The sequence below is a fragment of the Cupressus sempervirens genome, chromosome 11, assembly GCF_028749045.1.
Source record: "Cupressus sempervirens isolate cs-2001-9-10 chromosome 11, ASM2874904v1, whole genome shotgun sequence".
NCBI classification, from domain to species: Eukaryota; Viridiplantae; Streptophyta; class Pinopsida; order Cupressales; family Cupressaceae; genus Cupressus; species Cupressus sempervirens.
The window spans coordinates 858,637,793-858,709,881 of record NC_143128.1 but is presented as its reverse complement, the minus strand read 5'-3'; positions in this window follow the sequence as shown (position 1 = coordinate 858,709,881).

Here is a 72,089-nt window from a genome sequence, read left to right as displayed (position 1 = left end):
CCTACTTGCTCCTAACAAGGTAGATCATCAGAAGTGATCATTGTAAGCTTTAACTGGCCAACTTTATACTATAGTATTGAATTTTTGTGGGCATCATCCCCACCCCAGTTTTACTTTCTAATTGAAAGGTTTTTCAGTCACCAAATCTATGTGTTCATGTGTTTATCTTTTCATGCATACAGTAGATTAGATGGATGAATGGTGAAAATATTATTATGCAGAATTGAATTAAAGTTTTAGAGTTACTAATTCACCCCTCCCCTCTTAGTAACCTTGTTACTCTAGATTATTTCCAACAATTGGTATCAGAGCATTATGGTTCTCAGGATAAATTTTGACAACTTGAGCAAAGATCAAGGACAATGGAGATATTCAGACTTGACAAATCTATTGAGAATGAAAATCTAGATCTGGAAATGGCCATGACTCAACTCAATGAAGCAAAGGAGTATCTTTCTCAATCTCTAAAAAGAAGGAAGGAACTTGCAAGACAAATGAATGATCATCAGTATATTGAAGAAAGGATTGAAGACCTTTTACGATCAAGTAGTTCAAATGAAGCTAATGAAGCAATCAAGGAACTCCTAGCAAAGAATGGTTCTCTGTAGGAAGAAGTAAGAAAGCTCAAAGAGAACAAGAAATCCAATCCATCAGGTTATGTGAAGTTTTGGAACAGAGAAACAAGGTATATGAAGACTTAGAGGTAAGAAATAATCTATCCCTTCAGCATGAAGATCTTATAGGACAACTATCTGATGCAAATGAAGAAATTATGAATCTAAGATCTGAGAATGAAATTTTGAGAAATGATTTAATCACTGAAAGACAAATCAATGCAAGCTTACAAAGTGATCTAAGATTTGAAAGATGAATCAATGAAAGTTTGGAAAATGACTTAAATATTGAAAAACAATTCAATGAAAGGATGATAAAATCTCAAGCAAATATGGATCAATTGAATCTGCAAAATGAGTAGAATTTTCATAGACAAAAAGGTAAAGTAGGCCTTGTATACAATGAAGAAGGTGAATCTTCCAAACAGGGTACTCAAAATCAAAGACCTACTTGCAATCACTGTTGTAAGTTAGTTCATACACCTAACAGATGTTGGAGCAATGGTAAAAGAAAATTCAATGGTAAATGCTACAATTGCAATTAACATGGTCACAAAGCAAATGAATGCAAAGAGAAACCAAAGTTTGAGGGAAAATGTCACAAATGCAAGAAACAAGGTCACAAGGTATCTAAATGTAGATCTAAATCATTCAATCCAATAGAATAGGTTATCAAAGCAATATTTGGTTGGGACTACAATACTTGGTGCAAATGTCACTATTGTGGAGAATATGGACACATTGGAATAAACTGTGCAAGGCGTCACCTAAGGAAGAAAGATACTACTATAAGATGTTATACATGTATCGAAATTGGTCATATATCCAAGAATTGCATGAATATAGGAAGATTTGAAGATGAAAAGAAAGCCAAAATTGACAGCATTCAAAAATAGATGAGACAATAGTGGATTCCTAAATCTACTGAGCTAGAAAGTTCAAATAATGGCAATGTCACTCAAGAAGTGGGTGACTCCACCATTTCTAATTAGACTCATCAAGAAGGACCAGGGACTGCATCTTCAAGCAATATCCTAAAGTAGTTCCAAAATTTAGAAATGCAAATGACAAATCAGTATTTCAGATACAAGACATAGTTCACTATGGTGCATCTACCGAGCAAGGTTGGTTTCAGACTTAACCGAGCTAGGTCGGTAATGTGAAAAGTTTTTTTTGTTTATCGAGTTGCAAGGTTTACCGAGTAAGTTGGTGACTATTTGAAAAACTCTAGGTCATCTCAGCTACCTTCGTACCTAAGCATTAATGGAAAAATTTTCATCAAAAAGGCAGAATTTGATCTCATTTTTCACTGCGAATTTAGAATATACAGAGCAAAGAAGTTTCCAAGAGTGCGAAAGTGAGTTCAAGTGATTTGAAGTGATTTTCCAAAAAAAAAAAAAATTTAATGAAATCATTCACTCACCAAGTAGCAATGGCATCCGCAAGCACCAGTAGCAGCAAGGCAAAGAGAGGTTCTAAAATACTTGTGAAGGGAGTAGAATGGAAAGCACCCAGCTTCAAGCTCGTTCTCGCCATAGCTGAATCGCTCGATCCACATGGAGCCCAATCAAAGATTCCACCAAAGGTACTACTTATAAATGACATTCATACTCATTTCAAATTCACTGTTCAAGAAATAGGGACACTAGATATGGATAATGCCCTAGCTGAGTTGTGTGTGGATGGAACCCTCAAACTCGAGTTCAAACATCTGGAAGCCAAAGGTTTGACCCATATCTCGCACCTGCCAAGGAACTTTCAAATGAAATGGATAAGATACATTTTAAGCCATGTGCATAAAGGTCAAATGTGGTTAGGGAAACCCGTCCTGATAATGAAGAAAATGATTCATAAGATCACGGGTTTGCCAATGTTAAGAAAATCAAGAACAACTAAAACCCTAAGTCGGGATGAACTTCAGAAGTTAACCCTAGCTGAATGGGATGGTAGAGGATTAAAACTTAACAATGTATCTGATATAGACCTAAGATTCAGAATTTATTTAATTGCATATAAGATGTATAGTTCCAGCAGATTGAATAGCATGCCCTGTGAGGCCGTAGATTTAGCCTATAAGGTTGTGAAGAAAAACATGGAATTTGACCTAGCAGATGTGTTACTAAAACAACTTAATAAAAACATGGATAGTATAAGGACCTCAAAAACCAACTCTTGTAAATTTGGTTCTTTGTTAGTTTCTTTATTTTTCTATGTACAAAATTTTTTCCCTTCAAAAGGTACAGTTGTATGGAGAAAAGATATTCCAGTTTTGTATCAAATAAATGAGTTTGTAGCAGAGATGGGTGAAAATTTTGATAGTATTATGGATAATTATTTTGAAGACTTCAAAGAGAGAATGAATAATAGATTCAAAATTCCTCCTAAGATTGTTGAGGACTACAAAGATGATGTGTGCTTCATGGTTGACTGTGACAAGGTATACATTCAGGCAGTTAGACCCCGAGTTGCATGGGTGAAACTTCTTCCTTTTGAAGTAAATATTGATGAAGCCAGAGACATTATAGAAGCACTGGTAAATGAGCTAGTAGGCCCTAGGAAACAAATTTTTGGAACCTATGATGAAGCTAAGGCCAGAATTGAGCTTGAAATCAAGCTACCACAGGCCATAAGCAAGGGAAAGAGGAAAATAGCCAAATTGAAAACTTCTACTAGTCCTCTTATGCTCACCGATTGAAAAGGTGAAGATGAAGAAGGTGAAGAAGAAGAAGGAGGAGGAGAAGAAGAAGGTGAAGAAGAAGGAGAAGAATAAATTGCAGAAGAATAGCCAAAGAAGAAAGGTAAGGTAATCATTACCAAACCCAAGAAGAAGCCTACTGTAGTATTCACCAAAAGAACCAGGAAAGGAAAGCAGGAACCTATACTAGTTAGGCCTGCACCCACATTCGAGCAAAGGCTCAAACAATTAGAGGAAGGAGCTGGCATCACAAATTTCAAAGCATTGAAATTTGAAACTAGAACTGATGCTGAGAAAATGTAGATTGAGGAACTGGGACTCAGCAAGATGGGTAAATGGAAATACTCCCCAGACAAGATTGCTCCTCAAATCTCAAAAGAACTACTAGATATATTACAACCAAGATGGGAGTTAGCCACCCAAATGGTAAAAGATATTCATGAGCAATCTCTGAAGAATCTTTGACCACGTCTCACTGGAGCAGAAGTAAAAGCTGAAATGAAAAACCATGAAGGTAAAATGATGATCAAATTTCACACTTGTTTGATTTTGATTAAAGACATTGAACATGTTGTAAATGATGCTACAAACATGTGGAAAAACATCTATCATATACATAAGCCCAATGTAGACCCAGTAGAAATCAAAGATGATGACAGCAACAGTGATGATGAGCTTGATAACACTCCATCCATCACAGTCTCACCAGGAGAGCTGCATGCACTGATGGAAGAGAAGGAGAAACAAGACAAGGAGGAAGAAGTTGAAGGGGTTGATAAAGAAGAGGATGACCCTATGAAAATTGCAGCAGTAGTTATTGCATCCCTTCCTCACTCTCCACCTAAAACTGCAATATCATCAAGGTTGGAGTCAGCTTCAGTAGGTTTGGTCACAACTACATCAAATATATCATCTACACCTGCCACATCTCAGCTTCAAGTATCATCAATGGAAGTGTCTACCACTTCATCTACCGAGCTGCATACCTCCACTTCATCTACTGAGCTGCAGACAACTTCTTCAGTTACCAAGTCAACCATAGCAGCAGTCACCACATCAAAAGTATCTATTCCTCCTGCAGTATGTATAGTAAGTTTTCCAGTTTTCTCTCTAATTTTGTCAACTTCAGCTACATTAGCACCAATTTTTGCACCAGTAAGCTCTTCAATTGTAAAATATTCTGGCATGCACATCAATTCTGGGAAGCATATCAATTTTGGATACATTTATCCCCTCTCTTAGTCTTCCTTTACTTGGTCCTATTCCAGTTTTGATAGCCAGTCCAACCTCATCAACCATTGTCTCTGTTTTCCAAGGGAAAGATGTTAGTAATGTAGACACCTAAAAATCCTTTAAATAATAAAGTGTTTTTAGTTTTTGAAAAAATACCTGATGACATCATCATTTATTAATTAATTATTTAATTAATTAATTAATTAATTTTTAAGCCATTAAATCCCTTTATCTTAATTAAAAATATTTAATTAAGGAATCCCTCCCAAAAATGTTTAAATCTTATTTAAACATTATTTCCTTATTTATTAATTATTTAATTAATAAATTGACCAAAAATCCTAAAATAAATAAAAAATTTATTTTTTGCCCAAAACTTGGCCAATTTCCTTATGACCAATAACCTCTTCCAAAATCTTCTAATCCTTCTTTAATTTCGATTAAAGGCTAATCCCATCATTTCCTACCCCTAATCCCAACTCAAAATATTTAATTAAGATTAAATATTAATCCTCGTGTTTATTAAAAAAAATTTAATAAATATCTCCTCAACCCAAACCCTTGAAATAAATAAAACTTTATTTATTTCCTAAAAATCTAATTTATCCTCATCCTAAGAAGTTCTAGACTCTTCTAGAAAGTCTTCATCCTCATCCTAGGAAATTCTAGACTATTCTAGAAAGTCTTTATCCTCATCCAAAATCTAGACTCTTCTAGAAGATGTCTTTAAACCTAATCCTAATCCCCTCCTAACCTTGTCACATTCCCTAAACATGGGTTAAGAATTACTAACCCAAGCCAAAGTTAACAAATATCTCCTCCTTCACCCACCCTCATTAAATGCCATCCACTTGCCTATCCCTAAGCTAATCCTAAACCATCCTAATCCATCCTCTAATCATTTGCACAAGCCTAAACAAGCTTAAAACCTTCCTAATCAAGTCCAAGTCGAAATTTCTCTCATCACCCTCAAAATATCTCAACCATAAAACTTTATGAAGTCCACTAGGTCATAAATGACTCTTACAAGCCCTTTTATTGCTCTTACAAGTCATTATGAGGGTCTTTATGAAGATTTTATCCCTTGAGCCTCCTTTGTTGACTCATCCTTCCCCATTCCTCCATCCTCTCACCATGTGACATGTGTCACTCCTTGATTGGTTGTAAGGAAGCACAATCCATGTGCTCTCCTCTCATGCAATCTAAGCCCTCCATGAGCTTTTTCCCATCCTTGCATCTTAGCCCTCAATCCCTCAAGCCTCTTGCCTATAAATTGGATCCTTCCCCTTTGCAAAATAACACAATCCATGAAGTAAAGTTATAATGCTATTTTGAGAGCCAAATCCATACTAAAGCCATATATCCACACCAAAAATCCACAATCATCCATTGAAGCCTTTGGAAGCATATTGAGCATACATCTTATCCATTTAGATAAAGCCACTCAACAAGAGAGCTTCTCATTGAGAGAGCCCATTAATGGCTCATATTTTCAATTGAGAGCTCATCTTAGTCTATCTTGAAGTTTATGAATTTTGTTTAGTTTGTAGAAGCTTTATTTAAATTTGGTTTCTATTAGCATACTAACATTGCTCATATACAAGTACAGCAGAAAAACCAAAAACTCCATTAAAACTTCTACTTATAGGCAAGAAAATTGATGAGGATGTAGACTTGGATACTAAAATTGGCATTCCAAAGATAGATATGAATACTGCTTCAGTTGATGAACTAAGACTGCTCAGTCAGCGCATAGAATTGAAGGCAAAGCAGAAACAACTAAAGAATGAGAGAGATAGAGAGTTTAAAATAATTGAGAATGCCTAAAATATAATTACAGAGGCTATAGGTATTGATGTTGATACTTCTCAACACATTTTGCTACAATTAGAAGAGGCAGTCAATAAATTCAATGAGGATACCTCCGGTCAAGAAAAGTTGATAGAGAAGGCAGAAAAGAAATTTGATAATAAGGTGCTTGAGCACATTGCTCAGCATATAGCAATAAAATAGGTTGAATTAACTATAGTTTTGGCCAATATTGAAAATTCTTTTGATAATGTAACATCTCTTTTTTCTAAGCTCTGTGATGTTATCGAGTATACTAAGGAGATAAAAGAGCAATTGAATAAGATAGATGAGGATCTAAAGGCAAGCGCACAACACCTGAAGCTTGACCCCAGTTCAACCTCATCTCATCACCTCAGGATAAAAATTTTGTTAGAAAAAAAAGCAAAATTGCTGAGAGAAGAGTCAAGGATCTGATCTACATTGTTAGATATTCAAAATATGATCCTTCCCATCATGGACACAATGCAGAAGCACATTACCCATTCAAAAACATTGATTCATGACAACAATTTCTCTGTTGCAGACCATGTGATTGAACTCTCTGCAAAAGTTCAATTAGCTCTATCCACATGAAAAATCCTACAAGAGAATTGGGATAAGACTCTGCAACTCATTCTTTAGGTAAATTTAGAGTTTATCTCACATTTTGGTGTTTCTATGTAAATACTTTTTTTTTTTTATTCTTTGGCATTATTGTCAAAAAAGGGGAGAAAGAGATACTCAAAAAGAGTTATTGGTGAGATAAATGTACAAAAAAAAAAAAGAGATACTGTAAATAAAAGTCATATAAATCATATAAATACCTTGTGTATATTGTATGGGGGAGTCATATGTAAGGAAGCCATGTATATTCAGCAGAATCAGTTGTTAGTATGTCAGATATTGTATATAAGTTTTGGCTCATAAGTGTTTTTGTCACTAATGCCAAAGGGGGAGATTTTTGGAATTATGATATATTTTTCATTAGTCACAACACTTATTCAATTCTAAATGCTTATCAAGCTTATCACCTAGTCTACATTTCACACCGAGCATTCAGTGGTTACCTTATAAATTTCGCAGGTAAACAGTTGATATCGAGCATTCCTTTAGAAATCGAGCATATGGGCAGTTCAGCAGTATTTACCAAGTTCATAGTGGTTACCGTATAGAATAGTGATTACCAAGAAGAACAATTTTCTCCAAGCAGTTAGTGGTTATTGAGAAGAACAGTGTTCCCCAATCAATCAGTGCTCACCAAGTCATCAGAAGAACTTAGTGTTTACCAAGTGATCAAGGTAAACGAAGAACTTAGTGTTTACCGAGTGATCAAGGTAAACAAAGAACTTAGTGTTTACCAAGTGACCAAGGTAAACAAAGGAATCAGTGATTACCAAGGTAAATAAAGGAAGCAGTGATTACTGAGTAAACAAGGTAAGTCAATGTTTACCAAGTGAAGAAGGTTATCAATGGATTCAGCTTTTATCAAGTGACACAATATTCACTAAGTCACCAATGGTTATCGAGTTCCAAGATACTTAGAATGATTAGTATGGACTGTGCCTCTACTCTTATCGAGTGCATGATGATGTAGTGTATTGTAGTGGATGTTGAGTATCAGAAGGTCACCAAGTCAGTTTGTGGAACCTGAGTTTTCTACCACCTAGCCGACTCAGTAATGCTTGTTCACTTGTGATTGGCTGACCTTGCCAATGTAAATATTGGAATGGTATATATCATTTGAAATGATGAGATGTTGAATATCATTGGTTGTATTATGTTGCAATAATTTGAGAAGAGGGAAAGCAAATCACTAGTAGAATAGAGGAATACAGCAAGGTCAACATTGATACAGAAAAGATATATCCATCACATCAAGTGATCAGAGCACAAAGGATCTTATCAGCAATCAGTTGTAATCAGATCCACTACTTCATCCTAACAGGTGAATTAGTTTGATAAATCCTTTAACAAGGTAGACTTGACAGTCTTTTGTAAATCTCCTAACAGAGTGCATACTTCATTGTATGTTTGTAAATCCTTTAACAAGGTGGATCTAGCAATCCTACTTGCTCCTAATAGGGCAAATCATCAGAAGTAATCATTGTAAGCCTTAACCGGCCAACTTTATACTGTACTATTGAAGTTTTGTGAGCATCATCCCCACCCCAATTTTACTTTCTAATTGGAAGGTTTCTGGGTCACCAAATCTGTTTGTTCATGTGTTTATCTTTTCATGCATACAGTAGATTAGATGGATGAATGGTAAAAATATTATTATGCAGAATTGAATTAAAGTTTTAGAGTTGCTGATTCACCCCTCCCCTCTCAGTAACCTTGTTAGTCTGGATTATTTCCAACATAAACTAGAGACCACCTCTTGACTCCAAAAAATGGTCCTACCACATTTATTACCAAGGGTAACCTTGATGGAGGGGGAAATGCTCTAGACATTAACACACGGCTATACAAGGAGCCACCTCCTAAAAGTGAAGGACTTCTTGATCAGTTTAAACAAAAATATCCCTGGTCACATTGCCTGGCCAAGGAGCAATGGGATTATCAAGGAGGTGGTTTGGGCCATCTAGAATCAAGTATGAGAAATCCTATAGAGGCACACCAGGGACAAAAATCCAAAGGCTTAGGCTATGGACTCCCTCCAAATAAGGGTACTACGAAGGAAGTCGATGCCTTCACAAACATCCAAAACAGCCTTGTTGAGGTCAAAGACATTCCTAAGGAAGTAGAAAAGAAAGCCTACGATGATATATTCCTTGAAAAAATAATCCTAGGAGCCTTTGTGCTCTACCAACTATCCCTAAATCTCATAGACCTACCCCTTGCTCATCCCGAACTCATAGATTGGGACCAACCAAGTATCATTCATGTTGACAAATTCTCTATTGAGTACATGCTCCTTAAATTCATGGGGGAAAAAATGCCACATAAACAATCGCCACCACCATCAGTATATGTCTTCAAGTTGGATCTCGCAGGTTACTTTAGGGAGGACAAAATCTCTAGTTGCAAAACTAAAGTAATAAAGGAAACCAAAAAGAAAAAATCAAAGGAAAAATGTCATCTGGAGCACCATTGGATGACTCAAAAAATGAAATAAAAATAAAGGATGCATATGATGGTGAAAACCTCTCTGAGGTGCCTAAAGATGGAGATGTCATTCTTCCCCTGCAAGAGCATAGGCTTCCTATATCTTCAATTTTGATAGAGGAAACTTGGCCAGTAAATATCAGTTTGATAGAGACACCACATATCATATATATTACAGCTTCTCTACACCTGAGTAGGTAGATCTTCTCATTGAGGTCCTCTGTAAGAATGTGGGTCATTTTACATGGTCATATGAAGACATGCCAGGGTTGGACCCCAAGCTAGTGGTACATGATTTGGTCGTGGATCCAAAGGCCAAACCTACTAAGAAAAAGCTCTGAAAGATGCACCCCAAAGTTGTTTTATTGGTTAAAGAAAAGTTTAAAAAGTTACTGGAGGCCAAAATCATTCACCCAATAGATTATTTTGAATGTATTTCGAACATGGTACCTATTACCAAGCCTTCTAGTGATATCAGAATCTACACCGATTTCAAGGATCTTAATAAAGCTTGTCCAAAGGATGACTTTCCATTACCAAATATTGACATGATTGTGGATCTCACCATAGATCATGAACTCTTGTCACTAATGGATGGTTTCTTTGGATATAATTAGATTCATATAATAGAGGAAGATTGGCATAAGACAACATTCACTACACTTTGGGGCACATTCTGCTACAACATGATGTCGTTCAGGCTAAAGAACGTCAAGGCAACCTATCAGTGCACCATGAAAGTCATCTTCCATGATCTAATCCATAAGATTCTTGAGGATTATGTAGATGATATTTTAGTCAAGTCTCTCAATGTTCTTGATCACTTATTTCACCTTGAAGGAGTGTTTAATCGATTGGCAAAATATTGTCTCATGCTAAATCCAAAGAAATGTGTCTTCGGTGTCACCTTAGGAAAGCTTCTTGGATTAATTGTGTCATGGTATGGTATTGAGATTGACCCTAAAAAGGTCAAAGCCATCATGGATATGGCTCCTCCTAGGACACTCAGACACCTTCATTCTCTATAGAGAAAGCTCCAATCAGTCAGATGGCTCATTTTCGAGCTTGCTAATAAATGTCAACCATTCACACACCTACTCAAGAAGGATCAAAACTTTAGATAGGACCCTGCTTGCCAGCATAACTTCAAGCTCATCAAGGAATACTTGGCTAATCTACCTATTTTGGTTCCTCTAGTTGCAGGGTGTCCACTCATAATATACATCACAACTACCCCCACAGCATTAGGTGCTCTTCTAGCACAACTTGATGATGCAAGGTAGGAAATGACTATTTATTACATCAATTGAACATTAGTAGGATATGAGCTTAACTACACACCAATGGAGAAAGCTCTCTTAGTAGTGGTATTTTCCACCCAAAAGATATGTCATTACATGTTGAGTCATACTATGCAGCTAATCTCAAAAATGATCCATTGATATATATGCTTTCTCACACAGTACTCGCAGGAGGCCTGGTAAAATGGGTTATGCTTCTCAATGAATTTGACATCCAATATATTGATAGAAAGGCCATCAAAAGCTAGGCTATTGTAGATCACTTGACAAATGTACCCTTGGTTATAGACCCACCCCTCATTATGGAGTTCCTAGATGAACACCTCTATTTGATAGAAGAACAACCATCCTAGAAGCTATACATCTCATGGCTCCAATGTGGGCATACTCTTGGTCACACCTCAAGGTGATTATATTCCTAAATCTTTCAAGTTGAAGTTTTAGTGTGCCAATAACATTACAAAGTATGAAGCCCTTGTTGCAGGACTCAAAATCACCATTGAATGGAATATCCCATAGCTACAAGTCTACAGTGATTCTCAACTTATCATCAAACAAGCCTTAAATGAATATCAAACCAAGGATGAAAAGCTACTACCTTAAAAGGAATTGGTTAATCAATTAAAGGAGCATTTTACTCAACTCTAGTTCATATAGGTACCTAGACTCAAAAATAAAGTAGCAGATGCCATGGCTACTATTAGTTCTCTCTTGGAAATACTGCATGAAGCTATGCAATATGAATTCTTTGTTGTGCAATTACATGAACCCACATATGAGAATGATGAATCAACATGGGTCTACATCTTGGTTGGTCCCCAATCCCCACCACAAAATTCATGCTTACCTACTAAATGGTATCATATCTCCTCACCTCACATGAACCCAATGCCAAAACCTTACTCATAGAGCTTTCCATTACACTATCATCACCCAAACCCTATATTGTAATGGTTATCATGATATTCTCTCTCAATTTTTAGACCAAAATGAGGTTGTGATGGCTCTCAAAGAGGTACACATTGGACTTTGTGGTGCTCACATGAGTGGGATAGTGCTAGCTAAGCAGATCCTTTGGGCTGGATATTATTGGCCTACTCTAGAGCATGATGGATGTGAATTTGTGAAATGATGTTTACCTTGTCAACAACATGCTAATCTGATCCAAGCTCTAACTTAGGACTTGCAACCCATTGCACTACCATGGCCTTTTTCCTGTTAGGGGTTTGATCTTGTCAATCTTCTTGCACCACTTTCTTTAGAAGGGCACAAATAGATAATCACCACCACTGATTATTTCACTAAGTGGGTCAAAGCAGTTCCCCTTGTCGTTGATACAAGAGTTCAAGTGTCCAAGTTTATCCTATATCATATCATATGTTTCTTTGGCACTTCCCTTTACATCCATCACCACTTTTCTAGCCCATATTTCCCACAAGGTAACGATCAAGCAAAGGCAACTAATAAAACCCTACTTAGGATTCTCAAGAAAGTTGTCAATGACTCTGACCATGATTGGAATTTGCAAATCAATCCCACCCTATGGGCATATCATACCTCATTTCGTACATCCACTGGCACAACTTGATACTCCTTGGTCTATGGTGTTGAAGCAGTCTTACCTATTGAGGTTGAACTCCCATCACTCTACATTTCTCTATGGGGTCAAATATCTGATGAAGAGTATAGAGTGGCTCAACTTACTCAACTTGATCTACTTGATGAGTCTAGGATATAGGCCTATGACCACCTCATGGTCTACTAGAATTGCCTCAAGTGCAATTTCAATTGGAAAGTCCATCCATGTAGTTTTCAAGAAGGCGACATGGTCCTCAAAGAGAACATGAAGGTTCAACCTAATCGAGAAAAGAAAGGCAAGCTCGAGCCCACATGGCTTGGTCCTTATGTGGTCATGGCATCTTTTGGCTCAAGAGCCTATTAGTTATCTACACTTGAAGGTGAAGTCCTGAATGATCATACCAACATCACTCACCTCAAGAAATTCTACGCCTAAAAAAAAATTCTTAAATCAAAATAGGTAAAGAAAAACAAGCATCCAATGGTGAAAACTTGGTAATTCAAGTGCCTTGGATAGGTCCTTGGTGAAAACCTAGAAAATAGGTGCCAAGTGTACTTAGCATTTTTATTATCTATCATTGATGCTCATCTCCCACATTGCCACTACATATCACATCACCCATATCACCATTTTTCCAAGGTGTTCCTCATAGTTTTACTATTCACACTCCCTCTACACCTCGCTTCATCACCCTCCAACACTTCACACTTTGCAAACATCCCACTAACCCCTGTATTATAGCATCGTATGTATCATACCCACTAAACTATACCATTGCACTCTACCACATGTATCTTCTCCACTATTTTTTATCCTTGTAATTTACCATATCCATCCTCCTTGACGAGTAGTGTTTCGTGTATTGTACCAACCCTTGTATCATACTCTTGTAGTGTTTTGTGTATCATTTTGTTGTACCATCACTTGTATCATACTCTTGTAGTGTTCCATGTATCATACTATTGTACCAACACTTGTATCCTATGTATCATAATCTTGTAAATACAGTAGTGTCACAATCCTTGTAAAAAATTGTGCTTTATGTATCACACCCCTATACAATACTTGTAATTATAATAGTGCTATCTCCCCATCCTAAGCTTTTCCTCATCATATACATACATATTACCATGTTTTCTCATATGTTCCCGAGCTCCTAGTCATTGTATGGTCATTCTTGTATGTCTTATTCAGGTCTTATTATGACACCTTGTGTTCCTAGCCCATCATCTATAAAAACATGTCTTTGTCCCCTTTTGTTGTTATCCTACACATACTCATCTTAAAGTCTCTTCCAAGTATCTCTTCCTTGTTTTCCAGCTTGTTAGTAGCTCATCAGTGTGATCTCTTTCACAAAAGGTTACTTTTTTGCACTTTTGTTTTCAAATCTTTGGTTTTTTTTTATTTCGATTGATTGCTTCCATATGTTTTTAGTTGTTCCCTCCTCAAGGTCACCATGATCATTTCATATCATGGTGTGTTTTGAATGGGGCAACTTAAAGGCATGGTTTTGATCATGGTCTTTTTCTACTTGTGAGTCAGTCAGATATCACCCTTGCATATTTCAACCATGTTTTCATTTATGATGACGTGATGCATTTGGGTGATATCATTTGCTTGTGGATCATCTAGCATCATTTCCTCACTGATCTCTCCAAGACTCATGTGTAATGTTGGGAAATCCTTGCGTGCTTGTTTGAGTCAGTCCTATGTAATATTGGGGAAAAATCCTTGATGTTCTTGGTAACCTTGGTAGATACATAATATTCCTATATCAAATAAAGTGCTCACACTACATGGTGGTACTTCCTGAAAAAGTACCCCGTGCTCAAGCTTCCCATACACCACACATTTATTTTCTTGTTGCTCCATAAACCCATGGTATCCTCTTCCTTTATGGCACCTATCTCCCTCAAACTTCATCTTTTTCCACTATCATAATCTTTCAATTCAAATCATCAAACATTGATGCTTGTTTTCATTATCCTTCTCTCACAACTTCTCGTCCCTTTAGGCTACAATTTCACCACCATAATGATGTGATCCCTATCATAAGTTACTATCCTAGCTCTCAACTCTATTATACTCCTGACTAAAATTTTTTTGGTCACTCATGTTCCAACATCATTCTCATTAGAGTTAGTGTCTTCTAAGCTTTTTGATCACTTTTTTCTATCATAGATCACCATCCTAGTTTAGGTATCAATTATCCTAATTCCACCATCATAATTTGTCTTCTCACTCCTAGAATCTAGCATGTTGTCTTATCATAGCTTGTATCCTTTATCATACTTTAGATTTCTCTTATATCCTCACACACTTATCATAAGTTTCAGATCTATCTTTTAGTTTGTGTCCATTTTTAGCATATCATAAATTTCTCGTTTTCATCTTAGTAAGCTAGTTCATCATAAATTTCTCATTTTCATCTTAGTATGATAGTTCGTTCATTAGTTTGTAATTCCTATTAGTACAATAGTTCATCTTTAGTTTGTGTCCATTTTTAGCATATCATAGATTTCTCATTTTCATCTTAGTGTGATAGTTCATTCATTAGTTTGTGATTCATACTAGTAAGCTAGTTCCTCATTAGTTTGTGCTTCCTGTTAGTTTATTATTTAGTTTGTAATTCATTTTAGACCTGCAATTCATCATTCATTTGTGGTTCATTTCACAACATTGTAATTCATCTTTCATTTTTTTTTACTCTGTGTTCACATATTAGAAATCTCATGTTTATCCTTTACATTCTGTTCATTTTAAACATCATAAATTTCCTTTTGAGGCTTTAGTTGGTGATTCATTTTATATTTGTAACTTATCTTTTAGTTTGTGTTCATTTGAGTATTATTTGATGTTCTTATCATCATACAAATAGCATATCAAGACATATCATAACAGAAATCACATCATCAAGGATCGCATCAAAACATATCATAAAGCAAATCACATCATCATGGATCATATCAAAATGTCTCACATCACATCTGAGATATCATAGATCAAATCACATCACATCATATCCACATTATCATAGTAAATCACATCATAAACCTAGCAAAATCCTATCTCTCATCATAGAAAATCACATCCTGCATCATAAACTATCAGCAAAATCATATCTCCCATCATAGAAAATCACATCCTGCATCATAAACTATCAGCAACATCATATCGATCATCATCTATCACAAATCTTCAACAATATAATCAAAAATCACATCCTACATATCAAACATATTAGTCTAAACATACATCATCAGCAATGCTCATGTCATTAGAAGTTCATAACACATATACCACCCCAAAGAATGATCAACTTTATATATGTATAATCCCCTCCACAATGAATCAATGAAAGAATGAAAGAATATAGTCCATCAAATTCCTAATATACAATGTTCATATCATACAAATGGGTCTATGTCTGCACAAAATATACATATATCTCAAAAAACTGTCAATTTGTACAAAATGCTTATCATGGAAAAAAAATCCAGCCTATCACTGGTCACTAATCTAACTCCTCTGGCTCCTCTACATCCCCCCTATCCCTAGTGCTAGTGGTGGTGGAGGTGGTAGCCTCATCAATTCCCCTCCTATCACTAAGCTCTCTACCTCATTTCTCCTCCCCCTCACCCTTGTCCCCTACCTCTGACTCTATCCTATCTTATGACTATGTCCAGTGTGTTGAGACCCACCTATACTCTCCCCTCTAGTGCTCCATCCACTCTCCCCACCTCCCTACATACTGGTATGGGTCCCAATTATCCTCAACCATGTCAGCTATCTGTAGTGCTCTATCTGGTTCGCTGGGACTGCTACGTGGTATCTACCCTGATAAAATCTAACCCTCTCCCTTAGCTCCTCCACCTCAGGTCATAGTATCCTTAGCTCATCTATCCAACCTCCCACTGCTACCTGTACCCGTAGGGTCACCCCCTCCACCACCAGCCTATCTCACTCCTACTACAAGGCATCTAACCTTTCCTATACTACATGCCTCTCTAGGCTCACCACATCTAACCTACCCTCCATCCACCCCACCTCTGTTTGCAACCTCCCCACCTCAATACCTACCTTGTTAGCCTACCCCTATGCTACATCCTACTCCTATTGCAACTGATTTCACTCCTGTTATGTATTGCAAAGTAGTTGGCTAGTCATATCATGTGTCTATTGTAATGAAGCGTACTGGGTTGCCCATCCACCACCCCCTCCCCCTATCGTTAGCCCTCCTCCATCACCCCCTATTGGCCTCTGTGGCCTCTGTTCCCTCTCCCCCTATGGTCTCCTCTCCTCCACTCTTTCCTCTCCCCCTCTAGCTAGCACTGCCTCCCTCTCCTCTCCTCCACTCTCTCCTCTCCTTCACTCTCTCCTCTCCTCCTTTCTCTGGCTAAGCTCCTCTCTCTTGTCTCCCTACCCTCTTCGTATGCCAAGCTAGCCCATACTCCTCTACAATGGCCTTTGCTTGCTATCATAATCCTCTCACCACATATCTCCCCTATCATGTTGCTTGGGCTAGCTCTCTAGCCACCACTACTGCCCTAGTAGCCTATGCTCAACCCACTGGTCTCAGCCACACAAAGGTATCTCGATACTCCTAAGTGGAGCCCGCATCTACCACCATGTTGAACTAGTGCCACTACTATGGCTCTAGCTTCATCCATGCCCTCAGTAAACCATCTCTTTAAAGGGTTGGCCCGTAAATCAATACTAGCCCATGTGTAACCCACTGATACTAGTTTGGCTCCCTTGGAGCCATTTGTCACCACCCAAATTGTCATAATGCCCAATCTAGCCTATATTGCTCAACTATATATGCCCATTGTCCAAAAACAAAGCATGGGGATATGGTGTACAATAGCTACTCTCCATCCTCCACCCATGGCCCTAGGCCCATATATGGCCTCCATACTACTATCACCACATCATCAAGCATAACTCTCCAGTAATCCACCACATATGTATGATGGTAAGTCAGTGGCTCAGCCCAACTATAAGCCACTAGCTCCTCTGCCTGTCTCTCTCTACATCCAAGTCACCTGAGCACTACAATGTGCTCCCAGGCCCATACCTATAGAAGAGTGGGGAACACTATACCCCTCCCCTATTAGTTGGCACCCTGGCAAACTATCTGGTGCAAATCCTTGTATAACTCTACCAACATCAAGGACCCCCATGCTACTAGGATTTCTACATCTACTATTCACATCACCATTGGTATCAGTGCCAGGGTCACTCTTGTCCCACCTATGTCTGGAGTGATGTATCTAGAGACCAGTCCCAACACATAGAAATAGATCTACCTCTCTAGGGCCACTCAATCCAGGTGATCATCTAATGTAAACTACCCCCATTGAATCTTATACTCCACTTTGGACCCCACTAGTCCTTGTACTGCCACCTCTATTACAATCTCCCTAATCGCCATCACTTGCATCACTCTTACTGGTAGTTTGAATATCTAATACACATCCTCCAAGGTTGCTATCATCCCCCAAGTCAGTAAATGGAATGTTGCAGTCTCACTATGTCACCGCTTGCATAAGGCTGTCACTATCACCATATATGTATGGGTGTGGGGCAATCATGCTAGATAACCAAGTCCAATGACCTCGATCCTCACTCAATTTTTATGTGTTAGCATCTCTCTTGCATGTATTACCATCGCTCACCACTCCCATGATACCAATGCATCTAGTGACCACTACACATCACAAAACCCACTCCAATGTTAGTATTTTGTTCTTAGATTTTACTTACCCTAGCTTCCCACCCCTCATCTTTCCCAATCCAAATCTTCTCCTAAGTTTTTTTTGCCACACCCATGTTCCTATGACCCTTGATCCTCACATTCCCATAGATACATGTTCCTGTGGGATCACATCGATGACTATCCCTAACCTAGCCCATTTAACCCGTGAACTTGCACACATGTTCTCACGATAGTAGACTCTCACATTCCTGTGAATGTATCTTCTTGCAAGATTGTAGCCTTGACTAACCATCCCCTCCCAGTTTGACTCACGTTCTCACAAACATGCACCTGTACCCAATCTCTCATGTTCCCATGGATATATCTTCCCATAGGATTGTGACTTTGACTCTTGCCCACCCTTAACCTATTGACCACATTCCCGCATACGTGTTCCTGCGCTTGCTTGACCCAGTGATCCTATAGACCTTTGTTCCTACAAGATCATGTTTTTCCCTATTCCTCCCTTGGTCAAACCACCTTGTCCCCGCATTGACTCATTTGCTATGGGATTGCATTCCTATAGAAGTATTCGCATTCCTCTTTGTGGGACTATGATCCCACTGGCAATCAATAACTCCTACATCAAATCCCTTTGCTAGATCATGATCCCACAACAAACTGCATTTAACCATAACTTTGTCCTATCTCTAAGCCATTTTCATAGGATCACGATCCCACCAATCCCATGCATGTTCTCGCCAAACTCGTGCCTACAAAATTGCATTTTCACTTTCATGGGAATGTGCTAACTACTACCAAAAATTAAAATACCAGGTTGGTTTTTTACCTTATCGATCGATCAAGCATCTGTCATACTCATACTCGTCACACTACATCCGCACGATGCTTTGGTCATCCTATTGCCACCATCATAATCTCTAGCTTAGAGCTCCTCGCAGCTATATCTCTTCATCAATCTGAATGCAAATGACCCCTTCTAGCTCTCTTCTAGCCTCTTATAATCCCCCACGATGCCATAGTTGTCTTTATAGGTCCTCTGGCGATCCCCCTTTTTTACCATCATCCTTCTTTTTCCTCCCTTTTTTCTCTTTTTCCCCTATTTTTCCCTCATCTCTATCCTCTTGGCCCACACTTGCTTCATGTTTTTTTCAAGAAGCCATCGTGCCTTGTTTTCTTTCCCTGCCACCTTCTTGAGGGGGCATCACACAGTCCATTATCTCCTCTTCTACTCAAAACTGGGGCAACCATGTTGCTTCAAAAAGTCTTCTTCGCATCATTTATATCCAAACGTCTTTGAAATAGTGTTGTTTTAACACTATGTTAAAGAAGGGAAAAATGTAGACACCTAAATCTAATTACATCACAAGGTAGTCATATTTAGTCTTCTCCTAAGACATTATTGATGAAATATTTTCTATTTAATTAATTAATCATCATCCTCTAGTTAATTAATTAATTTAATTAATTATAGTCCAATTGATAAAATCAAATGATCATCCAAAATCAATTTATCAATTAAATCCCTATTCCTCTATTAAATTAAATGAATTCTCAAATCTATTTAATTTTATCTCATATCCCCATTTTATTAAAGACATTATTTAATAAAATATCTAAATCCTTAAAGCCTTCCTAAATCCTATCCTAACTCCTAATCCAACCCATTCACCCATACTAACCTCACTTACCCCCTAACCCCCTTTCTAATCTAATCCTAATCCTCCTCCTAAGCATGTACACAATTTTAAACTAGGGTTAAGACTTGCTAACCCAAGCAAAAGTTAACAAACTCAACCTCACCTCTCACATCCTCAAAATATCTCTTCTACCTCACTTAATGACTCTTACATCCCTCTTACAAGTGTCACCTCCCTTTTGATGCTAAACAAGCACAATCCATGTGCTTCCTTTTGAGTGCATCTTGACCCTCCCTCACTATCTTATCATCTTTGCATCCTGACCATCCATCTCTCTACCCATTGGCCTATAAATGGAACCCTCTCCCTTCAAAATATCATCCACTATTCATGAAATGTTATAATGCTATTTTGAGAGCTTGAAGACTACCAAAATACCATCATAATGCTGAAATCACTCCATACATTCATTTTTTGAAACCCACACCCATACACACATTTGCTTAAACCCCCCCATCCTTTGGAAGCTTGAGTAAAAATGTGAGCATACATCCCCTCTTATTAGGAACCAATCCTTTGTATCATATTTTATACCATTAGGGACCAATCCTTTGTATCATATGTTATACCATTAGGAGCCTTCCATTCTTGGTTTGCTTCCTTTTGTGGTGATAACCTTCGATCCTATCTTAAGTGTTGGCTTGTTTAGTATTGTTAATGCTTTTGTTTAATAGTTAGTATTCATGTTGCACTACTAAATTAGGTGATATAGTTATAAGTTAGTTTTAGGTGGGATTTCAACCTATAAGGTATTGAGGGATATAAATACTTTGGAATCAATCGTTTTTAGGGGGTGGTATTGGAGTTTGGTCAGATTTGTGAGTTTTGAAGCAATAAAGATTATTTTTCACGTGTATTTCCAGAATTGCAGCATTTTGACAGTCTAAAATCTATTGTTTTGAATTCTTCAATGGACTGATATTAATTTCTTATTCATTTATGATTATTATAATTTTAATTATCTTTATTTTGAATCAATTTAGAAGTGATTTGGTTTTGATTCGAAGAAGTTATCAAACTTTTGGTGAAAACACTCATAAATTTGCCCTAGGGTTCATAGTGAATTAGAAAATGCAATATATCATGCCTCCATATTGATAAAAGGTATAACTTGGTGGAATTATGTATATAATGTATTTTAACAATCCATGATGAGTGCAATTGTAGGGGAGAGAGTTTTGCACATGTGGATGGAAGAATGGTGACTGTTGTGATAGTCAAAATGCAGATTTAAGTGGGACAGTCGAGTAAAGTGGGCTTTTTTCACCATGAATATTGGTGAAGTGTTTAAGGGAATTTTAGACCTCATGTAGAAGGTGTGAGGAGGTCTCATTTTTTTGGTGTGGGAAGTTAGGACCCAATTATGTGGATAGAATAGTGGTTGAAACAAAGTTGTCAAGTATACTGATGTGACTTATCTATGACAATCAAAAATAGTCTTAGTGCAGAGGTAACTTTTTAATGCACTGTTGGATCTTTCTAATTTTTATATATGTCTTAGTAAACCTAGTTTTCTATAGTTTCAATTGTTTGATTGTCCAAATAATATGTGGGTTTGAAGTTATTAATGACTGAGTAAGGATCTAGAAAGTGGGAGAGTAAAACTAATTTTTCTCTTTTATTTTGAAACTTTGAAGTCTATGGGGGAGTTGATCAAGTATGATCACTTGGGTGTTTTTTTCTCATAATTTAGATCCCCTTGACAATCTTTTAACCTTGTGCACTTTTATTTTTGGTTAGGTTTTTAGGGTCTCTACATCACTATTTCTCTATGCTACCTTTAGGGAATAGTCAAATGGTACCACAACAACAACCAGCAATGGGGACAGTCCCCTACATCAACTATTTGGAACCCCTCAAAACCCAGTAATGTTGTCAAGTAGGATCACATCCAACTTACATTGGAAAAAATTATGGCATCCCAAAAAATTTTAATGGAATATCGACCGCCACTACTATAGCAACAACCATTATAGTAGCAGTATGTGCTAACACCCACATAAAACAATTCATCTGGATAACAATCCCACATGTACCCACCACAACAACAGTAGCACTATCAATAACAAGTTTCCCAAAAAGTACAGCACTATGTCCAACCATCACCACAACAAACCATAAATCTTGTCCAAGTAGTAGGGAAATCCATGTTCCACCCACATCAGTACTCCCATCAAATCCATTCATATTCACCTACTCCATCTGACACATACCTTGCACTAAGGGCATCAAGATTGGGGGCACTAGCACTAACACCTATCAAACTAGAGTGGGAAGAGATGATGAATTCTTTAAAGACACTCAAAGTTAGGATTGAATCCAAAACCTTTAGATTTGTAAATGTTTACCAATACCCATTCAATAGAGCTATCACAATGACACTCTTCCCCAAGCACTTTGAGATCTCCAAATTTTATAAATTTAGGGGGAAGGGAGATGCAATCATACATATCAAATATTTTTACATGCATTGCCAAGAAGTGGCCTATAGTAATGTGCTCCTCATGCAGCTCTTTCCCAAAATTTTAGGAGGCCCTGGTCTAGAATGGTTCTATCAGATACCCTATGGCATAGTGAACACATTTGTTAACTTTCAAAGGCCTTTGTCATACAATATGCCCATCTTGTTCAAACTGAGTTATTTTTGGTTGATTTGGTCCAAACTAAATACAAGGGTCAAAAAAGCCTCACTAATTAATTACAAAGTTGGAAACCTCTCACAACACAAATCTCATGTAATCTTCCATAGTGTCATCTTGTCAAAATATTCATTGATAATACACATCCCAAACTCTCTCACCACATGGTCATGAACTACCTACAAACATACAAAGACATGAAAGAGGAGAGCATGGGCCTTGAGAAAGGGTTCATTAACAATGAAATCATAAAGCTCTATAAAGAGAATAATCAAGAGCGAGGATAATTTAATGACAAACCATGGTACTGGAACAAGAACATTGTAACAAATAGTGCCACTAATATGCAACATGTCCAAGTGGCTAGCATTGTACCTAGCACATTGAATACCCCTTTATCAATAGATGTTCTAGAAACAATTGTCAAATCAACAAAATGTGTACTATCAACAAACATATCAACAACCTTCACAACACCAATATATAAGGAAACTTGCAACAAAAATATTATTTTTTCTACATAACCCATAATAGATCTGAAATAAATATGTAATTAAAATCCACATACAAGAGAATAGATGACATACCCACAAAAATGTGACACAAGATATACCCTGGGAAACCCTCCTTGAGGGAAAAAAATATTGCCTCCAAAAGCTTCCATCACCATATATTATTTAGCAAAAATACCTTTGCAATATAGCCATGGAAGCCTTCAAAGCCATAGCCACAACCAAGAAATCCATATGAACAAGCATGAATCCACACATCCCATGCCATACTTCCAACCTTCACAAATGCTCCCTAGGATAACCTATCAAGCCTTGTCTTGCTCGACTTTTTTTTTTTCCTTTTTTCCCCTTTTTGTTCTTCTGTCATGTCTCTACAACTACCCTTGTGTCTTATTATATAGTAGATAGTCTCACAAAACCACCAAGTGGTATTACATAAACCATGTCCTAAAACCATGTGCTACCTAACCCATTGACCTCACATTTAATATTGGACATTTAATTGTTTTCTCCAATATTAAGTAATTACATAAAATATTATCACAATGTTACAATACAATTCATCAATTATATCACATGGGAATATTTACATGTTTTAATTCCATCTAGATGCTTCTAGATATAATAGTACATAATAAAATTAAATAATAAAATATAACAATATTATGCAATGTTTGCAACACTCATTATCTCAACAATCTCCCACTTATTGTATACATTGCATAGGGTCAATCCATAGCCACATAAATGAACAAGGAAAAAATCCCTCATAGAACATCCACCAACATCCCAAACATGAATGAAGCCACCTCCTATTATGCCACTTCCACCAAACATACATAGAAGTCATCCAAAGAGAAATTCATTCAACCTATCACATAAGGATCATAAAATCCTATACCAACTAAAATGTCAAGAAAAAACACCTAATCCAAAGATAATCATATATATTTGTTGTTGTCAAAATATCCATAGCTGAAATAGCATGCACAACAAGTGTCAAACCCATCCAACTACTCATACCTCCAAAGGTATACCAAGTGAATCTCACATCATCAACATATACAATTTATAACCTAGAATCACAAGCATCAAGAGCAATACCTTCCACATGTATATCAAGAAGCTCCCACTACAAAAGATAATATCAAATATATCAACCAATCCACTCAAAACATCTCAAAGAAGTGAATCCATGTAGTATCAAGGATATTCACAACATATAAATTGATAACCTACAAGAACAACTCTCATAACAAGTCTTGCATATTCTTCCAAGTTCTCCACAACCAACAAACAAAATAGATAAATGAATAACCATGTCATCCCTCACATGATATACATGAGAAAAAACCAGTGATCACAATCTCCAACCAATCTCAAATCCAATGTAAGTGAAACCGAACATCAAGGAAGATAACCAAGACCAAAGAGAAACCATGCAAATCATGACTTGTATTGTGTCCTTCTACAAACACCTCTAGATGTAAAATGTGCCAAGTAATATCTCCATAAAACCCAACCACGAAGCCACAACAACACCATAACCATACCATATAACTAATCATGGATGTAAACCTCTCACAAGAAGATCAAACTCATAAACCATTCCTAATCCAAGGAATATGCCCAATATAAAACCATCTCTCAAACTCAACCAACATAACAACAACATATGCACAAGGAGATAACTAGTGCTAAACCATCTCTCAAATGAACCCTCCATAACTAACTCATGTACCATAGCTCAAGATCCATGTCCATGAAATACAAACATAATGCACCTAAGAGGAGCAATGAGATATACATCTTAAGTAGTAAATCGTTGAGTAGACCAAGAGTGAGGATTGAGAATTCTCATCAAGATTTCCAAGTCTCCAATCAAGACTCATCTAATAATAATCTCCTCTCAAGTACATATTATGTGAATTCCTGATGTAAGAATAAGTCTTGCTCCTTAACCCTAACTTCTCCTAGGGTCTTCCGTAGGACTTTTCTCTAGCCTTTCAGGGTTCTTGCACTAACCCCAACTTAGGAGGATCATACTTCCAATCCCTTCCTCTTTCAAATTTTCTACACCAATGTAAAATTTAACTTCTTCCAACCAACACCCCTAAGATGCCTTATTGGCTCATCTACACCAAACACCCACACATGGTCACAATCTACTTAGCATGGAGAGAAAGGATTGTTGCTAGGGTTTTGAGGCCATTCCAATGCTCATCCACCAAAAATCCACTAAAATCTCTAAGGTTTTGAGGCCATTCCAATTGCTCCAAATTAGGCCTAATAGGGCTATAAAGAATTAGGCCTCCAAACTAACCTTTTGGCACTTAACTTAGAAAAATTCTTAATGAGGTGGAAAACTAACTTCACATCATGATATCCTTTTGGAATACCTTTTAGATTCACTTGGTCTTACTTCCCCAACCTATCCGTATAGAGGAATGATGATTTTAAGCCTAAAATTAAGGGTTTTCAAATTTTTTGATAGGATTTATAGCAATTTAATCAAATCCTTGTCCAAGCATGTCACCAAGAGTTCTCCTTTGGAATGGGGCTTCTCTACTCTCATGTACTTCTTTCCATCCACTTGGATTGAATCATTCATCACACTCAATCCCATTAAATTTTGTTTCAAACTCTATGATACCTAACCATGCTTGATTGGATTGCCTACGACATCACTACAAAAAGGCCAAACATGCTTTATAGGGCCCAATAACTTCTATTCCTATAGTACAAGGAGTCTTCTCACACATTCCAAGAAACTTTATAATTGTCATACTTGAATGGTGAGTTAAGACTCCATTTTTCCAAACTGCCTAGTTCAAACCAATGACTATGTAAAAACCAAAATATTTACACAAAGCAAAGGAAATGAAAACAAATTACCTTTCTAACCATTCATGGTATTTTGGAATCACATCTATCAACTCACACACATGTCAAAATGCTTATTTTAGTCCATACAATGACCCCAAGAACAAAAAATGCTCTAGTTGTGGTCAAATTACACAATAAAACTATTTGTTCATGTTAGTGAACAGATTGTCCTCCAAGAAAATACATGCAAATTAACTCTAAATGCCCAAATAAGAAGACTAATCAGTACTAATAGTTAGGTCACTTCACTATTTGTTGGTAAATAGATTTCTCACAGTAGAATTTTCCCAACGGTGTGTGTGGCAAACCATTCACAATAGTTGGAGAGACCCTTGATATGCAGCCTTCCTCTGCATTTAGAGGGGCAGCTCCCTCGTATGATATAATTTTTAAAATATTTTCAAATAAAGAATCTAAAAACTTTGAAGATTAGGAGAAATTCATTCAGTTCGAATGCACCACATGCCTTCACAACCTTCTTTGGTAAACAAGATTGATAACAATGGTGATCAAGAACTATGCTTGAAGGCAACCAGTATTACCAAGTACATTCATTATCATTCATAAACATTCGCATAACACCATGAGAATGTCTACTACTGCATATAATAATTTGGATTTTAAAATAAGAAACCCAAAACACATCTCATTTCATTTCCTTGCACCAAGAAAGCAATAGAGATTTTTCAATTCAGAGATAAAAAGTGTACATACTTTCCAAAATTTATCCCTAGATCAAAATTTTAGCATAGTGTTCCCTTATTTTTCCAACCAAAAAGTCCCTTTTACAAAGCCAAAAGGTGTCCTTATATAGACATAGAGGTTAATAACTACCTCTTTGTGGTTAATAACCACCTCCAAAATACGTAATTTTGGAAGGTTAATTAATTTCAAGAAAATTAACCTATACAAGGAAACTTACAAAAACAAAAATTTAGCTAGAGTTCCTAAAGATGTTTACATATACAATCACTGATTCTTCTAGCTACTAACTCTATCTACCTGAACACAATTGATCTATCCTGAAAAGCCCTGTAAGCATCTAGGATGATCATCATTGATTTCTAGTTTGGAATGAACACATTTTCCATGCTAAGTTTGGTTGTGAAGTATCTATCTTGAATTTCTTCTAACTCTTGTCGATAGGCTGAAATATTACAATCTCCCAGAGTGGTTGTAACCAGGCTAAGCTTCATCATAGTTTTAGCATCCAGTACATGGTTCTCTATTTTTGAATGAATCTGAACACTGAAGGAATCAAGGAGAAATTGACAATCAACATGTTGAAGATCACTTACTGGCACCCCACCTGTGATAGTAGAGATTAATTCATCTGTACTTTTTGTTTTCAATTGATCCAAAGAAGCTATAATGTACGATCCATCTTAAGAAGAATGTCTATGATATCACATCCATCTTGATATGTGCTAAAAATGCCATCAGCATGAATAAGATTGTAGGTTCTAGGATATGTTGAGAAAGCCTCACAACAGTCCATGTAAGTCCTAGTCAAACCTCTTTCATATATGGTGCCATGAGTGTCATTTCTATCACCTGGTCGGACAACGTTCATTATCCATACTGGACTATTAGGTAGAGCAACAAGAAATAATTCCAAGCCAACATTCATGTACATGATGTTGATATTTTCCATCAGTAATACCTTCAATGAACCTTCTATAATAGATTAGTTGCTTGGTCCAAAATTTTGTAGCTTCATTGAATCTTTGAGTTGTTACTCCAACAATGGTATCTCTCTCTTTTTTTTTTCTTTACTTTTGGTGAGACAGCTGTCAATCATTTTGGCCAATTTTCAACAACCAACCCTGTAGTCTTTTCATTGCTCTTAACCATGGGTAGAGGAGTTGTACATGTCTCTATCTTCTAGTACCATCCTGATGTATCAGTTACCTTGTCGAGTGCTTCAATATCACTATTCTATATTTATTTTATCATGCCCAATTTGATGTTTGAACATAAGCTTATAAAGCTTCTATAGCTATGGGCTAGGAGGAAGACATGAGTGTTTGATTGGTCAAACATTTTGCTAAACAGTTTACACGCTTTGGCTTTCCATCTTTGCACTGACACATTATGTCAAGCACTTCAAGTGTAATCTCATGCATTATGGCTCCTATTTAATTAACTCTCAAAGATAACTTTCACAGGTTAAATTTTACCATTTCTACATGAATATTTCAGGTGATGATTAGATTTCTCTTCTTTTACGCCACTGTATTGCACATCATAAAACTTGAGACAGCTTGCACTTATCAGGTTTCCTCACATTCCAATCTCTTCATAAACTTGGGCTCCAATAACTGGCGGCTTTATTCCTGTATATCTGCAAATTTATGCTTCTTCAAAATTTCCTTATCCTACTAGCGTGAGGCCAAGTAATAACCTGCAGGCTTATTCATCTTGCTATCTTCATCTTAGAGAGAAAAGTGCACATGATTGGCATCCATAATATGCAGCTCAATAAGAAAAATCACAGGCTAAGGATTAATTTAGCATGGAAATATTGAGGATTGGAAAAGGAGTGAATGAGGTGAAGTGAGGCTGGATGATATAAAAGCGGCATGACCATACCAACTATTTATGTGGGGAAAAGGACATTCAAACTAACATATACGCCACGGCCTCATATGGCTTGTATGTTGAAAATTGCCTTCCCATTGGGAATAATTTCCTCTAGACTACATATACGACTATTACAAGTCATGGGAAGGTGGTAGATAATAGAGTTTTTCTCTTTTGATAATACTGTATCACATCATGGGCCAAATGCATGGAAATTATTTTATTAACCAATGTCGTCAAAGCACTTAGTCGAGCAACAAGAGATATTTGATGGTTTCAAAAATGGCTGCATTTATTCTCATTATTCATTTCATTTGCCACTCACTTGTTTTGTTTCTTCAGATATCCACCTTTTCAAAAGTTTTAATAACTTTCATCCGATCATCTTGTAGGTCATTTACATATCTAACTTCTCATGAGGAATTTCAAACAGGTTAATAATCGTCTTGAAGAGGTTAAGAAATACATATTTTGGGAGAGGTTAATTAACCCACTCCAAAATGCATGTTTTGAAAGTTATCATTAACCACTTGAGAGGTTAAGAAAAATGCATTTTTGGAGTGGTTAATTAACCTACTCCAAAATGCACAATTTGAGAGTTATCATTAACCTTTTGAGAGGTTAATGGTTAATGATAGACTTGAAAACACATATTTTGGGGCTCAACATTAACCTGCTATAAGTTCAAGATCAGAAGCTGGATTTTAAAATTTTCAAGTGCTAGGTGGAGCTAAGGATGAACCAGAGACATGAAGATTTAGAAATTCACAAAGGCTCGGAGATAAAATGGCCAATTTAAAGCTTAAAATTGGGCAAGTTTCAAAAATTAACCAAGGCTTATAAAATTGAAACAATTTTATAACTGAGCAACACTATTGAAAGAGTGTAAGTACCCTCTGAATTTGTCTAGGTACAGCCCCCCATATATGATTTATAATGAATTTAAATATGGATGCTTTTAAATAGAAAGCACAAAAGGTTTACAAACATCTACCCATAAACACAAAATAGATGCAGATCCTGAGAAACTGAAAAGGAAAGAACAGCAAATAACACAAAGTCTATTTTCTTGGATGTTGTATTAAAAAGTAAACAAACACAAAGAAACTATCTTCCATCCCCTTTAGGAAATGAGGAATCAGAGTTGTTAAAGATATCTTCAAATGATAACATAATCAGGAAACAATGACATTGAAATGTATTTTAGAGAACACTGAAAACAACACAAAGATCGTGATCAGTGGAAGGAAAATGCATCAAAATCAAAGTTCTGATACAATTATCCTCTAGTATTCCTTCTCTAAATGTAAAATACAATAAGGATCCTCTTACACATTTACAGCCAAAACCACTACCTAAAGAAAAATTGAAACTCTTTTCTCTTGCATTACATTAACAAATCAAAATTTCTCCTATCTCTAACACACAGTTCAAGAATAAACTCTACCCTCTCTTCCTCACAAGAAAATGGAACAAATATGGAAAACTTCCCCTCCTTTCCATAGCACACAATTTTTAGTCTTGGGAAGAAAAGTGGAACCCCCATTTCATTACTTTCTGCATATTATAAAGAATTTCAAAATTGTTAAACGGTTATGGCAACTAACTCTTAGGAACCAAGAATTGGCTTAATATCAGTTTGTTTCCACCTTTAAACATAATTGACTATGAACATCACCTCATGATGAATGTCAAAGATATATATAAAAATATACAATGTTTTAATGTATTGTCATAACATTGTCTATTTTCATGCAACTTTATCTTTACCAACACCTATTTTTAGTTTCTTGAATCATCAATTATAAACTCTATGATTTGAGAATCTGGCAATCATGTGAGTGACTTTTACATTTTATTGACACTACTCTCCCTTCAACTTGATGGTTTGATTTAGACATATTTTCAAACAACTCAATGGTGTCATGGAGAAGAAGATAATTCTATTTAGATGAACTCATCCCTATGAGTTTGAACATTTCGTCCAAGGGTCCCAAGAACTTGATAGAATTTCATGACAAAAACATTGCATCTTAGGTTGACCTAAGATCAAAATGCTCCTCTATGATATTTCCCACCACATCAATGTTTTGTCTCTACCTGTGAAAATCTCAATGAATAGGTTGCATGCATTCATTTCTCTATCAATTGTTATTATATTTTGCTCCATAACCTCATGTACAGACACACGGTCTTGATCGTTCATCTAGTCAAATTCATCAATGCAAACACCACCACAATCTGCTAAAACCATTGCTCTAGCTTCTGGCCTCTGTTCACTTGTCTCTTAGTCAGAGGTGACAACAGCTATCAAACCAACACCAGAAGACCCTCATCCTATAGTTTATATTACCAAGGGAACAATATTCATGATGGCTCTCAAGAGTTGGGATTTAGAAATGGAAGGATCACCAACCATCCTCATGTTTATATCCCCTCTCAAATGAGTTTCATTCTTCATATTTTTCTCTACACCCCCTAGTAGTTGTAGTACAACAACTTTATTTATCCAAGTATGCCCATAGATTGAATGCACAAGAAACTCTACCAATAGACTAAATATATCCTACTTATTTCTTATTTTCTTGATGTTTTTATGTCATCACTTGTAAAAATAGGGGTTTTTATCTCTTTATTGAGCTGAAACACACTATTGGGAGTAATAACAATCTTGAAGGTGCCATTGACACCACCTTGTGCTCTCAAAAACATTGCATGGATTGGTGACTGGAGGAAGGACAGTCTATATATTTCATAAATATAACAAAGTCAGTTGGTGTAGCTTGAGGTCTAATTTATCTTGCATCGCAACCCATAAATACATGACTACTTCCTTCATTGCTTTGGGATTGAATGGAGTCTTATCAACTTTTCATTTGATTTGCCACTATAATAGATGATTCCACCATTTGAAACGTGTATTTCCTATTACGTGTACACTTCATTATCAAAACATATATTTTGCATATGAAAGGGAATTTTATGTAGTAGGGTTCACACATATGAAACTATGGGCTTTTTTATGGTATTTGCATTCATGGGGATTGGGTTTTGGTCATACGGATTGCATTAGACCTGACCATGATTTTACATCGGTAAAGCCCACACCCAGGCATTTTTTCTTTTCAAGCACCTTATACCTAACATAAAATGGTGAGGCTAAGAGATTGCAAGTATGTTTCTACCATCAACAGCTAGCATATCCAACTACAAGGCATCGTGCTCCATGCCTTCATCGAACTAAATCCATATTTTGATTTGATAGTGTTCTTTGAATTGGTTCTTGGTTTTCACATGAATTTGAATCCACACATCGCCCCACCATAATATCTAGTTCATTTCTTTGAATAGGATTCAAGTGGCTTCATCAAACCCAAACATGGAATGCCTTGATTGCAAATACTTAAGTACCCGAACACGGTATAGCTATTAACCTTGTCAATAATTCTATATTCAAAGCACATACTACTTTCTTCAACTCCCTGAGAGCATGAAATGAAGCTCAAGCCTGAGTTGCATGCTTTTTTATTTACCTTCTATGAATTCATGTTATCAAAATATCACCATGCAAGCTTCAAAATTGTGAGTTTTAAATGCAGCATTGGCATTATATGAAATAGCTTGCAACTAGCTTTTGTTTTTTTTTTAGAACAGAATTTAAAACTATATGAGCATGATATAAGGTGGGTGCTTCTGCAATAACCATATAACTTGTATTTTACAATTAAAACTTCCTCAAGTTTCCATGGGTCCTACTGTTACTCAACCTTGATCATTTAATGTGTCTCTTCATGACATGTTCTTTTTCAAATTCAGTACAAGTGGCATCAAATTTACCTTTTAAACTTTATCTTTTCCCTTGTTGCGGGGTCTCTGCCTAGTGGGCACTCCTAGTTACTTATGGATGATTGATCATTTCCATAGTCCTATCCTCTATTAAATGATTAGTTATGCCCCTTTAGCAATTTTAATATTCATAGAGCATATTGACATGGTCAGTTTTACTAAACACTATCCAATTGGGTCAGTTGGACTAAGAACACTTGCCTTGTGCATCTTTTACCAAAAGAGGATACATTTGGGATTGGATCAATCTAACTCAAAAATATGAAGGGAGCATCATCTATATCTTCATTTATGTTAAACCTGCATTTCAATGAAACCATTATCTTTGCTTGAACTAGGATGATCACAAGATGATTCTTGTATATCCTTAAGTTTCGAACCTTTGGGTCTGGCCAAAGAAAATGCATATGTCAACCTATCAAAATTGGAATGGATCTACATATATGGACTTATTTGATCAAAATTTAATCAATCTTAAGAAGCTTGGATCTCTTTGAGCTAGATCTTTAAGTTTGAACACTGAACTTTTGAATTAAGGAACTTTGAAGATTCACCATGATGGTATTTCATTCTTTCACTAAGGTGCATCTCCAAACTATGGCCTTTGAACTTTTGCATTGACCCTAAATTATGAACTAAGGCTAGATTTTGAACATTCTTGAATTGAAAAATCTACATTTTGAACCCATTTGGACCATCGAACAACTTCAAAAAATTTTGAACTTTGGTTCAAAGTGGTTCAAAATCATAAATTCAAATTTTTAAAATTGTGTTCATATCGGGTACCAACAGTTCACTAAATCAACTTCCAAAAAATTGCCATCCAACCCTCATTACAGGTTGAGGGAGGCCTTTTATAGATCCATTACACTTGATCCAACCTATTTTGATGTGGAGCCTTATCAGACTTAGATGGTTGTTTGGCATATTTTTCTCCCCATATTATTTCTACGGAGGTTTGGGGGCAATGTCCCCAAGATAGGGTCAAAGGGTAGCACCCCAAATGTGCTCCCTATTATAGTACAGTGTGGGTCAAGGGACAACACCCCCATGGGGGTTTTTAGGGATAGTTCCCCAAAAGCCAAAAATAACCTTATATTGTTTAAGGCTTCAGCTCCTATTTTTATATTGGACAACTTATTCTGGCCCTAATTTTGTAAGCAATAAAAGCTTGTATAAAAAGGGTCAGAGTTAGGGATTTCATAATGTAATGGTGATATTATGGCTTATTGAAATGGTATTGAGCTATAATGGATTTTTAATTGTAATCACTAGATAATAATATTGGACTTGTTGTTGGTGGACATAGTCCAAGGATTGGGTGAACCATGTTAAATCTTGGTGTCTTGTGTTCCCTTATGTGTGATCTATTATTTTCTGATATTGGTTATATTTTCATGTAACTATTATTTCTATCTAAGGTTAAGCCTAAAAAAACTACTTGGAGGTGGTTATTCCACTATCTCAATGAAATTACTCTTTTTACAACAAAAGTTGTCATGACAACTTTTGCAATTTTGCAAAATTGTCATTCAACTTGACAATTTTTGTTCTAGTGAGACCTAACTTGGTCCAAACCCCATGTGAAACTCTACCAAGGGGTGGATATGTTACTTATGACATGAAATCGCCTTTACACCCTTCAATTGACTAATTTAGCCCTCTAAATGCATAATTACCACCTTTGACAAGAGTGACAACAATTGCAACATACTTAGCAACTTTGGACAACTAGGTAATATTGCATGTTCCTAAGGACCTAATTAGGCCACCTAATGGAAAAAGTGTTAGAGTAATAAGATATTACCTTATTAATTAAATAATTTTGATTTAATTAGTAAGTCACTTATTATTTCTAGTTTACTTAAGCTAAACTTTAAGGATATAACAATTAATTCTTTTATTAATTATTATCATGAAACCTAGGTTTTACCCTATTAGGGTTTTGATCTCCTTTTATAAGGATTGATCATTTCATTATTTATTCATTCACTTTTGATAATAGTAATTTCTCTTTTTTCTCATCAAAAATGTCTCATCTATGGATTTGGCAATTCCAACCTACATACCTTTTTGCTTCTCTCCTTCTCTGTGATAGGTGTTTTCATGTAAATGATTCTTGAGAGTTGTGGGGTTGATCCTTCATCAACTTCAACATGGTATAAAAGTTCTAGATCTTCATGTCTCTGTTCTATTTATGATAAGTTTGACATGACTTTCAGATTTATACTTTTTCTTTTAGAGGGTTTCATTTTTCAAAGTTATTTTGTATTAAATATGGAGGGTCACTTTAAGCCAAAACAAACATCATCATTGAACTCAGAGTGCCCAAAACCCCTATTATCATATAAAAAATTTCCAATTTGAATATACTTGGAATTTGAGGCTTAAAAAATTTGCTCCCAAATTGAGCACATTTCTCGAGGTGATGATTTTTTTAGCACATTTACCAGGGCATTATTTTTAGATTTTTGGCACACAAATGAAGATTTTTTTTTTGAAAATCACAATTTTTAACATGTTTCCCAAAATGGAAATTTTCTAAATTTTGGCACACAAATCAAGATTTTTCAAAAAATGAGATTTTACACATCTCTTGAGGTAATCTTTTTGTCCAAAATTTGAGATTCTTCTTTGGCACTTAAATCAAGATTTTTGGGTATGCAAATTGAGATTTTTTGGGCACACAAATTGAGATAATTTTGGTACAGAACTAACAATATTCCTAAGGAAATTTCTAGCACTGGTGGGTACACTTATTGAGGTATTTTAGCATGGATCCTGAAGCAGTGATTTTTTTTCCTTTTCTATCACTTTTTTTGGACCTACATGTTGTTTTTAGGCCATAACTTGCTCATCTCAATTCCATTTTTTGATCTGAAAGAAGCGTCAGAAATCTTATTCCAAACACATAATGGCAGTTTTGATTATTTCTACTTTTGATACTATTTAGTTTCTATTTTATGCAGTCAAAGTCAAATGTTCTATTTTTCACTCTAGGAGACATATCTTGAGACATTTTTTTTCTAGATTCTGCTTGAGGCACATCGCATTCAATTTTTTGCATTTTTCATTTTGACGGACATCTTGGTTATTTCAAGTTTGAAGATCAATTTTATTATTTTAGATGATTTTTCATGGGTTGTACTATCTATTGTATTAGTCTTATGTCTCTTTTGATCGTAGTTGACATCTTGTTGTAGTATTTTTTGCAAACACACTAAGATAAACTGCCACTCTATTACATTTTAGGATCTTGCACATCTTTATGTTTTGTTGTACTTGAACTACATTATAAAGTGTCTTGGGGGGTTTTGTGTTGGCCATATTCACCATCTTCCTTTTTCAAATGAGTGTTCCTTCCATGATATTAGCCTTATGATGTGTCAATGACACATGCCAGTATAGGTGTTTGTACTTATTTTTCACTCTCAATGTTCCTAATTCTTCTTTCTACAAGAGATATTGCATTCAGTTCTAGTATTCATGTCTTACCTCTCAAAATTATAGGGGGGTTATGTTGGTTTGATTTCTTTCTTTGTTCAATGGTGTGAGTTATGTATTTAGTATTTGATCCTATGTACTAGGCGATTGCAGTAGCTGGATACCTATGCATTTCAATGAGATGGATCATTTACCATATAGACATTCTTTCATTCCTATTTTTGGAGGCCATAAAGATACCTTTCATCTTTGATTGATCACCTCTTTAGACTTAGTCTTCTCTATCTAGTCATGTTTTATATAGTGGAGGTTCTTCATATCAATAGTCTGGTAATGTTTGTAGCTTCATGCTTTAGTGTTGTTCTTCATGATCATCCTTTTGTTCCTATCTTCAAGAACATTTTATTTCTATCACTTTTTGGAGTAGGATTTTTCCCATGTGGTTTTCTCTATTTCTCCTCTTTATAGAAATTTGGTTTTGTTTGGGTACTTCATCAGGCCTTATTGTCGAGACCTAAATTTTCTTTTGGCTATAGTTTCTAGGGTTTTTGCTACTCCCTAGGACTTAAGCTAAACTTTAGTAATATAATAATTGATTCTTTTATTGATTTTATTATTAAGTCACTTATTATCTCTAGTTTACTTAAGCTAAAGTTTAGTAATATAATAATTGATTCTTTTATTGATTATTATCATGCAACCTAGGTTTTACTCTGTTAGGGTTTTGATCTCCTTTTATAAGGATTGATCTCTTTGTAATTTATTCATTCACTTTTGATAATATCAATTTCTCTTTTTGCTCATCAAGAATGTCTCATCTATGGATCTGGCAATTTTAGACTTTGTAGCTTTTTGCTTCTCTCTTTCTCTATGACATTTTTTTGCATGTAGGTGATTCCTAGGAGCTACTGGATTGATCTTTCATCAACTTCAACAAAAAGACACAATCTAGGACTCACTAGCCTCTTTATTACACTAGTGAGTGGCTAAGGCTACTAGAAGACAAAAACTCAACTAGGAAAGCTAGGTTACCAATTAGCTCTAGGTAGGTGCTCCAACATCATGCTCCACACAAGAGAAAATCATGTCACTCCTATAAAGAATATGTCATCATTTATTCCCATCTTCTTAAAATCTAAGGTTACCACCCATGTTTCCTTTGACTTTTGTTTAGCCTTCCATTTGATGAGGTGTTCCATGTACACCTTGTGTTTCATAGTCTTCTTGACTCTTGAATATAGGACTATACCTACCTCTAGTTGCATCTTGGGAGGTAGGACATCAAATACTACATCCTTGCTAACCTCCTCTATGTTCAAATATTCTTCAATTAGTGGTCCCTTAAACTTGGTTAGGTCTACTACATTGAAGATTGGTGAGATGTTCAAGTCACTAGGTAGATCCACCTTATGGTCATTAGCTTTGTATTTAGCTATGATCTTGTAGGTTCCCACTCTCCATTTTTAGTTTGGTAGGTACTCCCTTCTACAACCTAGATTTTTCCATGTGTACCATGACATAGTCCCTACTACAAACTGAACATTCTTCCTCTTCTCATCCACTTTAGCCTTCAATTTCTATGTAGTCTTTTATATAGTCTTCTTCACCTATTCTTGAATCTCTATCATGGTTTGAGTGAATTCTTTAGCCTGACCACTCCTATATTCCATAGCTCCAAGGCCTTTAAGTTTATACACACCCCTTAGATGCATCCCATAAATAGTCTCAAATGGGCTTCTACATGTTGTCCTATTCACACTATCACTATATGCATATTATGCTTGAGGAATAATTACATCCCATGTCTAGCCATATTCTTTATTAAGGCACCTTATCAAGTTACCCAATATCTTATCAACCACCTTAGTTTGACCATCAATTTGAGGATGGTAAGCTGATCCAAAAGAAAAATTTGTTCCCAACCTACTCCACAAGGTTTTCCAAAAATGACTCATAAATTTGACATCCCTATCTAACACAATGTTTAGGGGTAGTCCATGAATCCTCACTATCTCCTTAAAGAACAGATGTTCTATATGGATAACATCATGGGTAGTCTTACAAGGTATGAAGTGACTCATCTTGTTGAATATGTCCACTACAACATATATGCTATCATAGCCCTTAGGTAACCCCACAATGAATTCCATGCTAACACACTCCCATAACCTATTAAGGACTAGTAAAGGTTGGTACAAACCTTCATTACTAGCTCCTCATTTAACTTCATATACACTACACATTGTTCAACATATCTTATCAGATCTCTTGACAACTTTGGCCAATAGTAGAACCTTTGAACTAACTCTAGGGTCTTGTTGATACCAAAATGCTCACTTAGTCTTCCATTATGTTTTTATTGGATAAGTTTCTCCCTCATAGAACTCTTAGCAATGCACAATTGGTTTCCCTTGAACAATAGTCCACTCTACAATGTGCAATCAAAAAAAGAGCTATGAAAATGAATTTTGAATTTAGCGCATACCTTATAGGCTTTAGAAAATTCTTCATCATTCTTGTAGAGGTCCTTGAAACTCTCTATACCAATTCTATGTGGTTGAACTTCTAGAATGGTTAGCATCATCTTGCTTAGTGCATGTGCAACCTTATTCATCTGCCCCTTCTTGTGCTTGATGGAAAATGTGAATTCTTGAGTATATTCCATCCACTTCAAATTTCTATTGCTCAATGTTTCTTAGGTATTGATGTAGCTAAGGGCTTGGTTTTTAATAAATACCATAAACTCCTTGGGTAGAAGGTAATGCCTCCATTTCCTAAGAGACTAAACCAAATAATACAACTTTAAATCATAAGAAGATCACTTCTTCTTAGATTCATTTAGTTTTTCTCTAAAGAAGGCTACTATCCTACCTTCTTCACTCAACAGACCTCCTACTACCATCCCACTTGCATCACATTCCAGGTTAAACAATTTCTCAAAATAAGGCAGTTTAAGGATAGGTTGTGTGGCTACTTGTTCCTTCAATTTTTTAAATCCATTTCCTACTTCAGAAGTCCACCTAAACTTGGTTTCCACTCCACCCTTAATGGTATCTAGAAATGGTATACAAATACCACTAAAATTCCTAATGAATTTCCAATAAAAGTGAGCTAAACCATGGAAAATTCTTACCACTATTGTTGTAGTAGGTGATGGCCAATTTAGGATAGCTACAACTTTGTCTTGGTCCATCTTCAAAGGCCCTTCAAATACCACAAACCCTAGGTATACAAGCTATTGTTTCATAAATTCACATTTCCCAAATTGATTGCCAACTTCTCCTCATGCAACTTCCTTAGCAATATCTCCACATGTTCAAGGTGTTCTTCTCTTGTCTTAATGAAGATGAGTATATCATCAAGATATACTACCAAAAACCTATTACAAGGTAGGGTTTTCATTGCACCAAAATATTGATCTATTTTATTGCCCAATACAACTACTAGACTTATAGAGAACAGAAGGTGGTTAAACCATGTCAAAAATCTTGAAGGGGAATGTTAGTGATTAGTCCAAAAATCCCCCCCTTCTGTGTTACCCAAGGAGATTTGAACCTATGACCAAGCTTTGATACCACTTGTTACAAGCTAGGGTTTTCATTGCACAAAAATATCGACCTATTAATTCTTGATATAACCAGTAGACTTATAGAACACAAGAGGTGGTCAATCCATGTCATGAATCTTGAAGGGGGACATTGGTGATTAGTCCAACAAAACCTTTTAGTGTAATCCTTCAACACTTCATTCATGAGTCTCATGAATGTGTTAGAAGAATTTCAAAGCCCAAATGACATCACCAGCCACTCATATAATTTATCTATGGTTTTAAAAGTTATCTTCCACTCATCACCTTCCTTTATCCTTATTTAATGGTAACCACTTTTGAGGTCCAATTTAATGAAGTATTGAGCTCCTCCATGATAATCTATCAAGTCTTCAATTCTAGGTATGGAAAACCCATACCTTACAGTGATTATGTTAATGGACCTTGAATCTATACAAAGTCTCCATTTTTCTCCTTTCTTGGATGCCAAAACCATTGGCACTACACAATGATTGATTCTCTTCTTTATCAGACCCTAATCTAGGAGTTCTTACATAACCTAGCCACCTCTCTATTCTAATCTAGGGTAAGCTTATAGGTTTCCTTATTTGGAAATGAAGCACTAGGTACAAAGTCAATCTAATGACTTATCACTCTCCTAGGAGGTAAAGTTGTGGGTGTTCCATCACTAGTACATCTGAGACCATTTTTCGACCATTATTGGTCAAAATTTTGACCCACTTTTCGACCAAAATTTGACCAAAGTCAACCAACCCATTGGTCAAAATTTTGACCAACCTTATGGTTGGTCAAAATTTTGACCAATACTTTGTTCAAAAAATTTCCATAGCCATTGTGCAAGTTTTGTCAGGAATTGGTCAAAATTTCGACCAAACAAGGTAGAAAATCTTGACCAAGAAAGGTAGAAATTTTGACCAATGAAGGTCACAAATTTTGACCATTGAAGGTGGAAATTTTGACCAATGAAGGTCAAAAATTTTGACCATTGAAGATAGAAATTTCAACCAATGAAGGTCAAAAATTTTGACCATTGAAGGTAGAAATTTCGACCAATGAAGGTAGAAATTTCTACCAACACGTGTGTGTAAATTTTTTTTGGCATTCTATAAAATAGTTCACATGCCTTGCGTATGATATGAGATTTTGAATGCATCCTACACTCTCTCATCCAGCTGATGATGGATTACGGAGAGTGATCTGAAACGATGACGCTAAAACACACACAATCAAATCCAAAATGAACTTGCATTACAAATGGATTGTGGAAATCTGATATTGTTGATTTTGCATGCATGTCTACCAAAATAATCACAACTTAAACATATATGATTTTCCTGGTAGACATGCATGCAAAATCAACAATATCAGATTTCCACAATCCATTTGTAATGCAAGTTCATTTTGGATTTGATTGTGTGTGTTTTAGCATCATCATTTCAAATCACTCTCTGTAATCCATCATCAGATGGATGAGAGAGTGCAGGATGCATGCAAAATCTCATATCATACACAAGGCATGTGAACTATTTTATAGAATGCCTAAAAAAAATTGACAGTAACTAATATGCCTGATACAATAAGAAAACTTGGCAACTGTGCACAGCAAGTTATACGCTAAAAGGAAATCATTTAGGAGATACAGAATTTGAACAACCATATGTTAAGATTCTACAATTTGTATCACTTGCCTGAGTCTAACAGTTGAGAATAAGTTCATCATCCTCCCTACAGTATGTTCCAATGGCCTGCACAACCACAAAAGTTCCAGCGTCTCAAATTTGTAGGATATGAATTGTGACTCTCCAGGTTAGCTCGCCAAGTCACTCCCACCCAGTCACCTCAGTGAGTTGACTCTTTCAGTCAGCTCACCAAGTCTACTGTTCAAGTATGCATGCCAGGTCAGCTCGCAAAGCCAGCCCACCAAGTCATGTCACCAAGTTGACTGTTTGAGTACGCTCACAAAGTTGACTCTTTAAGTTCGCTCATCAAGTCACCCCACCAAAGTGCCTCGTCAAGGTCAGTCTTTAAGTCCACTCACCAAGTTAGCTCGCCAAGTCACCGTACCAATTTGACTCACCATCTCGCCTCACCAAGTGAACTTGCTAAGTCAGCTCGCCAACTTGCCCCACCAAGTCAACTGTTCAAGTATACTCACCAAGTTGACTCTTTGAGTTCGATCATCAAGTCACCCCACCAAAGTGCCTCATCAAGGTCAATCTTTAGGTCCACTCATCAAGCTTTCTCACCAAGTTAGCTCAAATCTCTAAGTGGGTTTGCTAAGTCGTCTTGCCAACTTGCCCCACCAAGTTGACACTTTAATCCCACTCAACATGTTAGATCATCAGGCCGGCTCCCCAAGTCATCTCGCCAAGCTAACAATTGAAGTATGCTTACCAAGTTGACTCTCTAAGTTCACTCACCAAGTTTGCCCCCTAGGCCAACTCTCCAGGTCAACTCACCAAGTCACCCCCACTTGCCCCACCAACTTTCCACTTTAAGTCAACTCGCCATGTTAGCTCGCTAGGCTGACTCCCCTAGTTAGCTCGCCAAGCTGACAATTCAAGTACACTCACCAAGTTGACTCTTTATGTTCGTTCACCAAGTCTACCCCCTAGGTCAACTCACTAAGTCACAAACTTATCTTATCTTGTGTAAACATGGTTGTTAAGTTTTGTTTTGCCAAGTCTTGTACTTGTGCTTATCTAGCATTGTAGGAGATGTTCATACTCTTGACTAACTTATTTGGGCCTAGAATGACCAAAAAAAACAATTCCAAACTCCTTTTTCCAATCGCTTTCCAAACTAGCTGTATATTTCTTTGCAGCCCTTTTTGTAATTAGCCCTCCTATGTAGGTTTTTGATCATTATCTTGCAAACTTTCTTAACAACCTACAAGACAAACAACAGTTTAGGATACCCATTTGGACTATGTAAAGGGTTTTGCTAGTTTAGACCTTTGATATTGCCTGTACAACACATTTCCCAAAAATAAGGGTTTTGTGGCTTTACAAAGATCTTTGCAGTATCCTGCAATGCTTTTGACCACTAATGTCAATAAGTCATAATATTAGTAACAATTATGAAGCTATCTGTTACTAATACTAACTCAAATAAAAACCAATGCACCAGAGAAGACCTATGAAGTATACTTAAGAGTGCCCTCAGCTATTTTTAATACATTTGAGGACATAGAGGAATAGAAAAGAAGCATAAAACAGATATCTTCACTACTACTCATAATAAACAGAAGACATACTCAGCCATGTTTGCATGATATAATCATAATGTTACACCCATTAATAAATAGTATGAAATGCTTGCTATAACAATAATCAATATAGTCTTAATCAAAAACAATAATTAATGTTACCTCAAAATAACCAATATTTAAGAGAATTATATGAGAGCTTCTAAAAGAAGAATGATTTTTCACCACCCACACCGCCCAATTAGCAAAAGGAAACTCAATGTAATAATGTGATCAAATGTATATAGAATGGAAATCTCTCCAGAGTAAAGGCGGGCTTATGGGTTACAACAAAAAGAACCTAATGCCCACACTTATTCTCAATATGGTAGAATGAGTTACAATCAACTCTGTCTCTCTGATAATAAAACTTCCTGGAATAGACTAAATTACTCAGAAGTTTCACAGACATCAGATTCGGTAGCTGTATAACTATTAATTGAAAGGAAAAGCTTATAATGCTCCAACAACAAAATTTACAATATCTTCGTATTGATTGGTATCCATGTACATATAAATGAAGCACAAAAAATGAAATTGGTACATATAAGAACTTCTAAAGCTTAAATGTATACATCAAGCACCAATATAATTCTAACAACCAATTCCAATGGCACACCCCCAACATCACTTGAGGAAAGGCAACAAACAATTAAGTACGCATACGTCACAGACTTAGGAATTAAATTGCAATAAAATAGTCCCATAGAAGAACAACCATGCACTGAGTCATGTCAATGAACCTAGAAATTCCTTGTGGTAGTGGCAACGCAGCAGATACAACATTTAGTTGATTTGAGAATCCATTTGCTAAAGGGTTCACTGGCTGGCCTTGACTTTGATTTGTCTGATACTGTGGTACACGTTGTCACCTTTTCTGCTCCTGATTCTTGGGCTTTTCACCTAAAGGTGAACTTCCTAGCAGTCTTTGAGAAGCACTAGGTGAAGGTTGAGCCTTTTTTGCTTGATAATAATAATTTTTTTGCCTATGCTGAGGATATATGTTTGGGTAGGAACCATTTGTCACTTTCGCCCACTGCTGAAGTTTCTGGAAAACTTCTTCTACAGGAGGAGTGGAGGAGGCATCTTTTGGTGCCTATATCGACAATCAGCTCCATAGGACTAAATTACACCATGCTTGTTGCAGAGAAGATAAATAAGCATTCAAATCACAATGGAAATATTCATACCTTTAGTGACTTAAAAAAGTGAATACAGCAATTCCAGACCTATGCTCTTGTCAACTAAATCATAGTTTGCAAAGCTATATATATATATATGAAAATTTGGTATAGTCACAGATGCATGTACTGAAAAAAATTTTAAAACATGGCAAACTAAACATAATTAAAAATGAGAAAGCTAGAAAATGCCTCCAAAGCAATAAAAAATGATATGTCCAAAATTGATAGAATTCAAAAATTGTCAACTGCAATGCTCATATTTAACCAAATCCAGGACCTGAAGCCAGTGGATATCATAATGCATGAGTGTCCAACAACATAGTTCACAGCTCATCACTGAACAGATACTAAACATAATCCTAAGTAAAACTCACCAGTGAGCTAGAAGATGGGGGTGTCATAGATGCTGTAGGAGGCCTTTGTGCAGGAAGAGGCATCCTCATATTGTTCATCTGTTATAATAAAATAACCTAGTAGTGAGGAATGAAATAGGAAAAATAGTCACATGGATAACAAACATGCGCAAACAGTGAAAACAATAGATCAACATGCAATAATCAATGAGTCTCAAACATAACAGGGTCTTGAGAAATGTGATTGCTACAATAAAACACCCAGCATCGCAACGAAACTTGTTTCAAAGTGAAAAAATTTCTCAAATACAAATTACATAATTAAAATTTCAAAATTAACTTACTCCAACTGCTGTCACAAAATGACAGAGTGCACATTTTATAGAAGGTGCTCCAAATGGATAAATAAGTGTTGTGCAACAATTCTCGCAGTTCACATGTGCAACCTGATTTTCTGTTTCAAATGCACATTGTCCACTACCAAATTATTATAAAAATCAATAGGAAATTTCAAAATAACATAGTGAATTACTTCTACTAGCTGGAAATATTCTGGCAGAATTACTGAATTTTTTAAGTGAATAATACAAGGGGTAAACATAGAGATATAAGATGTGAAAGCTGCAACATACCAACCTGCACCTACTTATTTATCATTCAGTGAAAATAAAAAGAACCAATCACCCTTCCCATCATTAACACCCAACACATTGCTGCTACTCCTCAACCCTAATGCTTGTTAGAACTTTTCCTGCTAGCCCAACAATCTCATCCTCATAGCCTAACAATCGCATGAGAAATCCCCCTTCAAGCCCCTTAATATCATGTTCATGTTCATCATCAAGAGGGAGAGATCCTATGGATGACCCTCTTGACCCTTGGGCCTTACTGTCATTGAATCAATTCAATGCTCTCCTCATAGATGAGGAGATTCTTGACTCTTAATGATCTGCCGTATACAGTGATGGAATGTGAGGGGATTAACAATCTCATCTCACAAGTATTAGTTCAAACAGTTCATCTTGAATATCCAAAAAAATGTCTTAATGCTCCAAGAAGTGAAAAATTCAATCTCATCTTGATGCCTTGCTTGCTATAATTTGGAAAGAGGCCCATTTTTTCCATACTAACCACTTAGAAGGTAGTGGAGGGGTTGTGTTGTGTCTTGCTCCTTAGTTAGCCAAATCAATTGTGGCCTTGGATTAGACCCTAATAAATTGTTGCGTGTGTGCAACCATGTTGGTTGAAGGTACTATTTTGGGCTTTTGTTCCATTTATGCTCCCAATACCAATACAAGTGGTATGTTCCATTTGTTCCATTTATGCTCCTAATTACTAAATTTTTTAAGTGAATAATACAAGGGGTAAACATAGAGATATAAGATGTGAAAGCTGCAACATACCAACCTGCACCTACTTATTTATCATTCAGTGAAAATGAAAAGAACCAATCACCCTTCCCATCATTAACACCCAACACATTGCTGCTGCTCCTCAACCCTAATGCTTGTTAGAACTTTGCCTGCTAGCCCAACAATCTCATCCTCATAGCCTAACAATCACATGAGAAATCCCCCTTCAAGCCCCTTGATATCATGTTCATGTTCATCATCAAGAGGGAGAGATCCTATGGATGACCCTCTTGACCCTTGGGCCTTACTGTCATTGAATCAATTCAATGCTCTCCTCATAGATGAGGAGATTCTTGACTCTTAATGATCTGTCGTATACAGTGATGGAATGTGAGGGGATTAACAATCTCATCTCACAAGTATTAGTTCAAACAGTTCATCTTGAATATCCAAAAAAATGTCTTAATGCTTCAATAAGTGAAAAAGTCAATCTCATCTTGATGCCTTGCTTGCTATAATTTGGAAAGAGGCCCATTTTTTCCATACTAACCACTTAGAAGGTAGTGGAGGGGTTGTGTTGTGTCTTGCTCCTTAGTTAGCCAAATCAATTGTGGCCTTGGATTAGACCCTAATAAATTTTTGCGTGTGTGCAACCATGTTGGTTGAAGGTACTATTTTGGGCTTTTGTTCCATACTAACCACTCAGAAGGTAGTGGAGGGGTTGTGTTGTGTCTTGCTCCTTAGTTAGCCAAATCAATTGTGGCCTTGGATTAGACCCTAATAAATTGTTGCATGTGTGCAACCATGTTGGTTGAAGGTACTATTTTGGGCTTTTGTTCCATTTATGCTCCCAACTCCTCATCCAAAAGAGCTACATTGTGGGATTGGTTACGTACCCATTTACCTAAAATTGAGTGGGTTATTGGGGGTGACTTTAACATGGTGGAGCATCTCGCTAATTGTAGTTGGCATAGCCATCCAAAATTGCTTCCACTTGAGTTTGAAGCTTGGACACTTTCTCAAAATTCTTTGGGCATGCTTGATTCCATCTCAGGCAAAATGTATTCTCATAGACCCCATTGGTTCACATGGAACAACTGTCGTAAAGGGTCTTTTCGTAAAATGTGTCACTTGGATAGATTTTATATTTCACCCAATTTGGTTGTTCTTCATTCTCTTTTAGGGCACCTCATTCAACTAGACTTATCTGCTACTCTTTCAGATCACCTCCTATATTCACCACCATTTCTCTTAATGGTGCTAATGCTCTATCCCATGACCTCCCATACAAATTGAACACATCTCATCTTCAAAACCAAGATTGTATTGATGGATTTCTTGTTGTTTGGAGAGTTGAGCCTAAACCCCAACATGATAGATGGATCTATTGGTGGGAAAGAAGTCTTGCTTGTTGTACCATTTTCCTTTGAGACTATGGTAGAAGAGCTTTTGTGAAGCATCATAGACTTGAAAAATCTCTTAAAGGCAAGATTGTTCAAGGTAGAAAATGTTTGGACAAAAATCCCTACAGTATACCCTTACAACAATCAATTGCTCACACTAAAAATTGTCTACACAAATTGAATGCCTATAAAGGGAAAGGTGCACAATTGTGATCTCAACTTCAGTAGTTGAAGGATGGTGATAAGACCACAAAGTTATTGTTTCAATTTTTGCAGCAGAAACATAAAAAGCAACACATCTCTATGGTTAAATCTATTAGTGGCAAGGTCAAGACTAGCTAAAAAGGAATCGTGGAAACCTTTTTTAATCATTATAAACAATTATTCATGGATGATTTGAGCATTGATCCTAGAATTATCATTTTAGAAGATAGTCTAACTCCTTGTATTCAAAATCCTGCAGGGTTATAAGAAGTACCTTGACCAGTATTTGTCCTTGGAATAAATTGATGAAGCTATGTATAATTTGGCACTAGAGAAAAGCCCCAGCATGGACATACTCCCTATTGAATTCTATTGTGCACTTTGGCCACATATTAGGGAGGATTTCTATACTGTCTACTTGGAAGGCATTGAAATTGTGACTCTTGGTCCTTTCATTAAGCAATAGCTTATTTAACTTGTCTTGAAAAGAAAACACCAAGATTTAGTAAATGTTTGGCACCCATCACTTTTCTCAACACCTCATATAAGATCATAGCTAAAGCTTTGGCAAAAAGAATTAAACCCATTACTCAAGAGATTTTTTAGGCTAGAGCAAACTAGCTCCATGGGGGGAATTTTATTTTAGACAACCTAATTCTTGCTTGGGAAACTGCTGAATGAGCTCAAGTACCATCTCAAGATGCTTTGATTCTCAAGCTTGACTTTGATAAGGCCATTGATCATATCAGGAGGACATTCAAGATTCTTCAATGGCTAGGATTTGGGCACAATTTTTATGCTCATGTTCAAATGTTGTTCATGGATGTGAATGCAAGACTAGTTATCAATGGAGCCCTTTCCCCACAATTATCTCTCCAAAAGTCTATTCGTCAAGGCTTCCGTCTTGCTCCTTTCATCCATGTTCTCACAACCAATGCTCTTAGCTATCTTCTTTAGCATGCTCAATCTAACTACCCCATTCATGGCATCTCTCTCCCCAATAATATTGTGGTGCTTAACTCCCATTTTGGTGATGATAGTATGATATTTTTTCATAATTCTGTTGAAGACATTAGTAACCTACTAGATGTTCTTGAATTTTATTGTACTGTATTAGGCTCCAAATTCACCATGCGTAAAACTAAGTTTTGGATGACAAATCCTTGTCCTCCTCAGCCATGGATTCCAAAAGAATGGAAAGAGATCAAACATGACACCATTTGTAAGTATGTCAATATACAATGAAATAAACTATGAAACTTCTGCAATGGAGTCATTGTGCTAACCAATCCATCCAAAATAGACCCTAATCATCTAATCAACTTTGTAGACTCATGTCCAAGGCTTTTCCACTATCATTGCAAATATTTACTAAAAAACTACAAAATTACATCATTATATTAAGAGCCCAATGAAGTGTGTTCATTGGATCCTTAACACTTAAAAACACCAACAAGAGTAAACACACAAATTCTTACCAATCACACTTTTGTCAAATAAACTCAAAACCGTCAAGCTTCTCTACAACCTTGCCAAAATTGGTGAAATTGGAACATGTGCATCAATAACATTCTAAAAAGCCAACATCCCTGAGTTAAGGAATCCAAGAAGCTTGCAATATAAACATTGACAACCAACATACGTCTCCAGGAATTCACAAAAGTTTACCTTTTAGACTAAGGGCCTAAGAGTAAAGGATTGAAAAGTACCCATTCTACCAAAGTTGCCTAGGGCATGATCCTAGCCTCATCGCTTATTGCATTGAGGGCCTCATATGTGATATTTGACCTCTACTGAGCCCATTCCCAACCATTCGACTACAGGGTGGACTAGAATATTTATAATCATTTAGCAATATCAGCTTAGGCACATAGAAGTTAAAATTAATGGCATTAAAACAAAAAGCAGAAGTATCCTTAAATGGCAGATTAGAGTTGTAAAGGTGCCTTTTAGTGTCTTAGCCTTTTGGCTTTAGTTTTTTAATTTTTTTCTTGTCTCTTGCTCATTTTTCCTATCTGAATCTTACTATCAAGACTTAGAAAGTCTGCTCATAACCCAAACTCCAATATAATTGCATCAGAGTTATGATTACCATAATACCTGCTTGGTGTGCCACCAGCAATATTTACTCTTCCCTTCAACATGGAAACCTGGATATATTTTAGAAGATTGATGTCAATTGATAACTAAAAGAAATAATATAAGACATTTAGGCAAATTGACAATTAATTGCAACATCTTGTAAAAGTTCAACCCACAGATAAAACTAAGTAGATCAGATATTTATATCTAATCCAAAACACAATTTGCAAAAGGAAATGTTATCACCAATAAAAGGAAACACACATGCATATGCATGTGCTTGAACTTTGTATATACACTCAAAGACTTAGGTCTACATTTAAACAAGAAATTCAAAAGCCTTCTGAACAAATCAATCTTATCTCAATTTAGATTATGAAAATGAAAGCACAACTTTTACTTCTTTACAATGACTGATACATATCAGATCTATCCATTCAGAATGGAAGGCAAATAAGCCTTTTCAACGAGGTAATATCAAATAATTTCTAAGTATTCAAACAAGAAAATAAACTACCTTACTCTATGATTTGAAACAGTGAATATCAAATGAGCCATATAGAACAGTCAATGAAAATGTTCTAAGTGGTCAAGCAAACTGTCAAAACTGCATAAAGATCAATGGTATGTAATAACCCCAACTGGGTATGGCTTCAGTAAGCACCAATTTCCTTTCCAATTCAGTTGTTTGACATTTCATCAAACACTTTGACAATGACTAACCCTCACTATTATGCAGTTTCTTGTGGGATTTTTAAGTGATTCTTCTAGTTTGAATTTTAGATAATATGTTGGAAAGAAATGACAGTACTAAAACTTCATCAAACTAAGCCAATTCTAAATATGAGAATCAAATTTTTAATGCTGAATGTACCAATGAAACTCATAAAATTGAAATGTGAATAACTGATATCAGGAACAGTGTAATAATCCCTGCTTGCTCTGATCAAGGAGATCAAGTTTGGGCTAGAAGTATTTTGTCAAATAGTTATCATGTAACCCAGGTCTTAAGCTTGGATACTATTGTAAGAAATCACTCATGGAAACATAGTAACAAGACCAAAGGAATGTGCAAACAATATGAAAACTCAAGAGATAACAGTTCTGAATTTTTATTATTCTCCACTACAACAGAGCTCGTACAACATTTAATCTATCCAAAACCATGAAGGAGCAATCACTGACTATATCCCAAGAAACTAATCTATGTTTACATTACTAAAACAAGTTACCAACACAAAAAAATGATAAAGAGAACCTGGTATAAATCGCAAATAACAGAGGAACTATGCTGCTATTTATGGCATGTCTTTAATGATCTCAGTCCAGGGCTCCTAACTCCCAATTACTCCAACGTGCACCAGCTACTGTTAATCTGTCACAGCGTGGTGTCTTTGACCTGTGAACTCTTTGCAACTGAAGCTATCTATGCAGTGTGTCTCTTGGAGAAGCTTGGAGTGTCGGCCAACTAGTACTCTCTCTTTCTCCTTCACACACCACCCTTTTAATGCTACAAGGTTCTGATGCTGCACATGACTAATGAAAAGTTTCTTTGTGGAAAATTCTTCATGTCCTTGGAATGATTTGGAAGAAAGTTTCTTTACTGCCACTGTAGTTCCATCATGAAGTACCCCCTACATTGAGCAAATACATGAAGAAAAAAATTAAAACATCAAACAATACTAACAATAGAAGCTACAAAATTAAAACATCAAACAATACTAACATAAGGCAGGGATAAAAGATAGTGGAACCACATTGAGGTTGAGGATTGGGGAGAAGGATTCAGGATACAAATAAACAATAGAGAACATAACTTGTAGTGATTCACCATAAACATGGCAGTGAAATTAGACAAATGTAGCACTCAGCTTGGTAACAATCAAAGACTACTGACAAAGAGGCAACTAAATTGGTCCAATCACTAGAAAAAAATAAGGAGTTGTCTCCAACCAAATTTGTAGACAATTAACCACTAATTTTTAGTCAATAAGGATTAACTCCTTAAGTCCTCTCACCAAGTTAGCTCTCCAGGTCATCTCACCAAGTCGACTCACCATCTCATGTCACCAAGTTGGCCTCTCTATGTAGGCTCACCAATCTACCCCACCAAGTCGCCTCTTTAAGGCCGCTGACAATGTCCCAAAGTAATGGTCTATTCCCAAAGTATTGGTCTATTCCTTCTAATAAAATCAACTTTGCCACTTGGTAGTAGGAGATGATTTCATAAAATTTATCTATGAACCAAAACTGTGATAAAATGACAAAATAATTAGCTCCTCCAACTGGTTTGGAAAATTTAATTTAAACTCCTTATACAAAAATAAATTTTATAATCAAAATCTACAAATCACATGTATTTGTTCATTGAGATTTTCCAATTAGAATATGCTCAAGAATGAGCATTTACAACTATTAAAAATATCACTAGCCCATGTTAAGCATAATGATCACAGTATTCAGAAAATTTTCAAAGGTGGGGCTATGTAATAGACTACTTGGGTTGGGAATTCATTAAAGATGATAAATTTGCAATAATGCATTAAACATTGGAACCTCTGATTATTTTCTTCTTTGGAAGGTGAAAAGATCTAGCAAGTGACCTTAACATAAACCTACAACAAGATTATCCATCAGCACATTTTATCAACATTGGTTAGGATAAAACATAAAATAGGGTTTGAGTTACTTTATTGGGTTTTGCTCTGACTTACATGAAAGTGCATCTATTTGAAATCTCATCTTCATCTGCAAGCTTGAAATACCCAAAACTCCCAATGTATCCGTGCTTTCTATAATTATTATAAACTTTGGTATATATAGAAGTGGTGATGTGACCAGGCTGATAAGGATTCAATGGCCATAACTCTGCTCTTCTTCCTATTTTTCTCACAGTCTTGAGCACCATCTTCTGATCCACAGACACAACAACTATTATCTTGTGCATGCTCATCTCTATGTCCACAGTTTGCACACCTGCAAAGTTTTATGACAAAATTATCAGCTAAAGTTTGAATGATTTAACATATCTTATTTAATACCCTCCTTCCTTAGTTTCTCCATATTGATATTTTCTTTGGCAACAATTCAAACAACAACAATTTTCATTCCACACATTGTAGCACTTGTAGGATTCATTCCATGAGATGAGACAGTAATGATAGAAGTTTTGATGCCCATCTCCCCTTGCTTAACGATAAGCATATAACCTTTACAATATAAAGGAATGGAGCATCCTCAACATTAACAGTGCCCAATTTCTTTAATCCACTAATAAATGCTCCCACCAAACCATGTACACATTCTACATTTTTTTTCAATCCTTCCAAACCATGATAGATTGCATACATAGAAGATATATTGTAATTAATGCCTGTATCATGTAGATATTTCTAGTGGCATTATCTTGCCTAATGTGTTGCTCCCTTGTCTACATTTCCATCCTTAGCACAGGATTCCTATGGGAATCCACATTAACTCCAATAGTCCTCCCAGACATCATTCATTTTTACTCTTAAGATGTAACCAAGCAATATAAATGAGGGGCCCCCATAGTCTAGGGGGACACCAAATCTTTGAGAAGACACAAAGATGATATCCACCCCAAATTGTTTTGTGCTGGTCTTATTTTTAGCTTGTCGCATGTTTCCCCAATTAGACTCTGTGTTGCCTCCCATTATGACTCTAGTGCCCATCGGATAATGCATTGGTTTTTGGGAGATCCTAGGTTCATTCTTTACTTCCTTCACAGTCCTTGACCCCAGTTAGAATCAGTTGTTGCCTTGTTTTTTGAAGACACCAAAAATTAAAAAATTTCAAGTCATTTTCCCTCTGTATGGGGAAGTTTATAAAAAATCTTAACTTTCACACTTATCCAACCTCAAACCTTAACTTTCACATGTTTGGAGCATTGATCAAATTGGTTCACTTGAGATTGTTGCTTGGCAATCCTTGGCGAAGGAAGGCTCATTCCTTTAATTGTGAACTTATTGGTTGGTTGCAAACCAGCCACACCACTCTGTAGTTTGCCATAATAGTAGAGAATTGGCAAGTTCTTCTTGGCCAAGGCAAGGAGAGTTCATAGTCTCAGACTCGTGCAAGCTTCTTCCAGCCACTTCTGAGGCAATCTAGATTGAGGCATATATAACATCTTAATCATATAACATATATAACTTATTATGTGTTTAACCACAATGAGGCTTGGATACAGAGACATGATAGGGTGCTTGAAATGTTCATCTACCCTAGACCCAAGAGCAGATATACTATCCCTCTTGAACCTCAAGAGACCTTCTATCCATCCTTCATGAGATGGGGTAGCTACTGAACCCTGTGTTAGTTTACCCCCTTGTATTTCCTCCCACCTTGATATGATTGATTGTTACCATTTAGTGAATAAGCTATAAATTCAACATCTTTGCTTATATCTAACTATATATGATGTTATGCATCAAATATATATCTTTTGTACACATATTATTGCTTATATTAATAGTTGAGGAATTGTGCAATTATTTCACCATACTAAGTATTGGTTCTATCTTATATCTCCTCTTAAACTATTGTAAAAGACTTAGCAAAACAGTAGTTGAAGTCATCGTATAGTGATCCTTATGTACAATGTGAGTCATATGGGTACAAAGTGGAGAGTGTCACCACTCTATACATTTATGGGTGTCTCATACACTATGAAGTGGCAAGTACGTGCAGGTTGAGGTGAGTCCTACGAGGCATTGTTGTATACTATGAAGTAGTCACACAAGAAATATCACCCACCAGTACATCACATATTGCATTGGACCACCAGGTTCAATTATTCTTATGTGAACAATACATCAAGCAAATTTAAAAAGAAAAAGACCCTTCACCCTTTTTTCTAGTAAAAAACTGGCATAATTGTTCATGATTTTCTTGATATTGGATTTTTCTAAAAATGAAAAATACTTCTTGGGCTTTGAGGTCAGGCTGAAGTTTTATGTAGTTTCAAACAAATAAAAGTCTCTCAAAAGAAGAAATCCTAGTTCATGGCCAAGGAAGAAATTAGAGGATGGAACTTGGTTTCATGCGCATGGATTTTATTCATAGCCATGGACTCGCAAATCTACAACAGAGTAAGTTCTCCCTAACTGTACTTTCTTAATCATCATTGAGATTTTGAGTAGAATATTTTGACAAGGAAAAAGTGGATCCATGGTACAGAATTGTATATTCATTGTGTATTAAGCAGCTTTAGACAATGAGTAACCTTCAGTTCCTTAGCTGTGGGAGAATGCATGCAAAATGGGGAGCCCGAATGCTTCAAATTAATATGATATGCTTCAAAAAAACTTTGAAAAATATAATGTTGCATTCTTCCTTACTGAAATTTAAAGGCATCTATCAGTTCATTGGAAGAAACAGAAGTTTCAAGCTTAAAAAATGACAAACTAGGGCACGCCCACGGCTTCCACTGTTACAGCAAGTCATTCTTCCTAAATACTCCACCAATCGATCTTAACTCAAAACAAAAATGGATGAATGAAGATAAGAGAAACTTACAAAGAGCATCTACTAGCATTTCACAGTGAGGATAGATCTTTGGCGTTCAAAGGGTGAAAACCATTTTTGCAAGAAGCTCACGCACGCGGGCAATTTCATGACAATGAAATGCGAAAGCCCTTTTTGAGTTTTGCATTATAAGCCCGTGTTGGTCGAAATTTTGACCAACACGGGAATGGATTTTTAAAAAAAGATGTTTTCCTTTCAGATTTTGACTAATCAAAAAAAATTTAATGGATGGTCGAAATTCTTGGTCGAAAAATAGGGTCAAATGTACTAGTACATTACTCACAATGTCCTTATACTTCACAAGCATCTCTTAGATCCCAAAGGGTAAGGGCTCTTATTTAGTATTTTCTTCTTCCTTAGGCTTAAGAATAATAGCATACATTCATTATCTTCATTGTTAAGGGAATTAATAAACTATTTTCCACTACTCAACAAAACACCAAGAGTTTTGGACTATGATTCATCCTTCTCCAATAAGGACTAAATCTTGAAAGTTCTTCCATATTTCTTGAAAGAAATGGAATTCTCCGTCCCATCATAGATAACACATTTTTCATATTGCCAAGGTTTTCCCAATAGTAGATGGAATGCATCCATAGGAAATATGTCACAAAGTAATTTGTCCTTGTAGCCTACAATTGAAATCTCAAGCCAATTTTTCTCATTCACAAACACACTTTGTCCTTTGTTCAACCAAATCACCTTGGATGGGTTAACATGAGGTACCCTTACCAACTTGAGCTTCTCCACCTCTTCCTCTGATATGATGTTGTCTATGGACCCTAAATACACAATCACTTTGCACACCTTGCCCAAAATCTTGCACCTAATTTTGAGCAAGGCCCTTCTATGCTTGGGTTAATCCTTGGTTGATTATCTAATCAACACTCTCTTTAACATTAATTTTTCTCCCCTCTCTAACTCAATATGATCTACCTTAGATACCTTAGAAATCATGGTGTCCTCATGAGAACAAGAAACTCTCTTATCAACACTTGAAGGCGTAGGCTTGTTAGGACATTTATAAGCAAGGTGGCCCAACCAACCACAAGTATAACACTTCATACTTGAAAAATATGAGTTTCTCCTAACTCCTCTATTTGAGCCTCCTTGATTGCATCTTCCTCTAGAATAACCTTCCCTTGGATTATTTTCGCTACCCTTCTCTTCTAGTTTAGACTCACCTTGATTTCTTTGATCATTACCCCTACGTTGGTATCCACTTTTATGACCTCTTTGATCTCTTCCTTTGCCTCTACATTTAAAACTTGAGTCCCCCTTCTTCCTATTCTTTCCTCCCACCTTAAGTGACGATTGATGACACTTCTAAGTAGTTGTAAGGCTCCATACACTTAGCTCTTTTTGGATGCTCGATTTAAGTCCATGCAAGTATCTTGCTACCTTAACAGGTTACTCTTCCTAAATCTTGACCTTAGGCATAATTTTTGAAATTCCTCTATGTAAGAGGCTACATACAAGTCTTTCTAATTTAGATCTTGTGTCTTTCTATGCAACTATAGCACATAATCTTCTAGCAGATAATTCTCCTTCCCCTTGGTCACCATGGCATTCTAGTTAGATGTGGGCTTTTTACCCATACTGGCCCTTTCATCCTACATGTATTTCCACCATGTCAATGTTGATCCTCTGAGTCTTGATTTGGAAACCGTCATGTTTTGTGCCTATGTGACACCTTCACATTCAAAATTATTATCCATTGCCTCAATCTATTCCATCACTGTATTAGTGTCCATCTTTCCATCAAACAAGGGAATTCCTTCTAAGTTTTTTCCTCCTAATGCCTTGATGGCCTTCAAGAATGGTTCTTTATTCAAAGGAGGATATAGTTGAGGTATGATATCCTCCTCATCAATCTATGCCTTTCCTTTTTCACTATTTACACCTTCTTCATCTTTATTTTTGGTTCCTTCAATAGCTTGTTCTAGCTTGGTCTTCATTTCTTCTAGATCTTCTTCAAGGATTCTATTTTTCTCCTTTTTATCATCCATCTCCTTGGCTAACTCTACATTAATCACCATTAGTATTTCACCTACTAACTCTTCTATAGTATGAAACATCTATCCATAAACCCAAATTGTTTGGGGCTCTAATATCACTCTGATGTAAGGACAAATCTTGTTCTTTAACCCTAACCTCTACTAAGGTCTTCCCTAGCCCTCTTCTCTATCCTTTCAAGGTTCTTGCACTAACCCCAACTTAGGAGGATCACACTCCCAATCCCTCCCTCTTTTAACTTCTCCACACCAATGTAAAATTTAATTTCTTCCAACCAACATTCCTGAGATGCCTTAATGGCTCATCTACACCAAACACCCACACATGGTCATGATCTACTCAACATGGGGAGAGAGGATTGTCCCTAGGATTTTGAGGCCATTCTAATTCTCACCCACCAAAACTCCACTAAAATCTCTATTGATTTCAAGAAATTGCTTTAAATAAGGCCTAGAAGGGCTATAAGGAATTAGGCCTCCAAACTCACCTTTTGGCACTTAACTCAGAAAAAGACTTAATGAGATGGAAAACTAACTTCACATCCTAATACCCTTTTGGAAAACCTTTGGGATTCACCTAGTCTGACTTCCCCAACCTATCCGTATAGAGGGATGTTGATTTTAAGCCTAAAAATTAAGAGTTTTCAAATTTGTTGATAGGATTCAAAAGGGTTTAATCAAATCATTATCCATGCATGTCACTAGTATTTCTCCTTTGGCATAGGGCTTCTCCACTCTCATTTCCTTCTTTCCATCCACTTGGACTGAAGCATTCATTTCACTCGATCCCATTAAATATTTTCTCAAACTCTTGTGATACCTAACCATGCTCACTTGCCTTGCCCAAGGAATCACTACAAAATGGCCAAACTTGTTTTTTAGGACCCAAGAAATTGCATGCCTATAGTACAAGGAGTCTTATCACACATTCAAAGAGACCATACAATTTCCATAGTGGAAAGGTGAGTTAAGACTCCATTTTTTGAAACTGCTTGGTTCATGCCAATGACTATGAAAAAACCAAAGTATTTACACAAAGCATATGAAATAAAAAAAAATGACCTAGCTAAAAATACACAATATTTGTAAATCACATCTTGTGGAGGTGGTTATTCCACTTTCTTGATGAAATTTCTCTTTTTGCAAAATTTTCATGCAACTTGACAATTTTTGTTCTAGTTAGACCTGACTTGGTCCAAACCCCATGAAACTCTACCAAATTCTTGGATATGTCACCTTTTACATGAAATCACCATTCCACCCCTCAGTTGACTAATCTAGCCCTCTAAATTCATAATTTCCAACTTTGAAAAGAATGACAATAATTGCAACATACTTAGCAACTTTGGACAACTACGTAATATTGCATGTTCCTAAGGACCTAATTGTTAGAGTAAATAATTAATTAATTATTAATTATTTATTCTATTTACTTAAGCTTACTTAGGTTAATTCATTTATATAATATTTAGTAGTTAATAGTTGTAGTGATGAGTTGTTGACAACACGAGAGTTTGTTCCCTTCTAGCATGTTCCACCTTTTTGTGGAAGACTGCTTAAATGTCAACATTATTTCTACCTCCTTCCAGCTTGTTCTACAAGCTTCCTTGAGGCCTTTATAAGAAGTCTCTCTCTCATTGTAAATTCAATCATTCACATAGCAATTTCATTTTCCTATTGTGAAATATTTTCTCTTACAATATTTTTTTTCAAGCTCTTGCTCCTTTGGTTTCTCTTCAGCAAGCTATTTGCATGCAGGTGATCTTGGCGAGTGGTGGAGTTGGATCTCATCAACTCCTATAGGGTATCAAAGCCTCCCTATTGCTTTAGATTTTTTAAGCCATGATTTGGAGACACAAACCCTAGCTTCTTGGTGATTTTTTTCTTCAATCAAGAGGAAGAGCATTTTTTCAATATTTGGAGAAAAAGGAGAAAGAGGATTTTCCATGAAAAGTCTATCTTTTTTGGAGTTTTTTCTTTAATTTTTGGAGGTTCAACGGCGGTGATTTAGAAAAAATAACTACAGAGGTGATTTTCAAATAGCAATAGCTCCCTCATATGAACTCATTTTTTCAAGCAATTTTTTTTGTTTTGGGGTAGAATTTTGTGATCTACGCATTGATGTAGGTGGTTTGACATATTTGTTCTTGAATTTTTCTACAACTTGCAATGCTCAATTTTTTCTACTTTAAATGCTTTGTACGGGCTTATCTGGACACATAATCAGGTTCCATTTTCTTTGCAAGTGCATTTTTTTTGTCTACTTCCTATATCTGCAATTAGATTATAGGTTCTATGGATAAAAATATTACTTTTAGAAATAGGCCCTAAATTGGCTATTGTAATCACACTAAGTAAAGAGTGCCCAATTTATACATTATGGGGGGTGAGGGGGGAACATTTTATTTTCTGTAATTTAATTTAGAATAAGACCCTTCTACTTACATCTTCTTCTCTATCAATGGCAGATCCATTTGTGACTCGTCTCACACCACACAACTATCACACCTAGAAGGCACAAATGACAAGGCTTCTCATGTTAAGAGGCTTATGGTCATGTCTAGATGAGAATCAACTTGTTCTCATAGGCCCTTTTGAGGTTCTTTAGGATAGGAATAAAATGGATGAGGCTATGGGATTGATTGCACTAAACATCTCAGACAATCTTCTATTTTACTTGGATGGTTTGACCACTCCTCGGGATTATTGGATCAAATTTCAACATTTTTTTGGCACAGTGAATGAATTTTGGGCATTGCAACTTGATGTAGAGTTTACTTCTTTAACAGCTGATAGCTTTCCCACCACTAAGGACTTCTTGATGAAATTCAAATCTTTCCATACACTTTTGCAGGGATGTGGAAAAACCAAGACAGATGATGAGTGTATCTTTTTGATACTCTCAAAGTTGAGGGGACAATATCATATCTTTTCTTCCACTTTCTACTGCACTATGGATGCCTTCATTTGAGATATTTTGTGATCAGTTAACTTGTGAACAGTCCAAAATCAATCAGATGGATTCACTTTCAAGTTCACAGTCAAGGGCATTGCTTGCCAAGCATATACAAGAGCATAAGTTGAAGTAGATATCAGATCCCTCTTATATTGGTTCATCATCTTCTAAGAAGAAGAAGAAAAAGAAGACTGAGGCTCCTACCTATTCCTATTTTTGAAAAGGATCTCATGATGAGGCACATTATTTTCAGAAGAGATTTGATGGCTATGAGAAATAAATTGTAGATTTGCAAGCTCTTCTTCAAAAGAACACTATTTCTTCTCCATCCTCTTCTACCTCACAAGGGTCTGCCTTTCATTCTTCTTCCACATCTTAGCCATCTACATTGATCTTGGAAAGGGTCATGAATTATAGGCTACCATTGCATCTCCTTCACAGGTTCCTTGGATATTGGATTTAGGCGATTCTCACCATATGACATCCTCTCAAGGTATCTTCTCTACTCTTGAGGCTTCTCCTATTCCTCATATTCTCATGGAGAATAACACTACACTACCAATCTATGGAAAAGGTTTAGTTCACATCCAAGATGGTATATTCAATGATGTATTATATGTTCCATCTTTTTCTACCAAGCTTATCTCAATTTCTCATATTACACACAGTGGATCAAGGAAGACAGTTGAGTTTACTACCAATTCAATCTTCATTTGAGATCATGCTATAGGAGGTCTTATGGCTATAGGGGTAGTTGATCCTTCCACTCATCTCTACACCTTCTTGCACTTTGTTCCACCATTTCCATTGTCAGAGCACACTTCTTCTCTCTCACAAGAGCATCATGTGGTGCAATTAGGATACTTGAACCTTTGTATTGTTCCTGAGATCCCTATTTTGACTTCCACACCACATCCAGTTGAGGTCTTTTCTCTTCAGCAGGATTCTTCTTCTTTTCCTCTGCCTAATCCTCCAGCTCTATTCACTGATCCTTTAGGTGCACCTATTATGGATACTATAGTAGACATTCATGATAGTATCATCACACCTGCCTTGGGGATTCCCTTTCAAGATCCTCATATTTTCTCCTTTGAGCATCAGATAGGCCTTCCTCTCATTTAGGGGTTCCCTTTTTTTGTTCCCTTGTTTACTCAGCATTAGAGTTTCATTGGTTCAATCATTTATATAGGAGCTCCATCATTTTGGGGGGGCTTTGGTGACTATTTTCATGGGGGGGCTGGTTGTACTTGTGGTTTTGAGAGAGTCTCTTGAAATATTTCTGGTGGAAGTTGTCCTTGGGGGTGTTGTTGAGGTCTTCCTTCCTTTCTTCACTTCATATTTTTTTCAGCATGTTTTTTACCTCTTTTTTGGGGAGCATTTTTTCCATGAGGTTTTCCCCGTTTCACTATTTTTAGAGGTTGCATTTCTTTGCATTGTACATGGGTACCTAACATGACCTTGTTGTTGGGACCCATTCTACATTTTCTCTTAGTTTTTTATGAGCTTAAGGCATTCCCCTAAGTTTCACTTAAGGGGGGGTGTTAGAGTAAATAATTAATTATTTATTCTATTTACTTAAGCTTACTTAGGTCAATGCATTTATTTAATATTTAGTAGTTAATAGTTGTAGTGATGAGTAGTTGACAACACGGGAGTTTGTTCCCTTCTAGCATGTTCCACCTTTTTGTGGAAAAGTGCTTAGTTGTCAACCTTATCTTCTACCTCCTTCCAGGTTGTTCTACAAGCTTCCTTGAGGCCTTTATAAGTTATCTCTCTCTCATTGTAAATTCATTCATTCACATAGCAATTTCATTTTCCTATTGTGAAATATTTTCTCTTCCATTATTTTCTTCAAGCTCTTGCTCCTTTGGTTTCTCTTCAGTAAGCTATTTGCATGCAGGTGATCTTGGCAAGCTGTGGAGTTGGATTTCATCAACTCCTACACTAATTATACCACCTAATGGAAAAGGACACACTCTAGGACGCACTAGACCCTTTATTACACTAGTGACTTAGCTAAGGCCACTACAAGCCAAAACTCAACTAGGAAACCTAGGTTACCAATTAGCCCTACCTAGGTGCTCACGCACCAATGCCCCTTGGACTTCCTCCTAAAACCATCAATTGTCCCAAAAAATGCTTATTTAATCCAAGAGAAATCAGCATCAGCACCATCTCTAAGTATCCTTGAGCTATTGTAACCAATCATTCCATGCTAACTCCAAATACAACATAGAAATATCATGAAGTATCTAGAAAATGATCAATGTACTTAATACCAAGAAACTAAACCAAGATCAATGTCAAATTTCCAATCATGGTCTCCAAAACATAAACATGACAACATGATCTAAACCATCTCAATCAAAGAGACAACATGCTCCATATGAACATACCATAACATGTCAAAATTATAAATGTGTATCAAGAGTATACAATGAAATAATAATGAAACCATCATAACACCAAGGATAACATGTCAAATGAAAGATTAAACCACATCTTTACCAAAAACCCCATAAGTCCTCAAGATGAAACCATCTCAAAACACCATGAAGAAAACCATCTCACATACCATGAAGAACCATCTTCATACACCTTGAAGATAACCAAGAACTTCATGTGCTCTCAAGATCCAACCATCTTCACACACCATGTAGATAATAAGTGCACCATGTAAATGTTAAAGACACTTTTGTAGCAACAAGATCTAAGACAAACCTCCAACATCTACAAACACTCTATATATATATATATATATATATATATATATATATATATATATATATATATATATAATGCCAAAAATTCTCACTCAATCATGGTACCAAGTCACCCATGGAATCATAACATCCATCTCCTACATGAAGATCCTCTAGGTCTATACACATAATTAAAGTGTCAATACCAAATAAAACCAAGATCTCCAAAACAAGAAGATACAAACCAAACTAGGAATTAATCCTACACTACCACCTCATCATTGTCACAAGCTCCAACTAAACCATTTATCAAAGGTATCCATGACATCATAATGAAAAATCATCCTCTAAACATGAGAAATAACCAAGGCATCAAGCCATCAAAGAAATCAAAGTGCACAACATGTGCTCTTCAAAAGAAATCAAATAATGATGACGGGCCACACCACCCGTACCAACTCACAACCAAAAATGCAACAATATGGAGACAAGAGAGATGATAAAATGCTTCATAAAACTTCCATTAATACTTGAAATCCATTAAAATATTCTCCAAATGAAAGGACTCCAAATTCTTACAATATAAGAGAGATTCCTCCCTAAGAACTTCCAACTAGAAGAGCTTCACTACAAGAGCTTACACTTGAAGAGCTTCTATTTCTCCAACTTCCTTTAGAAGAGCTTCCATTCCTTGAACTTCTTGAACTTAATTACAAACGATTATAAGCCTTGCTTAAATAGGCACTTCTAACCCAAGACATTACAAACACAAGCAATGTGGGATAAAAGGTAAATACAACTACCTTTAAATAAATATTAAATTCTCACCCAAATACAACTAAGCACCCAACAAATATTAAATGCATGATTTAAGGAACTTGTCACCTACACACCTCGATTAATGGAATGACAACTATTTTTATTATTTTCTATTTATGCCACCCATGCACCTTGAAAATAGAGATTCCTCTTTTCTCCACTTTTCCTATTTTTAGTTTTTTAATTATTTTTCCTTCTATTTTCGTCACTTTCTCTCTACTCCACAAATTTTTTTTTTTTTTTTTTTTTTTTTTTTCCTTTTTTTTTTCTTTTTTTTTTTTTCTAATAATTTAATTTTTCCATGCAAGATGCTCCTGCATCAGACTCCCTTGGTAGATAGAAAAGTGTGTCCCACACTTTGATGTCAAAAGAGAGATATAGAACCATCTTCATCTTCACCACAAGCTTCCACCTCAATAGGGACAAGAAAACAAACATGCAAATCAAAAACCAACATGCAAATCTCCCACATTTTTTTTGCTGATGCATGATGCTCCTGCATCCGACTCCCATGGTAGGAAAATTTTGTGAATATGGATTCACAAAATGAAGTAGCCACTGTTGAAAGTTTTTTTTTTCTTTTCCTCCAACACATAGCTGGAACAAGTATCCGATGCCGATATATTTCCTTCTTTCTTCTTTTCCAACACCTAGTTGGAAAAACTGTTTGCTGCTGAAAATACTCCTTCGCAATCAACTCTATCCAAGTATAACTCTCATTCTCATCCAATCTTGTTGAATTAATCACACCTGTAATAAACCCAGCAACACCATACCAATCTTTCTTTGCATACCACACATCACTAACAAGATCCTCATGCAAATCATCATCAATATCTTTTAAACTCATATCAAAGACAACATCCCATGATTTGTAAGAATTTACCTGTTTGACGTTCTCATCTTCACTTGCCTCTTTTATGTCATCAAAAATGCACGTAACTACTCCACTTGCTTGATCTCCAACTAAGGCACTATACTCTTCCTCCATTGTTTTAGTCTTCCAATCACCTTCATCTACTTTTGGCATACAAATCTGGTTATCTTCATGCTCTTCCTCTTCTCTTTCATCTTCTTCAACTTCTGGTTTGCAAATAATTTTCTCTTCATCCACTTGGATCTTGGATAAGGTTGGAGAAGAGCTAGTGACTGCAGTTTAGAAACAAGGAGGTTGCTTGGTGGCTTGCGAGCACAAGTTGAGATCTCAGAGGTTTCTACCAGAGTGTGGATCTGGACTAGCTTGAGTTCGGATTGGAGCTTGAGAGGAGGTGCTAAAAGGAGAGATATTCTCCAGATTTTTGCTATTGTAAGCCCGCAGGGCATGTTTTGAAGTTTATTTTCTCTGCACTATTTGTACTAGCATATTTTCTTAGTTAATATAATTCCCCCTTTCTATTGTGTCTATTCTATTGTTGAGTTTGTGTACCACTGATAGAGGAAGTTCAAGAAGTTCAAGGAATGGAAGCTCTTCTAATGGAAGTTCAAGAAATAGAAGTTTTGGAATTGTAAGCTCTTCAAATGTAATCTCTTCTAATGGATTTCAAGTATTAATGGATGCTTTATGAAGCATTTTTGTCATCTCTCTCTATCTCCATATTGTTGCATTTTTGGTTGTGAGTTGGTACGGGTGGTGTGGCCCGTCATCAGTGGTATCAGAGCGTACCTCTATCAGTGGTATGCATCATGCATCAAATAACCATGATCCCCAACCAAGAAGACATACCACCATAGCCAAATTGAGAATCCAAACCAATAAACATAAAAGTTGTACCTATATATCCAACCATGTCATGGAAAAATATATAGCACCATGATCACATCCATGAATCAAGCAACTAACTCTCAATGTCTCCAACCTATCAGAAAAAAATAGTCAACCAAAATCCTCTACCATGATTGTACTTGGTAACAACATCGCATTCCATCTACATGAAGAAAAACTACAAAATCATGTGAGTAAAGGCATAATCAACCCAAATTTAAGCCAAAAATATGAATACGTATCAATAATGAAAGATCAATCGACAAAGACAACCCATGTCCAAGCCATAAATACAACTTGTAAGTATAGATTGCTTACAATATAGCACAACTTGTAGACCCAACAAGTCATTATACATATCCAAATCAAACACTAATACCTAGATCATCATGAGACCAATCTAAAATATAAGTTGAGTGTACAATGACATCAAACTCAAATATCCAAAAACTACAATGTCATAAACTCACAATGTTACTATAGTTAATATATATCATAAACCATTCAGATTAATATATCACCAAATAAACCATGTCAAACTTGCACTAAATATGAACCAATGTGTAGAGTTGTACAAGATCTATCCATTGACTATTTGAAGTTCAAAATTTGACTCTATATGCCCAAGTTATGCTCTAATTTATGCTCAAAATAAATAATATATGACTTGTGGACTCTTAAAACCTGATCAAATGTCAAAATCACAAAACAAAACCTATGACAAGTCATAGTGCTTCATATTAGATTTCCAAATGCTATAAGAAAACAAAAATCTGATATCCTCAATAAAAGTTATGGTCATTTTACCAAGATAGTCTTTTTGCAATTTTCACGGCGATTTTTTTTTTGGTGATGAAAAATTCTAATAGGATTAAATTTGAAGGTCATCATGGCTAAAACTAAAAAACCTTTTGCATTTTCTATCAAAATGACCAAACTAGGGCATATTATCTATCACAATTTATAAAAAAAAACCAACCTGGATGCAACAGTGAGGTCTATTTTTTCTCAGGAGGTCATGTTTGCAAGCGACCCCCTAAAAACCTTTTTTAAATGAACCATAAAAACAATTCATTTGACCAACAATTTCATATGCCCAAAAATTTGCTACCATCTCATCATAACAACAAACCCAAAACTCTCAGATCTGCAATAAAAAACCTATGAAATCTCATATAACTTTCCATTTATTTCATCCTCTCATCCATTCCCATGGATTCAATCTTATGTTACAACAATAAAACCATAGCTCTAATACCACTTGTTACAACTTGATAGTTTTCTACTTTAGAGGTATGGCCCATTGTTTCTCTCAAGTGCATTATGTTTATGCTTGTCTCTCATGGATAAGAATATTGAGCTACAATACATGAGTTAGTTCTAGAGGGTTCATTTGCAAGATGGTTTAGCATTGGTTATCTCCATTTTCATATGTTGTTATGTTGATTGAGTTTGGGACATGGTTTTATATTGGGCATATTCCTTGGATTAGGAATGGTTATTCCTTGAGTTAGGAATGATTTATGATTTTGATCTTCTTGTGAGAGGCTTACATCCATGATTAGTTATATGGTATGGATGTTTTTGAGGCTTATTGGTTTGGGTTTTATGGAGAAGATCATACTTGCACAGTTTACATCTAGAGGTGTGTGTAGAAGAACATGATATAGGTTTTGATTTGCATAGTTTCTCTTTGGTCTTGGTTATCTTCCTAGATGTTTGGTTTTTCATACATTGGATTTGAGATTAGTTAGATATTGTGATCACTGGTTTTTGTTCATGTATGTCATGTGAGAGATGAAATGGTTATTCATTTATCTCTTTCCTCTATTGGTTGTGGAGATCTTGGGAGACTATTGGAGAGTTTTTATGAGAGTTGTTCTTGCAAGTTATTGTTTTATGTGTTGCGGATGCCCTTGAGACTACATGGATTCATTTCTTTGAGATTTTGTGAGTGGATTGGCTATAGATTTGACATTATCTTTTGCAATGGGAGCTTCTTGGTATACATGTGGCAGGTATTTCTCTTGAGGCTTGTGTTTGCAAGTTATAGATTGGATATGTTGATGATGTGAGATTCACTTAGTATACCTTTGGAGGTATGGATAGCTAGATGAGTTTGGCACTTGTTTTTGGTGTTATTTTAGCTATATATATTTTGACAACTATGGATACATGTGTTTACGTTTGGATTAGGTTTTTGTGCTTGGCATTTTAGTTGGTATAGGATTTTATGATCTTCTAATGCGACTGGTTGGGTGCCTTTCTCTTTGGATGGCTTCCATGTATGTTTAGTGGTAGTGGCATAATAGGAGGTGAAATCACTCATGTTTGAGATGTTGGATACTTTGATTTTGTTGTGGGTACTAGGATGGAGCACATGGTGTACTTTGATTCATGATGGTGGATGTGTTAGAAGGGATTGTTCCCTTGTTCATATATGTGGCAATAGATTGACCCTATGCAATGTATACAACAAGTGGGAGATTATTAAGATAATGGAGGTTGCACACATTGCATAATATTTTTATATTGTACTATTCTATTTTATTATATAATGTTGCACCTCGATGGATGTGCAACATGTAAAGATTTCCATGGGCTATACTTGATGAGTTGTATTGTAATATTGTGATAATATTTCATGTAATTATTTAATATTGGGAAAAAAAAATTAAATTTACAATATTAAATGTGGGGTTAGTCAGTTAGGTAGCACATGGTTTATGTAATACCACTTGGTGGTTTTGTGGGACTTGCCACTATATAAGAAACCACAAGGGTAGTTTTTGGAGTGAGAAAGAAAAAGGCAAAAAGGGAAAGAGTCGAGTGAGACAAGGCTTGATGTGTGGATTCATGTTTGTTTACATGGATTTCTTGGTTGTGGCTATGGCTTTGAAGGCTTCCATGGGGGTATTACAGTGGTGTTTTTGCTGAATAATACATAGTGATGACTGTTTTTAGAGGCTTGGTTTTTTACCTCAATGAGGGTTTCCCAGGGTATTTCTTATGTCATAATTTTTGTCGTATTTTGTCTATTCTCTTGCATGTGGATTTTAATTGCATATTTATTTCAAATCTATTATGGGTTATGTGGAGATGGTTATATTCTTTGTTACAAGTTTCCTTACAAAAATGAGATATGTACTTCTTATTTGCATCACAAATGCAAAATTACAATATTTACAAGTACAATATGCTAACCCACATGGTCACCTTCATTACAATAATCTACAAGACTGAGCTGTGAACTACCACCCAGATTTGTTCTAGACAATGTTTGGGCCTTTCTTAAACAGGCAATTTTATGCCGCCTGGTAAGGTTCTAGATGCTCAAACTTAATACCTAGGGCCAACAGACCCTAACAATACATATAGAGTTGGCTAAATATATTTTTGACAAATTATTTTAGATATTTTAGTAGCACAGCTTTGGAAGGCCATAACTCTCGAACTCTTGCTCCAATTGGCTATTATAACCACTTTTTGGAAATGCAAGCTCCTAATCTATAGGCCCAGAACTAGGCAAGTGCCCTTCCATTGAGTTTTTGAACCTCATCTAGGCACTCCAAGGCATCCAATGGTGAGCCTGAAGATTTTTTTGCAAATTTTTCCACTAAAAATCCATGATAACTTCTCTGATAGTTAAGCTAGAGAAAATGAGATTTTTATGGTACGCTTAAAATTCCAAAATGAACCTTCATGTAGAAAATAAGAACATTCTAATCTCATATCAAAAACTTCTTAAGAATAGCAAGTTCCCATAAATAGTAACCACCCTATTTACTAGTCCTTATTAAAATAGAAAAGACTGAAAATAAAATATTTTTGGTGATGCAAAATTGCTCTTACACCTAGGATGCTCCTACATCAAACACCTGGGGTAATTTAAGAAGTGACTTCATCATGTCTCAAGTGTTTAGAGGAAAACCAAGATGGCTAACCTCCTCCCTTGCTAGCCATGATGAATCCTCTATTGGCCTCCCTTTCCATTTGACCAAGTATTCCTCATAAGTTCTATTCCTTGTAGTTTTTTCATATGACTATCTAATATCTCCTTAATCTCCTTTATAGCTGAACTAGCTATTGGAATACTCAATTCCTCTTCTGTGACTTCATCTCCATCATCTCCTTCATAATACTCTATAAAATTTGAAATGCTAAATACTAGAGAAATATTCAACTTAGTAGGCAACTCTACTTCATAAGCATTTCTAGAATCATACCTTTTCATGATCTTGCAGAGTCCAAACTTCTTCATCTTCAGCTTATTATATGTACCCAATAGAAAATGCTCCTTTCTCAAATAAACCATGACTTCACCTCCAACCTAAATTTCCTTATACCTCCTTTTCACATCTTCCTTAGTTGTGTATTATGTATTGATCTTTATTATGTGTTTCCTCACCTCATCATGGATGTTCTTTAAATGGTCAACAAATTCTTCTGTTTCAGCACTACTTATCTCTACTTTGTCCAACTACCTCAATTCGGAAGCATTTTCGAGACTACTCCCATATACCCCTTGCCTAAAATATATTGTTAGGGAGACCATGGATCCATGATATGCAAGTGGCCCCCTCTACCTACCATCAATTCTTCAAGTTCCCTTCAATGGTAGCGAAGTTTCTATCCTAGGGGACAACTCTATGTTTATCAATAATCTTACTATTAAGCCCTTTGTGTTGCATAATAGAGTTGTTGATGAGGCTATGTCTACTCTTGATTATTGAATGAAGAAGTTGAAGATTCTAAATATTATGATGGGGGCATATTAACTAGACTCTATTTCTATACTTATAGTTTATATACTTTTAGTTTCTCCTTGATCTTATCATAGACCTTTAAAGGTTATGAAACCTTCATCTTCCACTATGAAAATCTATAGGACCTTTGTTTAGTCCTTAGTACCTCTAGAAGATGAAGAAAGAACAAGCTATTAAAGACTATATTTATAGAGAAGAAGAACTTGAAGAAGTCACACTTACTACTACAATTTCTCCCAAAAAATATGGAAATAGTTATGAATTTATAGCTAAAATGGGTAACCCATGTCATGTTCCCTTGAGTGATACGAAACATTCTTTTGCTAATCAATTAACACAAATGGAAGAGAATATAAGGATAATACTAGGTTGGGATACTCAAATATTGATGCACAACCTATTTTTGATCCCTCTCTTGATCATTCTAGTAAATTTGAGGAAGAGATTATGCCTACCAAAACTATGACCAATCTAAAGAAAGTGTTATTCCTTCTACTAAAATCTTATGGATGAAGAGGTACCTCCAATACAATAGGGTCATGAACCTACTACCTCTCACCAAAATGAAGAGTCACATGTTGAAGATCCTAATCAAGAATGGATTTGTACAAAATTGTCACAATTCATACAAAGAGATAAAAATACTGAAGCATAGAAATATGAATGGGAATATCTCTCAGTTGAGTAGACATATGTGGGCATAGATTTTGTGCATTTGTATGATAAACAAACCAAAATTGGTAGATGAGTTACTTGTAGGATCTGATGAGTTAAACTTGCATGATTTTTTCATAGATCAAGTTGGCCATGCCTGGACTAAAATTGATTTAAGTACCTTTGATGGGGACCTTATGGATTATGAATATCTTGTCATAGGAGATGGCATCCCTCATATAAATACTTTTCATCCTTCCACTTCACTTTCACTTGTCAACCCCAACCTCATTGGTTGGTTAGAATAAAACCAATAGCATGAACTACCTTCCTTCCAAAATGACTACAAAATAACCTACTATCTTAATGTCATTGAACATGTATTTTCTTCCACCAAAAAACTTGCAATGAATGTGACTAGGATAGATAGAAAGTACCTTAGTCATAAAATTTTAAAAAAATGAAAGCTAATAGGTGCATTGATGGTGAAAACCAATTTGTGGCAATGTCAAAGCTAACAAAAGTAACAACAGAAGATGTTTCCAAGGGTGAAAACCTCTTTGAGGTGCTCAAGGATGAGGTACTTGGTAGCTTGACCAATTACTTTCAAGAAAAATTTTTGATACTAATAGAGACCACATAGCCGATCAATCTTGGAACAGAAAAATATCCTAGAGTCATACATTTATCTCAGTCTCTATCAATAGAGGAAAAATAATAGCTCACTAATCTTTTTAGAGAATAAAATCAAATTTTCTTGGACATGTGCAAACATGCCAAGGATTCACACAATGTTTCATCTATCCATATCTCTTGGTAATAATCTAGTTAAATAGATATTAAGAAAGATGCATCAACATGTAGGTCTCCTAATCAAAGTTGAATTTAGTGAAACTCTGGAGTGTTGGATTCATATGAGTTATAGACTATTTAAAATGGATCCCAAACATTTTCCTAGTATCTAAACATGACATGTCTATTAGAGTATGCATAGATTTTTGAGACCTCAACAAAGCTTTCCCAAAGGATTACTTTCCACTTCCAAATATACACATGATAGTGTATATAACTACATGATATGAAATGTACTCTCACATGGATAGTTTCTTGGGTTATATATCATATTAAAATAGCTCATAAACACTAATAAAAGAGTGCCTTCACATGTGCATGGGGAACCTTCTGTTGGAAAGTCATGTCATTTGGGTTGAAAAATGATAGAGCTACCTATCAAACATCTATAACTACCATTTTTCATGACATTATGCATCAAAATATGGAAGATTATGTGGATTTTAACTTGGAAAAATATAAGAAAAGAAATATGCATCTTGAAAATTTGAGCTTGATGATAGATTGAATGAAAAATCAAACTTAGATTAAATCCTAAGAAATGTTTTTTTGTTGTAAACTACTAGGTTGTATTATCTTAGCTAAGGGAATAAATTTTGATGCCAAAAAGGTCAATCCATAATGTAAATGCCACCTCCCAAGAATGTAAGTCAATTAAGGAGTCTCCAAGGGCACCTTCCATCAATTAGGAGTTTTATATTACAACTTCTTGACATATCTCAACCTTTCAAAAATAAATTGCATAAAGGTGCTACATGTACATAGAATGAAGAATGTGACAAAAGCTTAAATTAGATCAAAGAATATCTAGGTAAACCTCCAATTCTAATGCCTCATATTCAAGAAGAACCACTTATTTTATATATCTCAGCTATGACTACATCGTTGGGTGCATTACTAGCACAACAAGATGAAAAAGGTAAAAAAAGAGCTA